Below are 72,089 nucleotides of genomic sequence, written 5' to 3'. Positions count from 1 at the left end.
ACTCCTCAATGGTCGCGTTGGGCTTGCCCCTCTGGAGGAGGAGGCGGACAGCCAGGATGAGGTGCAGCAGAAGCTGAAGCACCTGTATGTGGGGCCAGCGCCAGGACTGGGGCTGCTCTGGCACCACTGGCTAACTGGAAAGTGTGAAGTCTTTCTCAGCAAATGTGTGAGCTATGCTGTAGCAGCTGTGTTGTCCCTCGAGGAGGTAGGCAAGCCTCAGCATGGGCAGGGAGTGCGTGTCTGGGGGGATCTTTTAAGGGCGCGTCTTCCCAGGGCTCCCAGAAGGACTTGCTGGCCATGTGACCCTGTCTGACAGTGTTTCGGGGTCTTGTGTTGTGAGAGTGGTGGGGCAGTCTGGCTGCTCTCTGTCGACAGATCGTATCAACAGAGCGATCCTTCTTTGTTTGTGAACACGCTCTGTCGACAGAGGTTTTGTCAGACGATCTCTTCCAACAGTACGTCTGTCAACAGAGCACCATAGTGTAGACATATCTTTAGAGTCTTAGGTGATCAGAGCAGGGGGCTGGGAGCTGGGGGCTGGGGGCTGGGGCTGGACTCGGCTATTTTAGGTCTCTTCCAGCTCTATTGTTTTATGATTCTATGATTCTATGATAACGTCTCTAAGGAGTTCATTGCATTGCACAATAGTGGCCTAATGATGGATTGGCACTGCAGACTGATTATGAAGGGGGAACAGACATGATGTCAGTGCAGGAAAGGATGATCATGGAAAGGCAATGTGCTACGGGTTGAATCTCCCAGGTCCAGGAACATCTCTGGTTCAACTGGCAGCCCGCACAGCTAGGGTGTGGAGATGCTGGCAGCTGGATTGGGGCCAGCTTGGAGGGACCTGACTTTCTCTGGTCCAGCAAATTCCCACCATTGGGGCTGATCAGCTCTTGAGCATGCTGGACCAGGGAGGGCCAACCTATACTAGTGTATTACTCTCCCTCCATGGAATAATGGAGTTCAGAATTCATGCTAATACATGGTAAAACAGCTCTATTAGAGAACTGAAACCCTTCTACACACACTCAAATATATTCAAAGCTCAGTGCTTGTGTTTAATGGTGGAAAGCCCAGCTTATCCTTTGTGTAGACACTGGCATGTATGGTTGGTTTGGATGCAATCCACAGTTAGGCTCTGATTCCCCAACTTGACCAAAGTACTTTTTTGGATATAATTGTTGCCATTTTATTCCATAAACAAAATTCTTCATGACTATAGATCTACATGTAAGCAATAGTTCTGGATCAAACAAAGCTTGGGAAAGGAGAGGGATGTGACTCTATATCCACCTTCATGGGCAAATCTTTTGAAATACTCCCAGGATGGAAATGCCACAGAATCTGTTCTGTAGCCCATTAGCTGTTAGTTTGTAATTAGGGTGGTGGTGCTTCGAACTTGGCACCTACATAGCACGTTTCCTCTCTTTACCACCCTGATGTCATCCAGAAGTACTTTAAGATGTAGCAGCTTTCAGATAAGTACAGGAATAAATTGCCTTTGAAAGTGGTGAAATCTCCATCACTGGAGGTTTTTAAGAGCAGGTTAGACAAACACCTGTCAGGGAATGTCCAGATTATAATTAGTTCTTCCTCGAGTGCAAGGGACTGATGTAGGAGACCTCTCAAGTTCTCTCCCTTTTCTATGATTCTGCATGGTTCAATTTTTAATTCCCGCTCCTTTTTACAGGGAAATTGTGTTCAACACATTTGCATACTGTGTTGTGCTATATTTGCAAAGGCCGAGCTGAAGTGTGCCTTGACTTTGAAATGAGCTGAGGTACTCAAAGTGCTTCAGAACTACCCGGGGTGGGGGGTGGGTGTTCCTCTTTTGTAGATTGTAGCAGGGAGTCTCGTAATGAGACTTACCCAAGGTCACAGTGACTCCGTGGCAAGGGGGAAATGACACTTAAATCACCTGACAGCAGCCCTGGTGTAACCATCAATCAGCATTGCCTAACGAATTTCCCTCGAGACATTGCTGTAAGATCTCTCCTTTGTTGCTAAGGCCACTATATTTTTAATGCAGCTTGGACCAATGAAAAGGTTTTGCAGCACTTAGGGCCCATGCTTCAAAATTTCTGTACTATTGAGCACACTTATCAGTAAACCTTGAGCCCAGGAGACTCTTACTGGCAATCACACAAGAGGCTGTTTCAGAGCAGAACTTAATCTCACTAGCAGAACTGTGCATAAGTAATGCATTACAGGCTCTGACAGGTGTTAGCACCTCACGTTTGACAATAAAATGCAGTGTCTTTTGTGTGTCCAATTTGAGTAGATCTGCAAACCAGTGTTGAGGAGGTAAGAGGAACGCTGAAGAGCAAGATCTTGATGATAGCGCAACCAGATCCTTCACGTAAAATATTTAAGGTTGAGGGAAGTAGTGAGCGAGGAGACAGGAAGTCTGGCCTAGCTGTTGTAGAGGAACTGCTACGTAGAAAGGAGTTCTTAAACAATTGAATCGTTATTTATGAGATGTGGCACAGGATACTCCTGACCAGACTTTAAATTACTCTAGTGTGGGAGGTGGGAATGCAAACTGAGATCTGATATAAGCTCCATTTAATTTACTTATACCAGGTCATTAATTTGGACCAGGATGTCTGTGCATTTTATGATAGGCATCTGGGTTATGGAAGGGGCAAGCATATTGGGGTGCCTGTAGAAAGGCCTTTGAGGAGAGAAGAAAAAGCAGCTGAAATGAAGTGTGTTTCATGCCAGGCCAGGAAAACTTAATCATAGAATGAATCTGTAAGCTCCAGGGGAAGAAACAGATTTAAGGGAAAATTTAGGAAACAATCCAGGAAAGATCCAGCAGTAATTAGACCACCACACAGGGGATGTTTCAGTGGTGCCTGTAAGCAAGAGGGATGATGAAAGAAACAAAAAGAACTTTACCTGGAGCAATGGAAACAGGCTCAGAGGGAATTTTAATGTGAAGGGTTTATCTAGATAAAGAGTCAAATAATCTGAAGATCAGACTAGCATAGTGGAGTGTTAGGAACCACAATAGCAATGAAATAATTACTCCAAGCAATTTAAAAATGAAATTGATCATATCAAATATAAGCTATGAGCACAACTCAGTCCAGGGAAAACCATTTAGAAACAGAGGACGGGGCGGGGGGCAGGAATTCTACAAATTTCTCTAAATCTTATTGGTCAGTTTTGACCAAAACCATTATACCTCTTGTTACAGGAATGAAAGGTTAGACAGTGACTTGACTTACATTCATGGGAAGAACTAGAGGAATGATAGGGACTTCACTTGGATTCCTGTTTGGACGACGTACATGTTGGACCTGTGGCATGTAGGTGTAAGTATGCTAGGAGCCCAACTGGAAATAGGTGGGTGGGGAATGGGCAGAGCCTTCACTCGATCCTTCCTGCTCATTTGTTTAGAGGAGCTGATCCACCCTAGCGAGGGAGAATGTTCCCTGTGAGTTCAAATGCTGCCCAGCTGATTAGCAGAGTGCCCACAGGTAGACCTGTGTTTTTTCTGCGGTGTGCATTCACAGATGTCTCAGTGCACGTAAAATTTATTCTGCTCATGGATGCAAAAAATTAGAGGGAACATTGTTGTGGGGTGGCGTGTATATGGCAAATTGTTGGTGGTAACAGACTAGAAGCAAATTACTACTCCATGCCCCTCTGAGCAAGGAAGTAGTGGGGAAAGAATTTGGACAGTGTTTGTATCATGTTGCTCAGCAACTGCTCCAAGAGTGGTACACAGGAATCTAGGCTTAAAAGTTCTGTGGTGTACACTATGGACTTGAGGAGGAAGAAAACCCCTATCAGGTTTATAAACAATAGTGCAGGCCAATTGATTTTATAACTATCAAAATAAGTTACTTCTAGTACAAAACAAGCATTATACAACAAATAAAAATTCTCTTTAAAACTAAAAATTTTCCTCTGGATTTTATAATTCTGGATGCCTTACTTTGTGCTGAGTCTACTGGATTCAGTTTAGCATGATCAAACTTGCTGGTGAAAAGTAGAATGAACAATCAATAACAACACTAACAAAAAAAAAACCCTACTCCTTTCTACTAGCTATTCTAGCCTTCCCTTTTTTTGAAGTACCCTCAAAAATAGTCTTTATCACATGTAATCATTGTCTGTTCACATCTGTATTTTTTCTCATTATCTAGCTTTCATACTCTGAAAGAATATTCTCCCCTTGAAACTCAAATAAGAGTTAAATATCAGAATTAAAAAATCTGATTTCTGTTACAGCTGCTTTGCATAACGAAATGCAAGAAGCTTTGTAGCTCAAAGGCTGCCATCAATAGGGGTTTTGTGCAAATTTTTCAAGGTACAGAATCTTGGAAGGGAAAGGAGAGTGTTGGGATGCAAGCCTCAGGCTAAGGGTCTGGACTTTATTTCTGGCTTCACATTGATTCCTGTGCCTTTTGTCAACTCAGTATTTCCATGTACCACTGTTTTCCTATCTCAGAATATGGGGGTGAGGTGTTACTGTGTTGTGTAAGGAATTATGAAAATAGCATTTGCTATAGGATTAGAAAATATTCTTAGGATTGTGTCTAAGTGAGCTAGTATGGGAAAAATTAGAACCCTACTCCAAAACCTTTGTCTGGAAGTGAGTTGAAAGTTTTATGGCAGTTCAAAACCCTGGTTAATAACTTTCTCCTGTTTTCACAGAGGCATCTTGATGCTTGCAGAACAGAAATGGAAGTAACAAAACAGCAGAAGAAGTAATGATCCCTGTATTTCTGCACTTACCGGAAGTAGGAAATACTAGAAATGTAGTAAGTGCCTGTCTTTATCCAATCATAGAATACTAAAACTGGAAGGGACCTTGAGAGTTCATCAAGTCCAGTCCCCTGCCATCACGACAGGACCAGGCACCATCTAGATCATCCCTGACAGATGTTTATCTAATCTACTCTTAAATATCTCCAATGATGGAGATTCTACAACCACTCTAAGCAATTTATTCCAGTATTTAACCATCCTGACAATTAGGAAGATTTTCCTAAAGTCCAACCTAAACCTCCCTTGCTGTAGTTTAAGCCCATTGCTTCTTGTCCTATCCTCAGAGGTTAAAGAGAATGAATTTTCTCTTTCCTCCCAAATCAAACAGTAGCTTTAAATTTTGTGTGGTTCAGCAATTCCTTTGTGTGACCCAACAGGAGTATCCAGCACTTCACAGCTATCCTCTTTAAAAGGTTACTTGACAAAAATATCCATGGGGTTGCTTCACTAATTCATAACTCCATGACATGGATGTATTTGTCCTCATTTAAGGGGCTTCTCAGAATACACTGTCTATAGTGGGTAAGGCTGTGTGCTTCAAACTGAGGTTTAAGATCACTAGTTCCCTTAAAGTCTTTAGATAATCCCAGTCTAAACCTCTACGTGTGTAGAAACCTAAATTACAATAATAATTAATGTAAGTGCTAAAAATATATGGATTGAGATTTCCAGGAATACAATGGAATGGACAGTTGGTGAGTGCCTTATGTGGTTAAGTTGGTACTTCATTGTCAAAAGTTGAAGGTGAGCAAGACATATATTGCAATAAAACTAGAGGCCCCCGGACTAAAATGTGCTTGGGGCTTTCCGGGTACACACAATATGGTCTGCATGAACACACATGAACAATTCTCAGATGCACAGTGCTGTCTTAAGTGCAAAGTATTAGTCTGGTGCTATTGACTTGTCAATCAAATAATATAGCTACTATAAAGTGGACGCAAACTGGCTTTTCTTGTCAGTTAAAGAGAACAGAATGTTTTGTTTGCTACCTGATGTGCATAGCACGTATTCATTAGCTATATCTGTCTTTACAATGAAATGTTGGCATCATAGAAGTTGTAAAAGAGCATGCTGGGATAGCGAGGGTAAACCGAGTTGCATGACTTTGACCAAGGTCACATAGTGAGTCATGTGACTCAGCAATATTATCCAGGAGTCCTAATTTAGTGCTCTGCTTTAGCCTTTGGACTGAAAATAGCTGTTTTTCGCACTTTTAGCACTATATTAATTTTTGTAAATCAGCAAATTCAACACCTCATTGACATGAAAATCATTTTGACAGTCATTTATATGCAACCCTAAATTAGGTCACATCTCCTGGAAATAAAAACGTTAAGTTCTTGCTGTTGGGATTTTGTGGTACCCAGTGGCAACCAAATACATCAGGTGTTTGATGGACTCAAGAATCTTCAATGCTTCATTCAGTTCAACAAAACTTTATTCAATGTGCACAAAGGGAGAGCCTCTGGTACAAAATCAGCCAGAGCCCCTGGAGAAAGGAGCTCCTCCCTTTGATATTATATTGCAGATGGTAGTTATATAACATGAACCTTTAGCCAATCAGATCACATTTCCATATAAGGACTTGTTTACCACATGCTTATACTTTTCCACACCACCTGTTGAGTACACCCTGCCCCTTGGCCTCTTTCTAGGATGGTTCTAGGGCGGTGAGGCACAGCTTTCTTCCTTGTGCAGACAATACTCTAATTCACATTTTGCATAAAATGAACACAAACATACCCTTCATTGCTTAGGTTGGTTACATCACTACATTCTTTTTAAAGCCACTATGTTAAAGGGGTTCAACTGGGGAGTAAAAATATCATTTAAGTTCCTGTTTTGCTTGACTACTAATGACTAAGTGTTGACGGACTGGCTTTGATTTGAAATGTGAATGTTACTGAGCTGGTTTGGTTCAATGGTCTGTTTGGTTGGATACTATCTACAGTATATAAACCCCACTCCTTCACATACATACACAGGCAGTTAAACTGCAGGACTGGTGAAAACAACTTGTTTTGTATCAGCACAATGCACACTTAAGTCAGTGTGGAGAGGTTGTTAATTAACATGCTCTTACAGTGACTCATGGGCCTTTGGAAACTTATACTTTATTGAAGATTAACCAAGAATAACTAATATGACTTCAAGCACAGCTTTAAAATCCCATTAACAGTTTTATATAGGAGAAAAATGCCTACCAGTTAAGGCTGTGCAGGCCCTGAATTATTGACTTGTGAAATAAATCTTTTAAATATATTGGCTTTCATCCTCTCACAGTACTTTCATGCTCAAATTTTAATCCAGAGTGCAAACACTTGTATAAAAATGTTGGACAGATAGTCACTGTCTAATTCTGCAGTCACTAGAGAGGAGATACGTGGCTTTTAGCTCTTGGTATAACCTCTTCATTTTCTGTTGTCTTTCAGTTTTAAAGGTTCTTCTACCTGAATCAGGGATGGGTCAGTTGTGGAAAGGGTTAAACAGAGCCCTGGGAGAGGGCTGTCTTGGGAGCCAAATGGCAGAGGGACTGCAGCAGCCAGCGGGGACCTTGTGGGACTGTACATAAGGGCTTCTTGATGGAGGGAGCTCACTCTCTCCTCAGCTTTGTAGAGAGGACTGAGCTGCCTGCTAGGGCACTGGAGCTGGGATAAAATAGTGAGGAGGAAGGTTGGGGAAGCCAGGAGAGCTCTGACCTGACCAACTCCCAGGACGAGGGCCTGATATAAAGCCTTGAGCAGGGTTAGGGATGCAGAGGGGCATCCAGGGGCAGAAACAGGCAGCAGATCTACCCCTCTTGCCAAGGATGAGCGGCTAATTCAGACTGAAGTTTGCCCCGAGGGAAGGGGCTGGATCATGGTTTCCCAAACTGGGGGGTGTGAAGAAATTCCGGGGGGGGCACAAGACAACCCAGCCCCCCATCATTCCAACCACCCCAAGAAAGAGCTGGCCTTTGCTTCTGGCTCTCAGCCCCTGCTATTTTACGTGTGACCCAGTGCGGCTGCTACAAAAAGCAGGCAGCCAGCAAAGACCCCTGTGGAGCTAGCTGCCTCCTGCAAAGGTGAGTGAGTGTGGGTTGTGGGGGAAGGTCAGGAGGATGGGGTTAGATGGGGGGCTGGGGGTGCCTGGCTTGGGTGAGGGGGATGGGGTAAGAGCAGGGGGCTGATGGAGCTGGCTTTGTGGGAGGGGAGTGGAGTGTCTCGGGTGGGTGGCTCGCAGGGCTTGCAGGACTTGGGCTGCTGGCTCTGGCAGCTTGGGTGGGTGGGTGGGTGGCAGGCAGGTGGCTGGCCCCAGTAGTGTGGGGCATGGGTGGGTGGCCCTGGCAGTGTGGGGCTTGGGCTGTTTGGGCTGGAGGGCAGGCAGCTGGCCCTGGTACCATGGGGCTGGGGCAGGCAGCTGGGGTGGGCAGCTGCCCGGCAGTGCGGGGCTCAGGTGGCTGGCTCTGACAGCACAAGTTTCAAGTGGGAGGGTGGCTGGTGCGGGCAGCTCCGGCGGCTGGCACAGGGCTCAGGCCGCTGGCCAGCTGGAGCTGCACCAGACACCTGCAAAGGGCCAAGAAAAATTATTTGTGCTTATTCTTAATTTTACATAACATTTTTATATTGAGTTTTAAATTATGAACTGAAATTTTTGTTAAAAGGGAGGTTGGATGATGGTAAAGAAGAGGTGAGGGGCGTGAAGGTTTCTCAAAAATCAAAAGGGGGCGTGAAGCTGAAAAGTTTGGGAGCCACTGGGCTAGATGAAGAACAGCAGTGGGTCACTGAGGTGAGTGGTGAGCTTCGAGTAATGGAGGTCTCCAGGCGGGTAGGAATTCAGAAGCTGGCACTGTCAGATGGTGGTACCCAGGGGAAGGGCACTGTGGTCTGGAGGGGATATGGGGTCTGACACACTGGAGACATTGAAAGGGCAAGTAATGGTGCTCCAGTCTTGGAGAAGAGCTGATTCCCAGGGCCAGTCAGCACTGAGTGCGCTGAGTCTAACTGTTTACAAGGTCCTAGCAGGATGGAGTCTGATCCTCCAATGCCTACGCCTCTAAATGGTTCTTACCTGTGGAAATAATCCCAATAGACATTTATGTTTTCACACCATGTAAGACCTTCTTTGCTCACTTAAGCTGCGTCTACACGTGCACGCTACTTCGAAGTAGCGGCAGTAACTTCGAAATAGCGCCCGTCACGTCTACACGTGTTGGGCGCTATTTCGAAGTTGAAATTGACGTTAGGCGGCGAGACGTCGAAGTCGCTAACCCCATGAGGGGATGGGAATAGCGCCCTACTTCGACGTTCAACATCGAAGTAGGGACGTGTAGACGATCCGCGTCCCGCAACATCGAAATAGCGGGGTCCTCCATGGCGGCCATCAGCTGGGGGGTTGAGAGATACTCTCTCTCCAGCCCTTGCGGGGCTCTGTGGTCACCGTGGGCAGCAGCCCTTAGCCCAGGGCTTCTGGCTGCTGCTGCTGCAGCTGGGGGTCCGTGCTGCATATACAGGGTCTGCAACTAGTTGTTGGCTCTGTGTATCTTGCACTGTTTAATGAAAGTGTGTCTGGGAGGGGCCCTTTAAGGGAGCGACTTGCTGTTGAGTCTGCCCCGTGACCCTGTCTGCAGCTGTGCCTGGCTCCCTTATTTCGATGTGTGCTACTTTGGCGTGTAGACGTTCCCTCGCTGTGCCTATTTCGATGTTGGGCTGAGCAACGTCGAAGTTGAACATCGACGTTGCCAGCCCTGGAGGACGTGTAGACGTTATTCATCGAAATAGCCTATTTCGATGTCGCAACATCGAAATAAGCTATTTCGAAGTTGGGTGCACGTGTAGACGTAGCCTTAGGGAGCAGCTATACCTAAGAAGAATCTGTAGTCTGATGCATTTTGTCAGGGAGTAGTCCTTATTGCTGATAAGCTCCTCAACTAAAATACTGCTCTGCAGCTCACATCACATCCCCAACATTTACCTACTACACATTCAGATCAACAGAACTAACAATAACGCTTGCCTAGACTTGTGGAAGAGATAGGTATAGATTTGAGATGCGCCAGTCGGTCTATGAGCAGGCCAACGAACGCTTTCACCACCTTGATGCAGTGGGTGTACAGTATGCCACAAGACAGGCAGTTTCCTTCAGCATCTGTGTAAAAACCTTTAAGTAGTATGCTGATGTATTATTCTATACTGGTGTGTAATCTCTCAGGGCTGGAGGAAATGTGATTTGTGGCCTGGGAATCTGAAGAACTGTCTTGAAAACATTCCAGACCAGAATGGAATTTTGAAGCAATAAGTGAGAAATGGATTTCCTAGTGTGCAGTACAAATCTCTCCTCCTCTAGTTATGCAAAAACCACGCTTTGGAAATTATACCCTGAGGAGTGGGTCATTATCCTCTGATTACCTGTGCCTGGTGATGAGCTCAAAGGACTGAGTTATATGAAGAAACAGAGGAGCTGCGCAGTGTGGGTTCTAGTTCTGAATCAGAGACAGTTGTGTATTTGTAAGTATGGGGGAAATCTTGCTGTGGGTTTTGAAAAGCTGACACCTACGAGAGCCCAAGGTTGGAGTTAATGTGACCTCTGCTAAGCTTGTTAGCATGCATGCAGGTTACTGTTTTTAATGTTTCCCCTTTGATTAAAAGTGTATCTTAGAAAGAGCTGTCTGTAACAGCATGTAACAGTTGTGCTGGTCATAGTTTCTGAAGAGAAAGCAAAATGCAGATGCTAGCTTGTTTAGTCAGTTGATCAGCATAGGTGGGAACTGTGCAAGCTGGGAAAATCCTGGCAGCAGGAGGTGGGAGCAGGAAAGACTGATCTCTGCCCAAGACAGGTGCTAGCTAGGAGCTAAAGAGCACAGCCGTCCTGCCCATAAGATGAGGTGGGGTGACCACTCCAGGCACCATGACTTTGGGTGCCCCATGGTGGTGGCACCAGCCATCCTATGAATGGGAGCAAGAAGGATTACCTGGGGTAGGGTGGGGCAGGTGGCAACAAGTGGGTGCCTTCCCTCAGCTTTCCCACTCCCCACACTTACCTGCTCTGCTTCACTCTACTACAGCATCCCAGCCTGCTGAGCCTCACTTCTCCATGGAGAAGTGGTGCGCAGCAGGCCAGGAGGGTGCGGCAGCGGAGTGGAGCAGGCTGCTGCTCATGCTTCATGGTGAGTGTGGGTGAGGGGAGGACCAAGGGGAGTCCACTCCTGCTGCTGCTGCTGTTGGCCACTGCCTCCTGCCCCAGGTAATCCCCAGCCAGGCTGTTCTGAAAGTGGGGTCTGGGTGGGGGCAGAATGTTTGTGGGGGGTGCCCAGGAAGCTATTCCCTCCTCTGGACTACCATGCTAGAGAGCTTTTAAGTGGACCACAGAGCAGGAACACAGATGCAATTTACCGTAAGTGTAACACAGCCTAGCTTCCCTTGCATACGTGTTGCCGTGACCTGCCTCTTCTCCCCTTGTGAACCTTGTGGAGTTCCCCAGGCCAAAATCTGTCTGGCCTCGGAGTCTTTGCTGTGAACTGTACAATTTTCCAGATTAATGTACATCTTAAATTACTATGCACAGAGAAAAAAGCAGTTGGTGCTCTTCTTAGAAATCCCTAAATCATGGGTGTCCAACCTTTTGGCTTGCCTGGGCCACATTGAGCGAAGAGGAATTGTCTTGGGCCGCATATAAAATATATAATATAGTTAATATATATAAATCACATAATAATGTTAAAAGTTTACGATCCTGTGGGGCCGCATTACTAGCTGTCCAGGGCCGCATGCAGCCCATGGGCCGCGGGTTGGACACGCCTGCCCTAAATTATAGGTGTTAAGGGGCAAAAGTTTTAATTCTCTCACTTTAGCTACACATCACTTTCCAGCTGTTGTGTGTCACTTTAGCCTGTCAATGGCAGTGCTAATTAACCTATTTTCACTCTTCCCTTCCTCCTCCTCACCCACTGTTTAAATAGCCTAGTGAATAGAATGTGCTGGTTTACAGCTTGTAAGCCCATTCCATTCAAGTGGATCTTGATAAAGAAGTGCCCAATCCTGTGACGGTACCTGACATCTGACCTCCCACTGGCATTCAACAGAACTAAGAAAGCTCAGCAGTCTCAGGATAAGGTCTTAGAATGCACCATCCATTTTTATCCTGCTGTGTAGGAGCCTAAAGGCCTTTAAACTAAAGACTGGAATACATTTCTGGTGTTACCACATTTTTGTTTTCCTGCTATAAAATTAATTTCAATTTAGAGTTCTTTTTATTATCAAATCAGTACAAGACCTTAAGGGATGATGCCTTTATTTGTTGCTTGAAATATAGGATGTGACTGAGGAAAATTAAGGCATGGTCTGTACCTGAAAATGATATTGCCATTGCTACATCATCCAGGGCTGTGAAATTTTGCACCCTATGCAACATAATTAGATCAATTAAATCTCTATTGTAGACATGGCTAAGTTCATGAAAGAATTCTTCCATTGACCCAGCTTGTGCCTCTGAGAGATGATTTACCTACCCCTTTTGTTGATGTAGGAAGTGTCAGCTACAGCACCATTACTGTATGCTTATGCACCACTATGGCCACTATTGTGTAGACATACCCTTAAGCTCATACATGTTCTAGTAAACCTATGTCAGGTTCCTTTATTAGGTCTGTTTTTTACAGATGTCGAAGAAGAATTAAAATTATTATATGGTTAGAGCTATCCAACCACATGGATCACTTAAAAGACTATTAACGTAATTTAAAATGAAATTTTAAGTAAGTCTAGCTTTTTTAAAGGATGTACACAGTCCCTGAAGTGTGATTCATTCTCCAACAGGTTAAGTTTATGGAACAGAATATAAGACCTGCTGAAGGGCTTCTTCCCAACAAGTATGTTCATAGCAAGTGGTTGCCAAGATTGTACTTTAAATTGCAAACCATGAGCGTGAGATAATTTAAACTACCCTGAAGACAGTCAGTCTTCACAGACAAGATCAGATACCAAACTACAGCACTAGGCAATGCAGTATGGGAAGGAGGTGGGCAGCCCTGGGAGGAGAAAGAAGAGGTTAAAAGTAATTTAGAAAAGCTAGACGCACACAAATCCGTGGGTCCGGATTTAATGCATCCAAGGGTACTGAGGGAACTTTGTCCATTATCTTTGAAAACTCGTGGAGATTGGGAGAGGTCCCGGATGATTGGAAAAAGGCAAATGTAGTGCCAATCTTTAAAAAAGGGATGAAGAACAATCCAGGGAACTATAGACCAGTCAGCCTTACCACAGTCCCTGGAAAAATCATGGAGGGGATCCTCAAGGAATCCATTTTGGAGCACTTGGAAGAGAGGAAAGTGATCAGGGATTCACCAAGGGCAAGTTGTATCTGACAAATCTGATTAGCTTCTATGAAGAGGTAGCTGGTTCTGTGGATGTGGAGAAGTCAGTGGATGTGATATACCTTGACATTTGATATAGTTTCCTGTAACATTCTTGCCCATAAATTAAGGAAGTATGGATTGGATACATGGACTGTAAGATGGATAGAAATCTGGCTTGATGGACAGGCCAAATGGGTAGTGGTCTATGGCTCAGTATCTGTTTGGCGGTCAGTTTCAAGTGCAGTGCCCCAAGGATTGGTTCTAGGACTGGTACTATTCAACATCTTTATTAATGACCTGGATGAGGCGATGGATTGCACCCTCAGCAAATTTACAGATGAAACTAAGCTAGGTGGGTACGTTGGTGGGTAGAGATAGGGTCCAGAGTGACCAAAACAAATTGGAGGATTTGGCCAAAAGAAATTTCATGAGGTTCAATAAGGGCAAGTGCAGAGACCTGCACTTGGGATGGAAGAATCCCAAGCATTGTTACAGGCTGGAGACTGACTGGCTAAGTAGCAGTGCAGCAGAAAAGGACCTAAGGATTACAGTGGATGAGAGGCTGGATATGAGTGTGCCCTTGCAGTGAAAAAGGATCCTGGCATATTGGGGTGCATCCGGAGAAGTATTTCCAACAGATCTAGAGAAGTTATTATCCCCCTCTACTCAGCACTGGTGAAGCCAGTTCTGGAGAACGGCGTTCAGTACTGGGCCCTTCAGTATAGAAAGAATACGGATGCATTGGAGGGGGTTCAGTGGAGGGCAACAAAAATGATTAAGGGGCTGGAGCACATGACCTATGAGGAGAGGCTGAGAGGTTTGGGCTTATTTAGTTTGCAGAAGAGAAGACGGAGGGGCAATTTGATAGCAGCCTTCAACTTTCTAAAAGGCGCTTCTAAAGAGGATGGAGACTGTTCTCAGTGGTGACAGATGGCAGAACAAGGAGCAATGGTCTGAAGTTACAGCAGGAGAGGTGTATGTTGGATATTAGGAAGAATTATTTCACCAGGAGGTTAGTGAAGGACTGGAATGCATTACTGGGAGAGGTGGTGGAATCTCCATCCCTAGAGACTTTTAAGTCCTGGCTTGACATAGTCATGGCTGGGATGACTTAGATGGAGTTGATCCTGCTGTAGGCAGGCAGCTGAACTAGATAATCTCTTGAGGTCCATTCGAGCCCTAGAATTCTATGATTCTATGATTCTATAAACATATGCTTTGCATGGGTGTCTGAAACATGCAAAAAAGTTTAATATTAATATTATACATCCTCCCCTGCATCTTAGCTCTGATCGGACTGCAACTTTTGCATATATTGCCTTTATATATGGGCAAGATTCTGCATTACTAGTGCAATGTGTCCAAAACTAACCCATCATATATCTGTTCTGAGCAGCAGTTACAGTCTGGGAAAACTACACGATCCATAATCTCAGATCTAACCATCCCAAATCAGTGTGCAAAGCCATGTTTGTTTAATTTTTGAGTTCACACAAGGCAGCATTTGGTGGGATCAAGTCTTTTTAATGTGCATTGCTGACTGATCTCAGCAAGGATTTTGACTAGAGCTGGCATAGTCAGGTTTTCATTCCTAAAGCACAAGCATTGCAATCTTTGTTCATTTTAGTTGTCAATTTTCTGAGAGCTGTAGGCTATGTTAATAATGAATTGCTGTGCTTAAAACACTGAGTGTTTGAATGCCAATTTTTGTTCATAAGCAGAACTACCCTTGTGCTTTTGTGACCGGACCCTTGGAATAGCTCCACTGAAGTTGCACATTCAACATAGTCATGAAAGTTGGCTCATTTTCTAACAGAAATAAGAGATGATCTTCACTTGCATTCCAATAAGGGATTGTTAACACAGGCAAAGCAATGTTGACAGACAGGTAATTGTGGGTTGGAATAATGAATGTTGGGTTTTGTGTCTCTTCAAGAGGGAACGACACAGCATCAGCCTCTGGGAAAGGGAAGACTCACTATATGAATCATCTTAAAGTGTGTAAAGTTAAATAACCAACAAGATCCTCGCCTGGCATAAATCAGCCTAACTCCATTTGTCTCACTCTTAATAAAACCAATGGTATCATATTTTTGTCCTTAAAAAGTATCTACATTTAATATGGGGCACAGATACAGTGTTCTCTCACACAGAAGAGGGAAGTGCTCCTTCCGTCTTGAACAGAACAAGATTTGCTCTCCCAACCTACAATTTCTAGCTCTGCAGCATCACATTGTTAGTGTGGATAATCCCTCATTGGAATGCAGCACCCAGATCAAGTCATCTCAGCAGATTCTCTCTAACATTTTGCACGGCTACCTTGAATATATTTTAACTAGTAAGTGCTTTCCTGATGAACATATGTATCCCCTGTAATCGGGTGGGTCCATGTCACACTGATGAGATAATACATTCAATATTATAATTATTGGACTGTACAGTGGGGCTGCGTCTACACTAGCAAGTTCTTTCAAAAGATTTTTCAAAAGAAGGGGTCTCTTTCAAAAGATCCCATGGAGCGTCTACACACAAAAAAGCAAAAACTGTCTCCAAAAGAGATGCGTCGGGAAAAGCAAAAAAGGCTCTTTCAAAAGATCCCATGGAGCGTCTACACACAAAAAAGCAGTCTTTCAAAAGCAAATCGAAAGAAAGTGGCACTCCTCTTGAAAGTGCTCTTCCAGTCCCATTGCAGGAAGAAAGCCTTCTTTCAAACGAAAATGTGTGTAGATGTTCCTCAGGGCCCTTCTTTTGAAAGAGCAGTCCTCATGAGGCCTGATTTTTCTATCTCTGGCCAGTTCTTTTGAAAGAGTGGGAGCTGTGTGGATGGTCTCTTTCGAAAGAGCAGATCACTCTTTTTGATTCGCTTTTTCAGTGTGTGGATGCACTCTTTCCAAGGAAGTCCTTTTGGAAGAGATCTTCCAGAAGAGCTTCTTTCGAAAGACCTCTGTAGTGTAGATGTACCCTCAGTGTTTCCTACTCTCTCCCCGCAAAATACCTAAAGATTCTAAATTCTCATTATAATTAGCCCTAGAAAAGCAGCAGCTGTGCCTAACCAGTGATAGTTTAGACATCTTGTACTGATGGCAAAAACATTCAGTTACTTGGTGCTTTTTAGTGCTTTGCTGATTAAACATGCTGAGCCATATTCAGTGTTTGCCTTTGATGAAATTCATATGCTCAGAATTAGCTGTGTTGGGAAAACATTTCAAATTGGGGAATCAATTGCTTTCAATTTTATTTCCTAGAACAGCACTATTTTAATATCTTGGCCTGACTGCCGCACTTTTCTTTGAATTGTAACTGTCTCTCCACCCATCCTTTTCTAATGCTTTTGTTACATAATGCATGGGGGCACATGCCATACATTTAAAATTCTTGAGAGCTGAGATAAAAATTTGATTTTCCACAAGAATGCTTTTCTGTGCACTAATTGCTGTTGAATAACTAGGTTAGTGCAATCCATCATAACTTGCCCAAACTCTGTATTAACCTTGAAGCATGTGTTCTCTTCCTGTTTGCACTTCCCTCTGAATGACTCTTAGTGCTACCTGGTTGGTTCTTTGCTCTTCTTCCTCCTGTTCCCCTATTCACTGAGTATGCATGTGAGAGACAGGTTTGAGGAGGTAGTATGTTATATTGGACCAACTTCTGTTACTGAGGAAGACAATCTTTTGAACACAGCGCTCCTCTTGAAAAGATAAACTATGACCTCACCATCCTTGTCCCTTTAATATCCTGGGGCTGACTTGGTGACAACTGTCGAACATTCTTTTGTCATTTAGCTCTTTTCATGATACTCTATACTACAGCACAAGACAAAATACAGTTAATAAACACATCTAAATATGCTTGTGCTCCAAACACAAAGTCTTCAGCTCTCTGAAAGCTTTTGTCCTCCAGGCCTGGGGACACATGTCCACAAACACTGAAGGAGGTATTGCAGAGTTCTAGGAATCAGCTATATCTTCTCAACAGAGGACAGATGATACAGTTAGAAAGCCTGTGAACTAGGTGGTTGTTGGCCAGTCATCACAGCAGTTTCTTAGGGTGTGGCCACACTTGGCCAAAACTTCGAAATGGCCATGCAAATGGCCATTTTGAAGATTACTAATGAGGCGCCGAATTGAATATTCAGCGTCTCATTAGCAGTAGGACGCTTCTGGCAGCAGCGCTTTGAAAGGGCCGCTTTCAAACGTTCATGGCTCAGTGCAGCTATACAAGGGTCCTTTTTGAAAGGACCCCGCACATTTTGAAATTTCCTTATTCCTCTCAGTGGAGGGGAATAAGGGGATTTTGAAAGGTGCGGGTCCTTTTGAAAAGTGCCCTCGTGTAGCCGCACCAAGCCGCGAGCGTTCAAAAGCGGGGCTTTCGAAGCGCCGTGGCCAGAAGCTTACTAATGCTAATGAGACTCTAAATATTCAATTCAGTGCCTCATTAGTAATCTTCGAAATGGCCATTTGCATGGCCATTTCGAAGTTTTGGCAAAGTGTGGCCACAGACTTAGAGTACTGAACGCGGAAACGGAAGTTTAGCTAAACTGAGAATAAAGCCATTGTTTACCAGCAGTTAAATGGTTACGTTGCAGAAAGATGATCTTCCATATTGTTACCTTCTATTAATGGCAAGCGATTGCCAGAAGGCCCAGGTTCTGTTCCTATGGGATTCCATCAATAATGTAACCAAACTGGCTCAAGCCCTGACCCAGTAACCTGGGACAATCTCACCCTACCTGCTAGGGGCATGTAAAGGCAATTCTTCCCCTCTCACAAGCATAGAGTATGAGATAGAAGAACAGTAGCCTGACATAAATCTGCACAGCAACACGTGGGCCATGGCTAGACTAGGGATGAATTTCAAAAACAGGGGACATTTCAAAATTTGCTGCAGCGATATTGCACACAAATAGCACCTTTTGAAATTAATTTTGAGAGAACAGGGCTGGCCTTTCAAAATCCTTGTTCCATTCCCATGTAGGGAAATTAGTGTAATTTTGAAATTAATTTAGAAAGGAAATGTGCGTAGTCGTGTCACAGGCCACTATTTCAAAACAGCGAGTCCTCCATGGCGTTGGCCAGCTGGAGTGCAGAGACTCCCTGGCCAGCACCAGTGGAGCTCTATGGTTGCTATCTCCTGACACTTTTCAAGACACATGGGCTGTGTCTACACTAGCCCAGATCTTTGAAATGGCCATGCACATGGCCATTTTGAAGATTACTATTGAGGCACTGAAATGCATATTGAGTGCATCATTAGCATGCCGCTGGCCGGGGGTCTTCAAAATTGCTGCTTTTTGCTGCCGCGCGGCTCATTCTGCTAATATGAATGAGGGGATTTTGAAGTTCCCGGGGTTCTTTCAAAAAGGAGCGCCATCTGAAAAGCGGCAATTTTGAAGAACTGCAGCCGGCGGCATGCTAATGAGCCACTGAATATGCATTTCAGCACCTCATTAGTAATCTTCAAAATGGCTATTGGCATGGCCATTTCGAAGATTTGGGCTAGCGTAGACATAGCCAAGGAGGCAGAAATCCTGTGCAGGAAGCTGTGAGCATGCTGGCAGCCACAAGAACATGTGCCTGCAGCTGCATGTCTGCCAGCACCCCCCACAATGAGAGCAAAGTACCTGTTGGAGTCTTGGCCAGCAGCCGGGATCCCCGTGTCTCCCAGGATCCCAGGGCAGCACTTGACAGGGCTCTCAGGATACCAGCCAGGCCAGGAAAAAAGGGGCCCAATCTGGTCCAAGCCTGAGCTCCAGGGGCTGTGGGGGGCTGAGGAGGTCCTGCTGCAGATCCAAGGGTGCAAGCATAATGCGGCAGCCTTTGGCCACCTCTCCATGGGCCTGACCACATGGGGACACCCCTCTTGGACCCCTGAGCAAGTCTGGGCAAAGGTCGAGGAGCTGCATCAGGCCTATTGCAAGGCCAAGGATGCAGCCAGGCGGTTGGGGGTAGCGCCTGCCAGCTGCCCCTATTATGATGAATTTGACCACCTCCTTGGGGTGAGGGAAGCAGGATCCCCAGATAAGTCCAAGCACACAGCAGAGATGGAGCAGGCAGAGCCAGGGCCCTCAGTGACACCATCCACTCAGCACCTGGAGCCTGAGCTGGGATGACAGCGAGGAGGAACAGTCCAGCAAGGGAACCCTGGTCATAGCCATCATGTCCCAGTTGACCAGCCAGGCCACCTCCAGCCAGGCCTCCTCCAAGCATCTTGAGGCACTCTCAGGTAGGACCTGGGTGTTTCAGACACCCCCAGACATGTTGTGGGGGTGGGCACCAGCCTTCTGCCACAGCCGGCATTGGGCCTCCCACACAGCGACAGGTTCCAGGCCAGAGGCACTGTGGACAGCCATAGTCCCCGTCCCCAGGAGAGGCCTGAGCATGTCCATCAGCACCTGATCCCATGGACAGCTACGCATGGCATGGGAAGACATGGGGTGGGGGTTGGACCAGGGCATATGTCCCACTCATGATGGGATAACTCTACACCCAGGATGACCCAGGGCCTCCAATCCAATGGGCAGGGAGGGCTTGTTGACAGGGCTGGCCAGCACTTCCCCATGTGGCCTGATAGCTCAACTGATGGGGCACCCCATTTTTCCCTTATGTCTTTGCAACTCTGGCGTCCAGGGCCCAGCCCAGCCCTGCCCTGTTGATGTCTGAGGGAGCCCTGCAGCAGCTGGCTTGGGGAACGGGGTGCCACCCACCCTAGGACTGTGCACTGCGTTAGGAGGGCACGCTCTTGCACACGCCATGAGGAGGTCGCCACAGCTCATACAGCTGCGTGGCGGGAGCAGAACTGCCTCCTGTGGGAATGGCTCTCAATGGAGTGGGTGGCCTGAGGTTGGGTTGTGGACTCCCTTGATGCCTTCACCCAGGCTGTCACCACCCACCTGGCCCAGGTGCCCGCTCCATTGACATCCCCTCCTGCTGCCCTGCCCCTGTTGCCCTGCTCCCACCCCACCTCTCCCTAGCAGATTGGCAGGAACTTGGGCAGTGTCTGCTGGCGAATGTTGGCACCCCAGACACAGTTCCTCCTTCCTCCTGTGCCAAGACGAGGTCGCCGCACCCCCACCACATCCCTACATCCCTGTGGTCCTGGCCTTGTCCCAGCCCCACAGGGGGCCCTGGACCTGGGGCAGTCATGGTTCCCACGGGTGCCATGGCTCCTGTCCCCACATCCCAGTCAAGGATTAGGGCCCCCTACCCCAGGACTCCCCTCTAAGTTTGCTTTCCCCCACCTCCACTCCAGGGCCCCCCTTGCACATAGTTCTCCCCCCTTCTTCCTCTGCCCCCCTTCCACATAGTTGTTTTGTAGAGTAAAAGATTTGCATAGAGTTAGTTAAGGTTCAGTAAAAGGTTTATTTTTCTATCTAAGTCAGATCCCTCATGAATTGTGGGGGGAGCAGTGGGGTATGCATGTGTGGAAGGGGGTGATGGTTGAGGCGGGTGTTGAATAGGTCTTGGCTGGTGTCTATGTGGCCCGTGTAGGGCTGCATAAGCCATGCCTGCAGGGTGTAGGCAGCATCAGCCACTATGTAGGGGGGCAAGGTTGTGTCCCCAACTGGGAGCTCCTGCGAGGGGAGGTAGGACCCCTCCTGCATCCAGTGACGAAGCCACGAATTTCTGAAGATGTGGGCATCGTGGTCCCTGCCCGACCAGCCTGCACAGCTATCCGTGAAGTGTCCATTGGCATCCATGAGGGCCTGGATCTCCACGGAGTGGTACCCCTTCTGACTGAGGTAGCTGCTGGCGCTATGTGGCAGGGCCTGGATGGCAATGTGGGTGCCATCCAATGCACCAAAATAGCTGGGGAAACCCAGGTCTGTGAAGCCTGTCATGATGGCATACAGGTCGCTGATGTGGACAACCTGGTGCAGGAGGATGCGGTTTATCACTGTGATGACCTGCATGAGATGAAGGGCAAAAGCACCCATGAGAATGTGGCAGGGTGCTTCGGGATGCTTTGTCCCATCTCGTGGCCACCACAACTGTCCCCTCCCAGTGCCCCCTCCCTGTCCCTGTGGGGGGTGCGTAACAGGAGGACGACCCCGATGGTGGCCTTGCCCACTCCAAACTGTTGGATGACCAAGCAATTGCTGTCTGGGGTGGCCAGCTTCCACAGGGCAATGGCCACCCTGTTCTCCAGGGGAAGCATGGGCCGCATCCATGGGTCCTGGTGCTGGAGGGCAGGCACAAGCCAGTGGCAGAGCTCCATGAATGTTGCCTTGGTCATTGGGAAATTACGCAGCCATCATTTGTCATCCCAGTACCTCATGGTGAGATGGTCCCACCACTCACCGCTAGTGGGATATCGACAGAGACACTCTTGGACCTGGGGAAGGGGGTACTCAACTTGTACCATAGGTGGGGGGCACAAGAAGGCACAGCTGGCTGGCCACAGCCTGGAGGAGTTCCGCATCGGGGAGCTGTTGGGCATCCAGGGTGGCAGAGCTAAGCAGAGCTTAGCAGATGCATTTGCTGGGACATGCTGTAGCCAGCCTGAGCCCTCAGCATGCGCAGGGGAAGTGTGTTTGGGAGGCGCCCCTTGAGGGAGTGGCTGGCTGCGGCTGCCAGAAGGGCTTGTCAGCCATGTGACCCTGTCCACACCATTTCCTGCTCCTTTATTTCAAAAGGGAGCCCAGTGCTATGTAGTCGCTCTCCTTCAAAAGGGCGGCTTGAGGCCCTGGTCCGGTTTTGTACGTAGTTGCTCTCTTTCAAAAGGCGAACTTTCCACGTGTGGATTTTGAAATTTCATCTTTTGAAATTCTGCTGTAGTGTGGCCACAGCCGGGCAATATTCCTAAACAAAGGAAAGGAAAACCCCGTTAAGCAAGGCGCTGTCCCCAGAGTCTGCTGAGCCATGTCTCTTGCTTTGAGCTCTTTATCCACACGCACCCCACCTCAACTCTCCTCTCACAATGCAGTCCGGTCTGTACTAACCCAGACTTCACAGGCATAGCAGAATGGAGACTTTTGCCACACTGGGGCAAGATCACCTTGCTGGCTACTTGCCCTCTGCTCTCTGCTAGCTGCCCTTGCCGGCTGCTTGTCTCCTGCTTTGTAGGTTTGGCTCTAGACAACCCTGTGAATTCAGCTCTCCACATCATCAGCTTCCAGTGTTTTCAGGTCTCAGTGACTTAGCTCTGGGCCTCGCCACAAGAATCTCAGTATCCACCCAGGTGTATTCTCACAGAATAATTACAGACCCCAGCATTGGTCTGGGCTTTACTTGTATCTTTGAACAGTGTGGGGGTGGGGAAAACTACTCAAACCAGACTTATGGCTGCAGCATCAGAAGGCTTTCAAGTGGTTCAGCTAATGCCCCCCACCCCCTCTACAGTGCTCTGCTGAGGAGAGCCCTGTGTGATCCACGTCTTACACAGCGATGATGACTGTGCTGTATTCCTCACAATAATTTCAAGCATTGGTGATATTCCACAGTTCTTACACTGGGTGATAAAATAAGTTGTGACTTTATAACAAGTTTTTTACAATAGACAAAACACCACTGCACCATCTGCTACCCAGCAGGTCTTGCAAACAAAGCAACTATTTACTTACATAGACACACTGTGAAACTCTTCTCCGGTCATGTAAGAGATCTGCAAAGAACACATGCCTCAATTTCCTGCTTCCACATTGCTTACAATATGAACAAGCCAACTGGGAGGGATGGGGCAGAGAGGGCAAATGACCCAGAGCCCAGTGATTCAAGAGAGCCCATTGCTGCTGTAGCAACAGTCTGAGCCCCAGGCACTTTAAATTGCTGTCAGAGTGCCAAGTGGTGGCTCTAAGGGCTAGCAGGGGAGGGTAAAGGAGGAGGGGTGGGCAGGAGTGAGGACTGGCTGCTCCAGCCCTGCTCCTTCTTTGCCTGGCTCCCCTCTTTCTGGGCCCCTGCCCCCCAACTTTCCCAGCATCCTGGCAAGTTTCATGGTCTCCTTGCATATGAATTATAGAAAACTCTGCCAACGGGAAAATGTGCTTAGTCGAAACAGAGCCCAAAGTTTTCTGTATGTTCAGGGTTGTCAATTTTTGAACAGCGCTGCAGCATTCAATTGTTTTAAAGGCTATATACCTTGAAGAGTGACTAATGGAAATTTGCAGTGTTATTGATTTTTATAATGTATGGTTAACAATGTGATGCACTGAGGAACTTTGCTAAATGAAAAGCATGGAGCATGCACTCTGTTAAGAATGACCCAGACACGTTTCCCAGCAACTGATAAATGGGATGGTCAAATCAACTTAATATTCATTAAAATGCTTATCTCCCCTCTCATTCAGTGGCTGTGTCTACACGTGTACGCTACTTCGAAGTTAACTTCGACGTTAGGCAGCGAGACGTCGAAGTCGCTAACCTCATGAGGAGATAGGAATAGCGCCCTACTTCGACGTTCAACGTCGAAGTAGGGACCGTGTAGACGATCCGCGTCCCGCAACGTCGAAATTGCTGGGTCCTCCATGGCGGCCATCAGCTGGGGGGTTGAGAGATGCTCTCTCTCCAGCCCCTGCGGGGCTCTATGGTCACCGTGGGCAGCAGCCCTTAGCCCAGGGCTTCTGGCTGCTTCTGCGGCAGCTGGGGATCTATGCTGCAGGCACAGGGTCTGCAACCAGTTGTCAGCTCTGTGTATCTTGTGTTGTTTAGTGCAACTGTGTCTGGGAGGGGCCCTTTAAGGGAGCGGCTTGCTGTTGAGTCCGCCCTGTGACCCTGTCTGCAGCTGTGCCTGTCATCCCTATTTCGATGTGTGCTACTTTGACATGTAGACGTTCCCTCGCTGCGCCTATTTCGATGTTGGGCTGAGCAATGTCGAAGTTGAACATCGACGTTGCCGGCCCTGGAGGACGTGTAGACGTTATTCATCGAAATAGCCTATTTCGATGTCGCAACATCGAAATAAGCTATTTCGATGTTGGCTGCACGTGTAGACGTAGCCAATATGTTTTATTTGGACATATATTTTAAGCCATAAAATAAGTAGTTCAACTGAAGATGAGTAAACACATTTTGTCAAGTGGCTAAGCACCAAAAAATTTAGCGCTTAGCGGTTGGGAGTGCAGCGCTTCTGACTTTTTGTCTGAGTCCTGCCACCCTTTGACCAATGGGTTATAGGTTATAGACTAACCTTTCTGTTAGTCTATAAGGTGCCACAGGACCCTTCGTTCCCCTTTGACCAATATCAACCCTATTTCCTTGATTACCTCAGCTGTATAACAGAGATGAGTCTGAACGTAACACGCAAAGGACTATAGAGGGTTAAGCTCCATTACATATGTTGCCAAATTTGAACATGTATAGCCAAGTACTTTGCAGCAGTTGATTTCAGTGGAGTTACACCAGCAAAAAAATTCTGGACCATGAAACACAGTATAAGTGCTCACCTCGATTGCAGTGGAAACATAAGTGGTGTAATTTGTGGATTAGGCTGACTGAAAACTCATTTCAAGGAGGCTGAGTGATGTTTATCAGGACCTTTAGCTGTGACTTCATGCAAACCTGTCACACTTGCCTATCTGGGGAGTTTATAGGTTTGTGAGCTAGTACATCCTGTTCATGTAAAACAGTTATCAGGTTGGATCATCAAACCTTGATCTGGGGAAACATTTTTATGTTGACCACTAGGAAAATGACTTGAAAAGGGTATGTATGTATTCCTTGTTGATATTCTGGAACAGAGTTTATAGTAGGCTTTCCAGGCTATGGCTACATGACAGCCTAATCTCAAAATAAAGTGCTATTTCAAAACATCCCTTACTCCTCCCGCAATGAGGACTGAAGTGATGCTGAAATAGTGTGCCTGTTATTTTAGAAAAATATTTCACAATAATGGATACATATGAAAGACACAGAGTAGTGATTTCGGGATACCAAGGTATCCCAGATAGCTCTGCCCTGTAGACATAGCCCCAGTGTCCTCTGTTTTTTCAGGCCTCAGACACATGTAGGGAGTCAACATGAGGGAAAACTGAGGAGGAGTTGAATTGTGTTGCCTCACGTTGTGGGGAAAGGAAACCTTTGCAATATTAGATGTAACTTGGTATATTTTAGCAGGTTCAGAATAGTTGATCAGATCCCTCTTAATATGTGTGGTATTATCTGTACAAAATCAAGCTCAGTTCAGGTTTTTAAAAACTGCCTGTTTTAAAGCTGTGTGAACTCAAAATTTTCCCACCCTTAAAAAACTCTCCTTTTGGAAGAACACATAACAGTATATTGAAGCTGTGAGATATGGTCTCACTGGTTCAACATCCAAAGCTATGCAATCAATCCAAGTCTGTCACGTTCTAACTCCATTAATTCCAAGAATTCCTTTGATGTTCCCGTTCAAGCTTTCTTTTTCAGATGCAAAATGAAATGAAAGCCTAAATCCTGATGCTAACAACATGGAAATTAACCATAATTCTCTTCCATTAATATGCTATGAACAGTGTCTGCTAGACAAATTGGCTGTACTGCCATAGTTCACTGGTGGCATGTGTTTTTTTTTTTAACCCACTTGTCCAAGATCCTTGCAAAGGATTTGGAGTGAAAAATATTCAGTTTTGTTACCTTCTGAAAGTTTAGGCAGAATTTTGCAGTGTGCTGCACTGAGAGGGTTACTCTTCCCTTTCAGAAGTCTTCTGTGGGTGACATTCAGATAACCTTAAGAATCCCTCCCCCTTCCACCTGACAGTTCTTTGACCAGTGACCCTGTCTAGTGATGTCTTCAGCAAAGGCTACGTCTAGACAAAACAGCTGTTTTGTCAACAAATCTTGCAGAGCTTCCAGATTCCCAAGGGCATTCTATCGACAGGAAGTTGACAGAGTGTAGCACTTTTGTTGACAGCTGTACCCCACTTGCCACAAGGAAGAGATATGTTGACGAAAAGCCAGTCTAGGCACTCTGGGTGGGTTCTCTGTTGACAGAAAGGGCTTCTGGGACACCAGGGCTACGTCTACCCGTGCACGCTACATCGAAATAGGCTATTTCGATGAATAACGTCTACACGTCCTCCAGGGCTGGCAACGTCGACGTTCAACGTCGATGTTGCGCAGCACCACATCGAAATAGGCGCTGTGAGGGAACGTCTACACGCCAAAGTAGCACACATTGAAATAAGGGTGCCAGGAACAGCTGCAGACAGGGTCACAGGGTGGACTAGCGCTTCCGGGGCAACAGCTAGCCGCTCCCTTAAAGGGCCCCACCCAGACACACGCAGCCTGCACAGCACGCGGTCTGCAGAGCCATAGGCACGCACACCTCGAGCGACGCAGTCATGGACCCCCAGCAGCAGCAGCAGCAGCAGCAGCAGCAGCAGCCAGAGGTCCACACAGCCACCTCTGCAGGAGCAGTGCTTGCCCTGCTCGATGCCATGCAGGAGGCAGCTTAGCACCTCCTTGCCACAGAGGAGGAGCTGCCCGCAGGGGAGGAGGACGCAACCCCCAACCCTGCAGCACCACGCCGCGCCCCCCCCGCTGCACACGCCGCCGGCTGTGGAGCTACCCCACCAGCACTGACTGGTGGGAGCGGCTGGTGCTCGGAGAGTGGGACGACGACCGCTGGCTCAGGAACGTTCGCATGAGCTGGCAGACATTTCTGGAGCTATGCCAGTGGCTCACCCCTGCACTGAGGCACCAGGACACCGCCATGCAGCGTGCCCTCAGTGTCGAGAAATGGGTGGGCATCGCTGTCTGGAAGCTGGCCACTCCAGACAGCTACCGATCCGTGGGCCAGCAGTTTGGCGTCGGCAAGGCCACCGTCGGGGCTGTCCTCATGGAGGTAAGAGGACCCACGGGGGGAGGGGGAGGCAGCCCTGGCAGGGGAGGGGAGGGGAGGGGGGCCCTGGCAGGGGAGGGCCACACACACCCTGCACACCCCTCACTGGTGCTCTCCCATGTGCTTCCCCTGCAGGTCGTCTGCGCCATCAACGCCCTGCTCCTCCACAGGCTCATGAGTCTTGGGGACCCGCATGCCGCCATTGCGGGCTTTGCCACCCTGGTCTTCCCCAGTTGCTTCGGGGCTCTGGATGGGACCCACATCCCCATCCGCGCCCCGGAGCACAGTGGAGGATGCTACTTAAACAGGAAGGGCTACCATTCTGTGGTCCTCCAGGCCTTGGTGGACAGCCGGGGCCGTTTCTTGGACATATATGTGGGCTGGCCTGGCAGCACCCACGACGCCCGGGTATTCCAGAACTCGGGCCTGTGCTGCCGGCTGGAGGCGGGGACCTACATCACCCAGTGGGAGATCCCTGTGGGGGACACCACCATGCCCCTCTGCGTATATCGCAGATGCGGCATACCCCCTCCGGCCCTGGCTCATGCACCCTTACACGGGCCATCTGTCAGCCAGCCAGGAGCGCTTCAACCTGCGCCTGAACCACGCGCGCCAGGTGGTAGAGCACACATTTGGGCACTTCAAAGGGCACTGGAGGTGTCTCCTCACCTGCCTTGATGCAGGCCCCACCAACATCCCCCAGATTGTGGGCGCGTGCAGCGCCCTCCACAACCTGGTGGAGAGCAAGGGGGAGGCCTTCTTTCAGGGCTGGGCTGTGGAGGCCGGCAGGGCCAATGTGCAGCCACCCACTGCCCCCAGTCACCAAGTGGACCCCGAAGGGACCCGGGTCCGGGAGGCCCTGCGGGCCCAGTTCGACAAGGCCACGGGGTGAACGCTGGCAGGCCCCCCACTCCCCCCCCCATCCTCCACAACACTCCCTGCCCCTACGCCCACACCACAGAGCACCCAAGAGCACACAAAGGGGGAGGGGGGGCCACGTCCTAGGCCCCACACCCCCTAATGTCCAGCGCTGGGGGTGGGCGGCCGTGACCCATGCCTCGGCCTCAGCCCTGGCCAGGGCTGGCTGGGGGCCAGGCGGACCGGTAGATATGGCCAGTGGGTGTCAGCTGGCCCCAGGTCCCCCTCAGCGGAAGGGCCCTCAGTGGCGGGTGGTGGTGCGATGGCGGATGGCGCAGCGGGTGGAGCAGGCAGGGCGGGCGCAGTGGCAGCCGGCGCGGCATGGGGGGCCAGGTAGTCGGCGATACGGTCGAATGTCCGCATGAAGGCCCCCCATGCCTTCTGGCGCCAGGCCAGCGCCCGCTCCTGCAGCTGGAGGTGGTGCTCCTCCACCCGCAGCCGCTGCTCGGCGACCTCCAGCTGCCGACGATGGATGGCCAGCAGCTGGGGGTCCGTCGCCGTTGGGTGGTGGTGCTGGGTCCACCATCGTCCCCGCCGTGGGGCTGGTTGGTCCTCCGCTGAGGGGCTGGCCTGGAGTGATGGCCCCGGTGGGCTGTCTGGGACCACTGACACCTCGCCGGCTTTCTCCGGTCCTTCCAATGGTGCAGCTGTGGAACACAGGAGTGGGGGAAGAAGAGTGGAGACAGCCGTTAGTGTGGTCCCCGAGCCATGGCCCTTGTCCCCCACCCCTCTGCTGCTGGTTCCCCATCCCCGTCCCCGGGAGATGCTGCTGCTGCTGCTGATGGGTGTCCCACCCCCTCCCCCCGGGGGACCCTAGATGTTCCACTCCCCCCAGCCCCGGGGATGGGGCATGGGACTGTCGTGCTGGGGGGCAGGGGCTGATGCACTCTTCTGAGGGACATGCCACTGCTGTCCTTGGGACCATGGTCATCTGGGCATGTGGAGGGCCCTGGTCATATCTATTACCCCCACCCCTCAACCCCAGGGCTGTGCACCGGGGGGGTACATACCTGATGGTCCGCTCCCACGGTCGGGGGACACCCGGTGGGCGGACGCCCTACTGGAGCTCCAGGAGGGGATGGTGATCCGCAGGCTGGAGTTGCTGGATGAGGACTCCCCCTCCTCCTCCTCCTCCAGTGCCCCGGGGGGTGGGCTCCTGGGGGGGCCCCCGGGGTGCGGAGCTTGCCTCCGGGGCGGACTCCGCCTCCGGGGCCTGCTGGGGCTTGTCAGCCGAGGTATCAAGCATGGCTGGAGGGGAGGAGGTGTGCCGGGGGCCCAGGATATCCCTGAGATCCCTGTAAAAGGGGCAAGTGACGGGGGCGGCCCCAGATCGGCCGGCCGCATCCCGGGCCTGGGCGTAACCCTGCCGCAGCTCCTTCACTTTACTCCGGACATGATCCGGAATGTGGGCAGGGTGACCCCGGGCGGCCAGGCCCTCGGCCAGCCGAGCGAACACGTCCGCATTCCGCCTCTTGCTCCCCATTACCTGGAGCACCTCCTCCTCACTCCAGAGCCCCAGCAGGTCCCGAAGCTCGGCCTCCATCCAGGAGGGGCCCTCCTGCCGCTTCCCCGCCTGGCTGCCCTTCTGGCTGGGCTGTGAGCCCTGGCTCCCCTTGGAGGGGGTCCCCTGGGGGCACTTGGGGGGCTGGGGGGCGGCCATCGCGGCAGGTGAGGGTGTGTGGGCGCGGAGGAGCGTGCAGGCTGGCCGCGTGGCTGTGCTGCCGCCTGCACACTCTCTCAGCTTCCTGCACAGGGAGGCAGGGGGCGGAGAGCTTTAAGGGTCCGCTGCACGTGGCGACCATCGAGCTCAGGGGCTCGGCAGAGCGTCTTTCAACCCCTCAGGTGATGGCCGCCATGGCGGACCCCGCTATTTCGATGTTGCAGGACGCGCAACGACTACACGTTCCCTACTTCGACGTTGGACGTCGAAGTAGGGCGCTATTCCCATCCCCTCATGGGTTTAGCGACTTCGACGTCTCGCCACCTAACGTCAATGTCAACTTCGAAATAGCGCCCAACACGTGTAGCCGTGATGGGCGCTATTTCGAAGTTGGCGCCGCTACTTCGAAGTAGCTGGCATGTGTAGACGCGGCCCAGGTGAACTTGTCTGCTGTGCTTCTAGTTGGCTGTTGTGCTACTAAAGTGGCTGGGCAGTCCGGCCGCTCTTCGTTGACAGAGCAGATCGCTCTTTTGATCTGCCCTGCAGTCTGGCCGCAGCCTGTCGACAGAAGTTTTGTCAGAGGATGTCTTCCAACAAAAACTTCTGCTGGCAAATCCCTCTAGTCTAGACATAGCCTAAGAGTCAGAACTGTGGACAGACGTGCTGGGCCCCTTAGAAAAGGTGTGTGTGTGTATGTGTGGGGGGATGACTCCAGGCCTTCTTGGAAGCGGGGGGGAGGAGGGGTACTGAGGCAGAAGGGACAGGTTTAGCCTCTCGCCCCTGCCACCCACCAACCCTTTTAAGCTGCTCAGTGCTCACTGCTTGGAGCTCTGGCAGTGACTTATAGATTCCGGAGCTCCAGCCATGGCTGCGGTAGCACTAGCAGCAGCTGGGAGCCCTTAAATCACTGGGACCCGGGACAGCCGTCCCCTTGTCTCCCCCTTTCACCCCACCGCCAGCAGCCCTGATAAGATTAATGACAGTACGTAGTTTTTCAACAGCAAAGTTGAAGCAGAGGATTGTTTACATGTACAGCTTATATTTCCTGCCCATAGGGGGTGCTCTGTATCCAATGGGTGTCCAAAGATTCCCCACAACTTTTTTCTGAAGTCCATCAGTTGAGAGCCCCGTGCTTAGAGCTGAGCAATGCTTGTCTCTGATGTGGATTCTGAAAGCTTCTGTATAGAACTTGGGCTCAAAGCTAAAACCCTCCCAGCCAGGAGTGAAATCCCATTGATGGTCAGCTCTTAAGAGGACATGGCCTTTCCTTTGCATTTGACAGACTCTGTTGCCATGTTCCAGTTTAGGGCTTCAGATGACGTTTTCTTTTTAAAGTCATGTGTTAGCCTGGAGATGTGTAATTGCACATGTTCCAGTTGTCGGAGGTTTGTGGGTCTCTTCCTGTCTGACAGGATGGGAGACCATGGCCCCTTGTTCCTCCCCCTCCTGGAGTGGTTCAGTCTAGGGGAATCAGAGAGGGGTTCCTGGGCTCTAACCTGTGGTGGGGCTGAGCAGCAGGGAGTCTCTGTCCCATAATCTCAATCAGTGCAGGACACCCAATGGTTAGTGGGCCTGGTTGGCAATCAGTCCAGGGCCAGGCAATTAATTAGTCTCGCTGCCCAGGTCCCTTAATCAGGGCAGGACAGCCAAAAGTTAGCTTTCTATTTTGTCTTGCAGTTCAGGGGGGGAATTGCTATAGCAAATGCACTTGGTGCCCTAAATAAATGCCCCACTTTGACATTCCCTTAGTCCAATCTAGTTCTGTGGGAGTAAGGAAATGTGGAAGTGGAGTGCTTCTTTCGAAGCTGTCCCCATCTACACTGTCAATCTGCAATTCGCAGTCTTCACTTTGAAATTCAGGCAGCCACCATTATGCTAATGAGGCAATGAATGTGTACATTAGCACCTCATTAGCTTGCTTTGAATTGCTTCATTACCATGCCGCCTCTGATGGGAGGGGGCGAGTGTAAAAGCAGCCTCAGTTTCTCCTCTTGGCAACTGGGGTCAATAGCATACAGGGTGGTGAGAGGATTATGGATGTGGGAAGTACTCTGAGCATAATAAAGGTGCTTCTTTTTTAAGAGTGCCTGAGTCACCTGACACTGTCTCCTCGACCTTCCTTGCTGTGCAGCAAAGTTTCATTTTCCTGGTGTACTATGGTCAATACTCTCTGGAAACTCAGTCTGCACTGCCTGATGCTCCTGTGCTTAAAACAGCAGCCAAAGAGCAGTAAAATGTCAGTTGTTCCCCAAAGCATGGGAGCCTTTGCTTTGAACTAGTTAGTCTCTCAAGAGCCCCTGCATATGACTGAGCTTTAGAATGGAGCAAAGGGGAAATCAGCTCTTCAGGGCACTATAGAGTCAGGGAAAATCCTACTTCCCTCTTGCAAGGGCATGACTGTGGCAGAAGGAGGAGAAATGGGGATGCTTCTCCCTTTCACTAGGCTGTAGAGCTACTTTCCTCCCATTTTCCTCTCAGGGGAGATCCCAGGACCCAATACAGTTTCTGCAGCTGGGCCCTGGAAGAGAGCATTTTGTCTAATTCAGTTCTGTAAAGGTCCAACTAGAACTGTTCTTTGTGCTTGTTCCACATCAAGTTCGTATCACAACCTTACCAAGCAGTATGAAGAGCAGTTTTAAAATATTGGGCTTTAGATTGGATTTTGCTTCTCACTGCATTCCCTAGAATTTCATTACACAGGATTTATTTCTTTGAGCCCTGCAATATGCATGTCTGACTTATCTTACCTTTAGGCAAGCTGCCTGAATTACCCCAACAGATCGCCTCTTGACTGCAACATGCACCCAACATTTAATCTACTGACTGTATGAAGGCTAATGAACAGAGTGTTGACTTTTAGTTCTGCATATGTAATGGGACCGATTTTAGCTTTGTTGAAATGCAACAGAAATATCATACAGATGAGAGCGGGTATTAATTTTTTGCTTACGTATAGTTGAGATTGTGTCTCATTTGGCATTGTTTGTGTATAATGTCAGCCTGAGTATGGTTGCAGAAGCATTATACGTAGAAATCCAGAATTTCACTGCGACCCTCAGGAGGAGTCCACATGGAGTTCTTCTTTTGTTGTTGGAAGGGGGAGCTGAGAGAGTCAGGCTGTTGTTCATAGGTGTGCTGGAAAAATTCCTTTCGACGGAGGTGGTGAAAGAAGGCTTCAAGGTCACCACAGAATTGTATTAAGTTCATGGAGGAAGTAGGGCAGAAGAAAAGACCCCAGGATAAGAGAGACTATTCTGCTGGGCTGAGTTGGTGGCTGGAAAGGTTAACAATATTGTTAGTTGAGCTGTCGTTATTGTGGTTAAAGTATCCTGAGGTATGAAGTAATGTGGAAAATTTATTCTCTTTTCTTTTTTGTAGAAAGTGAAATGTGTTTTATAAATTTCTTGTCTAGCACAAGTAAAGCCTCGTTCTGTGGGGTCTTGCATGGATGCTTGATTGTTGATGATAATTTCAAGTTCAGAGAGTTCATTTTTGATCATCTTTTGTTTATTGTAAAGAATCTTGATCAAGTGGTTCCTCAGTTTCTTAGAGAGCGTGTTGCACAGATGCTCTCTGTAGTCAGTATAGTACGTTGATTGCAATGGGTTTTTCACTGTCAGTCCCTTGGGTACAATGTCCATTCAGGCTGACATTATACGCAAACAGTGCCAAATGAGACACAGTCTCAACTGTGCTGAATGCTATGCTGTCCACAGTCTCAAAAATAACCCAGACATTATAATCAAACCAGCTGACAAAGGGGGTGCTGTTGCCATCATGAATAAGTCAGACTATGAACAGGAGGCAGCCAGACAACTCTCCACCACCACATTTTACAGACCTCTCTCCGCTGGTCCCACTTTGGAATTCCAAAGGAAATTACAACAACTACTTAAGAAACTCCCTGCTGCTACTCGGGACCTTATTTACTCAGACACACCATCTGAGCCGCAGCCTGGATTATTCTATTTACTTCCCAAAATCCACAAACCTGGAAACCCCGGATGCCCTATCATTTCGGGTATTGATACCCTTACCACCAGACTATCCAGTTACGTTGACTCCCTCCTCAAACCCTATAGCACAAACACTCCCGGCTATCTCCGAGATACCACCAACTTCCTGAGGAAATTGCAAAACATCGGAAAAGTTCCTGACAATGCCATCCTTGCCATAATGGATGTAGAGGCTCTGTACACTAATATTCCACACAAAGACGGATTACAAGCAATCAGAAATACCATCCCTGATGTCACCACAGCCAATCTGGTGTCTGACCTCTGTAACTTTGTTCTCACCCACAATTATGTCCGATTTGGGGACAATTTATACCTCCAGATTAGTGGAATTGCTATGGGCACCCGCATGGCCCCACAATATGCTAATATATTTATAGCTGACCTGGAACAATGATTCCTCAGCTCTTGTCCCCTATTATCCCTCCTCTACTTAAGTTACTTTGATGACATCTTTATGATTTGAACCCATGGTACAGAGACTCTAGAAAAATTCCACGGAGGTTTTAACATCTGCACCCCACCATCAACTTATGCCTCGATTACTCCACACAAGAGATACATTTCCTAGACACTATAGTACAAAACAAGGATGGCCTGATCGGTACCACATTGTACCGGAAACCCACTGATTTCTATACTTACATACATGCTTCTAGCTTCCATCCTGCACACATAACTAGATCCATTGTTTACAGTCAAGCCCTTAGGTACAATCACATTTGCTCTGATCCAATTGACAGAGACCAAAAACTACAAGATCTTTACCAAATATTCATAAACCTGAATTACCCACCAGCAGAAATAAAAAACAAATTGACAGGGCCAGACAAATACCCAGAGACCAGCTACTCCAAGATAGGCCCAAAAAACCCAAGAACAGAACACCATTGGTCATCACCTACAGCCCCCATCTCAAACCACTGCAACGAATTATTGAAGACCTACAACCTATCCTTGATCAGGATGCCACACTCCAGAAGGCCGTGGGTGACAGGCCTGTTCTCTCCTACAGACAACCTCCCAACTTCATGAGGATCCTCCCCAACAGCCACAGTCTATACCACAGGAATACCAGTCCTGGAACCTTTCCTTGCAACAAAGCCCGCTGCCAGCTTTGTCTGCATATCTTTTCCGGAAATACCATCACTGGACCTAACCAGGTTATTCACAGAATCACAGGCACATTCTCATGTTCCTCAACTAACATCATATACGCCATCACGTGCCAACAATGCCCAGATGCTTTGTACATTGGACAGACTTCAAACTCCCTTAGACAAAGAGTTAATGGACACAAAACAGACATAAAAACACTCCAGATCCACCAACTGGTTAGTCAACATTTTAATGGAGTGGGCCATTCTGTTAATGGCTTAAGTGTTTGCGTGTTACTGAAGCAAAATTTTCACACCAATCTTGAAAGGGAGACTGCCGAACTGTCTTCTATATTCAAATTCGGCACATTAGCACGTGGTTTGAACCGGGATGCAAATTGTCTGGGACACTATAGGCGCTCTTTTGCATACTTGGCTTAATCTAATTCTTGACTTTCCCCTCCCCTCCCCTGCCCCTCTGCTCTCTGATTTGCTCACCTTGATAATTATTTTTTTTCTGATTTGTCAACCTTGATTACTATTTTTGGTTCTCTCTGCCTCATATATTGAGTCTGTTCTGTTATGGCTATGGTCTGCAGAAGTGGGTCTGTCCCACGAGAGGTCACCAAATAAATTATTTTATTAGTGTTTAACGTGCTACTTGACTGCTTTTTTTTTAAGCTTCTACTTACTTTACTTTCAATGACTCTTGGTAGAGAGTACAGTGAATGTATCCAGCTCGTCTGGTTAGTGGTTTACGGCTAGTTAGAAGGCCCTGACCTATATCTCATTCACTTGAGCAGTCCTGAACTCATCAGGACTACTCAAATATAAAAGATGAAGCCAAGATAATGCACCTCTTGCTCAGTATTGGGGTTTGACTGGTAATTTTCCAAATGTCTTAACATCTTTTTTCTGATATTCTGGCAGAAGCTAGGCACAAAGATCCCAATTCACTTAAGCTTAAGTTTTTCTGTTGGACTGAGTGGGTCTTAAGCATGTGTCAGAGGTACGTTAGGGCCAAAGTCATCAAACCAACATGCCTAATGTTAGGATCCTAAAGTCTTAGAATTTTTCAAAGCTGTACAACATTAATGCCAGCAGCATTTGTAGTTCCTCAGCACTACTAAAAACAGAGCAACCTTATTTAGCAAAATCTAACGTACCCAAGACTGGAAGTTTTGACTTAGACCACACTCAGATTTTTGTGAACAAAAATGCTGCCTGCTGCTTGTAGCTACAGTGGATATTCTTTGCTGTGTATTGTAGATTTGCCTTACTTCACTGGCAATAGATTGCACAGGAATGCATTTTATTTTTCCTGTTGTTTTTACACGTACCTATTTGTTAAAGAACAAGTGGTTTCTTTTGATTTCAGGGTCGCAGTCAGAAGTCCCCAATGGGAACCTCTCATTGACCTCAGTGAAAATTTTGTATGTTGGTCGTACATATATGGCACTTATGATACACTAAACTGGCCTTAATTAGATTATTCTTTTTGAGAAGAAATGTGAGTCAGGGCCTAAAAGGCAGGGAGGAGGATGGCTTAGTGCCCTTAGAAGGGGCAGTTCCCCAGGCAGAAGGGGTGGGGCTGGAGCTAGCTGTGTAGGGCTCCACTGGTGATTTCAAAGCCCCAGGGCTCTGACCGCTCTCCAAATAGCAGTGGAGGTTGCTGTGAGCCCCAGGCCTTTTTGAATAGCAGGGATCCAGGACAGTTACCCAGTTGACTGCCCCCTTTCAGCGGTCCTGCTAAAGGGAGTATCTTTGAAATGGCCTTCCTCGTGTAAAAGGATGAAACCCACCACCCAAACCAAAGTAAAAAACAACCCCACAAATGTCCTTGGTTAAATGATTTGTCTAGAGAACAAATTAAGACTCTGGAAGGATGTTGACATATTACGCAAAGCATTAAAACTTTGTTCTGGAAGTCCCTGGCTGAAAAATCTGTATAACTATGCACATCACCTAGCTTGGACCACACTTCAATGAATGCATGGGAATGGCCATATCACAGCTGTCCCTCTTTCCTCTTCTGTTAATCAGTAAAATTAACCACTACAAGTGGTATGGCAATGTATGTATCAGTTAGTCATGGATAGGTCAGTGTTTGTCTTTGATTCAGCTGAGTAAAACCTGGCACGTGTATGACGGGGGAAAGGCGTTAGCAATTGTTTCTGTGAGGAATACCTTGCAAACAGACATATATGAAGAGTGTACAAAACTAGATATGAGTCTGTTGTCAAACCCTGTGTTCTGATATACCTACACTTCCCTGTGGTTTAAGCCAGGGAGCCACAGTATCATGTTAGAAAGAAAGGAATCTAAGCAAGAAGACATAGGACAAGCCGCCCCCAGGTTACGATAGATCGAGTTCTTGCCAGTTCAGCCTCAGCATTTGCAGGAAATGAAAGGAAACACACACAGCTGCTTTTCAGACTGAAGTGTGTATTAGACTTGAACTAGAAATGAGGCCTTTTTCATCTCACTGGAAATGAGCTTCCCTGCATTTCAGTCAATTGAATGCTACCTGCATCATGGTGAAAGCACATCAGGAAAATAAGAAAACCACCAGAGTGAATAAAAAATATAGAACGTCAGCTAAAAGTACATTCTGCCACTGAAACCTGTTCAGATGTTTAATGGACATGGCCTTGTGCATGATCATGACTGAGCACATAGACCAGAATTGGAAAATACTGGATTTTTCAAGGTGACATTGATATCGCTGGTTAATTACTCTCCTTTCCAGAGAACCAAATTCTATGGGATGAGGCAAGAACAAGTGTGCCCTGCTCCAGAAAAAAATTGGCTAGACATGTAGGAAGGAGAGAGACAACTGTCCCACAAACCTAACTTTCCCAGATGGCGGGGATGGCCTCTCTACAATGTACACACCACCTGGTAGTACGGCCTTGCCAAAATTAGGACCTGTAATCTATCAGTGCTGACAGTACTTATATGTTTTTGTCACGCTACTGTCTGGGTAGGGTTGCAGTAGGCTGACCTCTATCTATTCTCCAGCTTCCACTGTTCCTACTGCAGTTGAACCTGTACTGCTAATAAGCTATATAGGCAGCTGAGAAGGCATGCTCTTATTAAATGTGTTATGCATCCAAAACTCCATTGAGGTTTTCCTCTGTCTGCTCTTTGATGGACATATCCAGCTCCATCACCTTTAAATGACAAGCAATTTAGCATTACTCTTAACTTGGCATTGGAAAAAATAAAATAAGTAAAATGAAAAAAAAAATAGAGGTATCATGTCTCTTACATAGTACGTCAGCAGCGATAAATGATACAGTGGACTCGATTCAGCTTCTCTGGTTCAGGAATATGATGAACACTCCATCCTGCACCACTATGTTGCAGGACAAGTCACTCCTGGGGCTTTCAGGGCAGCTAAGGAAATTTGTTTGATTATCGTATGTAACCCTGATGCACTGAGAACATGGAGAGGAAGAGTGAAGCCTGCTCTAGATCTTAGCTAAGCGCTTTTTAGCTGATGCAGTAGAGGCTCATAAATGTAGCCCCTCAGGATCTAGGTTCTGTCCCACCTGCTAGTTACCCGGGTTCATTGGCATTACACATAGAATCACAAAATGTAGTCCTGGAAGGAACCTTGAGAGGTCTTTTAGTTCAGTCTTCTGCAAACAAGGTAGGACTAAGCATTATTTAAACTAGCCCTGACAGGCGTTTGTCTAGCCTACTCTTAAAAATCTCCAGTGATGCATATTCTACACCCTTGCTAGGCAATTTATTCCAGTGCATAACTACCCTGACAGGAAGTTTTTCCTAAAGTCCAACCAAAACTGCCCTTGCTGCAAATAAAGCCTGTTGCTTCTTGTCCTGAGGTTAATGAGAACAATACTTCTCCCTCCATCTTGTACTTGAAAGCTGCTATTATGTCTCCCTGGCTATGTCTAGATGGTGGGCTTCTGTTGGGAGCCCGAAGATCTCCCAATAGAAGTCCACCGCTCCTGGAGCTCTCTGTCGACATCCCAGTAATCCTTGTTCCATGAGGAAGAAGGGAGGTGTCAGCAAAGGTGATTTTCGTGACATTTGGCCCTGTGTGGGTGGGCCAAATATTGGGAAAGCCTCTCCAGACAGAACCATTGGCAGGAGATACGCAAATGCTTTGCGCTATTTGCTTATCTTTTGCCAACAGATCTCTCAAATCTAGACAATAGCCCCTTTGTCTTCTCTTCTCCAGACTAAACAACCCCCATTTTTTTCAATCTTCCCTCATAGGTCATGTTTTTGTTGCACTTCTTGGGGCTCTAATTCATACACATCTTTCCTGGAACATGGCACCCAGAACTGGACGCATTACCCCAGCTGAGGACTAATCAGCACTGAGGAGAGCAGAATTCTTGTGTCTTGCTTACAACATTTCTGTTAACACATCTTGGAATGAAGTCTGCTTTTTTTGCAACAGAGTCACGCTGCTGAGTCATATTTTGCTTGTGGTCCACTATGATCCCCAGTTCCCTTTCTGAGGCATGTCCTAGGCAATTGTTTCCCAGTTTGTATGTGTGCAGCTGATTTGTTCCTTCCTAAATGGAGGCATCCCTTAAAATAGAAGGCACTTATGCTGCACTTTCTGGCTATGTCTACACGTGCAGCCAACATCGAAATAGCTTATTTCGATGAATAACGTCTACACGTCCTCCAGGGCCGGCAACGTCGATGTTCAACTTCGACGTTGCTCAGCCCAACATCGAAATAGGCGCAGCGAGGGAACGTCTACACGTCAAAGTAGCACACATCGAAATAGGGATGCCAGGCACAGCTGCAGACAGGGTCACAGGGCGGACTCAACAGCCAGCCGCTCCCTTAAAGGGCCCCTCCCAGACACAGTTGCACTAAACAACACAAGATACACAGAGCTGACAACTGGTTGCAGACCCTGTGCCTGCAGCATAGATCCCCAGCTGCGGCAGCAGCAGCCAGAAGCCCTGGGCTAAGGGCTGCTGCCCACGGTGACCATAGAGCCCCGCAGGGGCTGGAGAGAGAGCATCTCTCAACCCCCCAGCTGATGGCCGCCATGGAGGACCCAGCAATTTCGACGTTGCGGGACGCGGATCGTCTACACGGTCCCTACTTCGACGTTGAACGTCGAAGTAGGGCGCTATTCCTATCTCCTCATGAGGTTAGCGACTTCGACGTCTCACCGCCTAACGTCGAAGTTAACTTCGAAATAGCGCCCGACGCATGTAGACGCGACGGGCGCTATTTCGAAGTTGGTGCTGCTACTTCGAAGTAGCGTGCACGTGTAGACGCAGCTTCTATGTTCAGAGTACTTCCCAGATCCTTAATCCTTCCAACAGCTCTACACAGTATTAACCCCAGTTTCCAAAAGGAGAAACTTTGTCTATGGTAGACAATTGTATTGTTTTAGAACACTTGTTAACTCTGCAATGGATACATCATATATTCCTTCTCAGTTCTTCTATTTAAAGCTGGCAGACAAACAAACAAACATGTAATGCCAATGGCCTTGTTCTGGCCTATCCTGACTGAGGTTGTATAGGTCTGGTATATAATTCTTTAACTGTACCACAAAGAACACTCAGATTTCCAGATTCTTGTTGCAGGAAAGTGAAGTGAGCACTACCAATCAATGTGGATTAAGGCCACTATATATATTTGATTTTCAAGAGCGTTAGAATCTCAGCAAAACACAGCACCACTCTGGAATTTGGAAAATGGGAATAGTTTAAGTGTGAGAGGTGTGTGAGGCATGGATCCTATGTAGAATGTAGTATGTTTTCGTGTATTTAAACATGATCACAATACACATGTTCCAAGAGACAGAATTAGGGCACTGTTAATTCTGGCATTTCCTAACTTTGAAATCTTAACTTTCCTTTCACATAGGTTTTGTAAGTGTAGAGGCATACTTTTAAAATTTTCTGTAGCGCTTGGCAGATCAAATCAGTATCTCTAATGGCTACTCATGCTCTTCACCTTCTACTGTACTGTAAATGGTGTCAGTGCAGCCAATCAAATTAACATCTTCTAGGCTTGTCGTCATATTGAGCATTTCTACTTGTGACATGTGATGCTGTTTTGGATGGGACAGATAATGGTGCGATACCTACTTGTTAGTGGCAACCTACTCCATTTCCAGCATGAATTCTAGTTACAAATCCAAGAATTGGTACAGAAATATTATGAAAAGAGACTAGGCGTTCTTCAGGAGTTTGGTTTGATTAGACTGAAATTCAGTGCTGACTCTGCAGTTGTTTCAAAAATGTCTTTTCTAATTGTTCCCCGTTGATAGTGAATAGAGCACTTACATCAGCTATGTTGATGCTGCAGAACCTTTACAGTCTCTGGTTATTGTAATACCTGGGGACAAATTTCCCGTTCTGTTCTGGAGTGCTTGTTCTCAGGCAGAAGGCCAGCTATACTGGATGAGGGAGTTCAGGCTGTAATTGACTACAGAACAATAAAAAGAGAAAATTTGAGAAGATGTAACAGCAAGGTTGTTAAGTGTGAAGCTTGTTAAGCAGAGTAGTTAAATGTTTGCCTGTTGTACCAAGGTGATTTAGGCAGCACTGAGGAGTGTTTGAGTTCCTTCAATGAACCTTTTGATCCTGGATTTTAAGACTCTTCACAAAACTGCATGCCACAGTTCATCAGCATCTGAGCATTTCTATAATTATAAGAAGAAGTTCCATTCTTTGATTGTTGCAGCATACCTTTAATGACCATCCTGTGCCCGACCTGCTGCTGCACATCTTTTGAATGCTCAATACCCCAATACACCTACCTGATTAAATTGTGGCCTAGAAAACTAGGATTTAATTAATTTAATCACAGTCTTTTAAAAAGATCATAATCCCATAATTTACAACACAGACTTACACCTTAGTGTATTTCATATGAATACTAACAGCAATTGGAAATCAGAGCGTAAAGAAGTCCCTAAGGCTATGTCTATACTGCAGGGTTTTGTTGAAAGATAGTCCATCGGAAGATATCTTCTGAAATAACTTCTTTCAACTGAGTGCATCCAGACACCAAAGCACACTGAAAGAGCGATCCGCTCTCCTGACAGACAGTGACCACACAGCTGGGATGCTCTCTCAGCAAAACAGCCACCCAGAACCACATCAGCAAGGATTGCAGTTCAGCAGTTCCTTCTGAGTGCTGGTGCCGGAGCCCTGCGAAGACACGCACTTAAAGGGACTCCTCTAGACAGCTGTTCCCTGCCCCTGCTGCACGCTTGCCCACCTTGCATTTGCGGGTGACACAGTTGGTCCCTGGGTGCCATGGAGCTGCCCCTGGGTTTGCGATTGTTCCACATGGACATGTTGTGGCTTTTGCTGCACTTTCTGGCAGCTGCCTTTCTGTTCCTCAATGAGGTTGACCCCAAGCTCATCTTTGGGACCATCATCCTGGCTGCAGGAACTACACTTTGGCAACTGCACGACATGGTGGACAGACAGCTCTGGAGGCACCACACCAGTACAGACTGATGTGACCGGCTGGTCATGGAGTGATGGGACAACCAGCAGTGGCTCCAAAACTTCTGCATGCAGAAGGCCACCTTCTGAGAGCTCTGTGCCTGGCTTGCCCCTGCCTTCCAAAGATGCAACACCCAGCTGTGGCCTGCTATCCCCATGGAGAAACAGGCTGCAATTGCCATCTAGAAGCTTGCCACCCTGACAGCTACCAATTGGTGGGTAACCAGTTTGGCATGGGGAAGTCCACCATTGGCGCCCTCCTCATGGAGGTAACACACACAGTGGGAGGGTTCTGCCACAGGGGGACTCTCAAGAAGCGGGATTGGGGTGTGAGGGGTGGAGTGGAGAGGAAGACTCATCCCCAGGAGATCGTGTCATCCTGCCCACACACAGCCCTGCTGCTGTGGGGGTGGCCTTATGGGAGGGGGTTCTGGAGAGCGCGGGGAGAGGGGATGGGAATGGGACAGGCACCTCCCAAGGGCCCAGGCACTCACTCCCTCATTCCCTGTTCTGGGTGCTTGTTTGCCTCTCTCTGAAGGCTGTGAGGGCTGTCAACTTGATCCTGTTGTGGAGGGTCATCTGTCTGGGAGACCTTGACCAGTCCTGGGATTCCTGAGCTGTGCAGGAGCCACTGATGGGATCCACATCCCAATTCATACCCTGGAGCATCGTGTGGTCAAGTTTATCAACAGGAAGGGCTACTTTTCCATGGTATTGCAGGACCTGGTCAACCACTGTGGACAGTTCATAGACATTTACATCAGGTGGTTGGGCAGTGTGCATAAGCACCACATGTTCTGCAGTTACAGCCTGTGCTGGAAGCTGGAGGCAGGCACATTCATCCCCTGCCATGAGATGCCTTTTTGGGATGTGTAGATGCCCGTGTGCATTGTAGAGGATGCAGCCTACCCTCCTCATTCCATGGCTGATGAAGATGTATACCAGACATCTGGATCCCAGCAGGGAACAATTTAATGAGTGCCTGAATTGTGCCAGGATGCAGGCCAAGTGTGCCTTCCGCCACCTAAAGGCACGGTTCAGGCACCTGCTGACCCACCTCAATGTGTAGGAGCGCAACATCCCACAGGTTGTAACAGATTGCTGTATTTTGTACAACATTGTGGAGGGAAAAGAGAGGCCTTTCTCCTAGGTGTGGGGAAGACCATAGGGTTGAGTCACGAGGGGTAAGCTTAAGAGCAGCTAAGCATATCCACCATCTGCTGGGCCCATTGGGATGGGGTGCAGACCTGTGAGGCCCTGAGGAACAGCTTTCCTCGAGGACTCCAGTAACCCTCCCTAGGACTGCCCCCCACAATGGGGGCCTCAGGCTCACAACCCCTAGCCCCTCCCCACCATAACACCTCCTTTTGCCCCTGCCTGACCCCTAAACAATAAAACCACTTGTATATGTGTCAAATGAAAAACTAGTGTATTGAACTTTTTACAATGTGTATGGTGTGGAGGGTGGCTGGGAATGTGGAGTGGTGGGGGACCTCAAAACTTGGTGATGTGGGGATTTGGGACATGGAATGGGGAGCCTCAGAACTTGGTGATGGGATGGGGCCTCACAACATGCGGGGGAGGGGTCCATGAACCCAGGGGGAGCAGGGCCTTGCATGGTGCCAGTCTTGGGATCCCCTGCCACTGCATGTTCAGGGACCCTGTTGGGGCTGGCTGGGTGCTGGGAACACGGGGAGGTACAGATGAGGCGGGAGGCTGGAGCAGGGTCTGGGTTGGCAGAGAGGCAGGGGGACTGGGTGGGGAGAGGGTGGAAGAGGCATGGCCATTGCCCAGGGGAGCAGGCAGGGGTCCAAGGCTCCTAGTGGGAGGGCAGAAGGTTGGTTGTAGAGGAACCCTCACTGGCACTGCAGAAGGCCTGAGAGGCATCCTGACTGGCTTGAACAGATTCCAGCATGATGGTCAGGCTACCAGTCTCCTCCTCATCTCACTGCTGCCCCTAATTAGGCTTGCCATCCTCCTCTGGCTCGTCCTTGTCCCAGCTGACAATGGGTGCATCATATCCCAAATCCAGACTGAGGCTAGGGGGGTGACGTTCTCCCCCACCCAGGAGCTGCTGGATCTCCGGTAATAAAGGCAGCTTGGAGGCTCTGCCTCTGAGTGGCTTGTGGCATCCCAGGACTGGACGTAGGTTTGACTTTGGCCTTGACTTGCTCAAGGGTGTGACGGGGTGGCCACATTTGGACAGGGCCTCGGCCATGCAGCCATAGATGTTGGCATCTCTGGGCTGGGCCAGGAGGGAACCCACTTCTTTGAGCCCTGAGGATGGTCCTGGGACCACTCCCGTGAAGGGCCAGAGGGGTCTTGTGGGGCCTGTGGCTCAGCCGTGCTACTGCCAGATGTGGCTTTGGGCACACTGAGAGCCACATGGCACACTGCTGCTGCCAAGACCAGTTTTCTGCCACATGGTTCTCCTGCTTCCCTGCTGCTTTAAGAGGGCCCAGAGGCAGGAACCATGGAGTGCTGATTTCTGTGGATAGGGTGTCCATTGAGACACCTGTGTGGTGTCCCAGAGGCCTCTTCTGTTGACAGAGGGCTTTCCATTATGTCCACACCCACCTTTTGGCAACAGAGGTGTGCTTCCTCATGGCGAGCTGAGTACAGCTGTCAACAAAGCTGCTCCATTCTGTTGGTTTACTGTTGACAGAATGCACTTTGCAATGTGGCCACGCCCTGGGTATTGTGGAAAAAATGACTGGTTTGTCAAGAAACCCCTGCAATGTAGAGAGAACCTAAGCAGGACCTGGTAAATGCTATTAGTTGGTCAATGAATGAGTATAGAATGTGCAGGAGTCCTGTTCCAATAGCAGAGTTCTGTTAAATCAGATATTTTGCTGGAGTATGCCAGTCTGATGTAGAGTGCCCTAGAAATGGAAGGGAAGTGCAGCTGTAGATGGTAGGTGGTGCTGTTTGTTGTGTTCAAGCCACCTGGAGGATGTCCTAATTCAGTTCTTCCCACAGAAAACTTTTGTCAGTGAAATTCCTATAAACTCCAGGTTATCACTTAAAGCAGGGCTGTTGATTAATCGCCATTAACTCATGCAAGTAATTAAAAAACCTAATAGTGATTAATCACAGTTTTAATCACATTGCTAAACAATAGAATCCCAATTGAAATTTATTAAACATTTTAGATGTTTCCTACATTTTTAAATATATTAATTTCAGTTACAGTGCAGCATACAAAGTATTCACTGCTTACTTTATATAACAAATATCTGCACCATAAAAATGAGGAAAGAAATAGTGTTTCTCAGTTGCAATCTCTTTCTCATGAAAGCACCACGTAAGATGTAGATTTTTTTGTTACACACCCACACTCAAAAACAAAACATCATAAAACTCTAATGCCTACAAGTTCACTCAATCCTACTTCTTGTTCAGCCAGTTGCGAAGACAAACATGTTTGTTTATATGTACAGGAGATCATCCTGCCCACAGCTTCTTTGCAGTGTCACCTGAAAGTGTGAATGGGTATTCACATGGCACTTTTGTAGCTGCAAAGTATTTATGTGTCAGATATGCTAAGGATTCATAGTCCCCTTCATGCTTTGGTCACCGTTTCAGAGTATATGCTTCCATGCTAATGATGCTCATTAAAAATAATGCTTTTATTACATTCGCGACTGAACTCCTTGGGAGAGAATTCTATCTCGCCTGCTCTATGTCTTACCTACATTCTACAGAATATTTTGTATTATATTTTTGTACATAATTCTGCATTTGTAAGAACAAGTTTCATGATAAAGACATTGCACTATAGGACTTGTATTACGTGAATTGACAAGTACTATTTATTTTATTTTTATAGTGCAAATATAAAAATTAAAAGTTGATCATATTGTATTCTATGTTGTAACTGAAATTAATATATCTAAAATATAGGAAAACATCCAAAATATTTATGTAAATGGTATTCTATTGTTTAAGAGCACAACTAAGTGCAAAATTAGTTTTGATTAATTTTTTAATCAGTTGAAAGTCAATTTAAAATTCATATGGCAGAACTCCAGGGAAAGATATCTGGCAAATGCCATCATCGATCACTTATGCTTAATCTCCCTGGCTAACATAAGTCCTCACTAGTGTATAAGTTTCATCTTGCAACTCCTGCACTGGAGAGGTTGAGAGAAATCAAATGTACTGTTCATTAGTTGAGTTCAGGATATGTCATGGGTCTGTGCATGGCTGTCTGAAAGAATCTTCATCAGGTCTGTAATGATTAAGTAGCTCTGAAATGATGTGAAACTGGCAACATTAGCAGCTGCAGTGTAATAGCATCAATAGCTGAAAATTTTTGTTTATACCTCTAAGATTAAATTAGCATCTTGTACTGCTTTTCGGTGTCTTTAGTGCATGAGTCAAGTTTTCCTTGTGACAGGTACTAAAAATATTTGGTCAAGATGAAATTAGAATGAGAAGGAGATGTGAAGAGGGATGCTATCCATTTTTATAGGCCATGGTGAAAGGCTTGACAATTTGAGCATGGAAAGGAAGGCAATGAGAAAATATTGAGAATAGGGCAGAGTGGAATCTGACTCTTCCAAAGAGGTGTTAGGAAATATGTTCCATAGTGGCAGAGCTTTGAGGGTGATTTGTGAAGAATGCTGACTCCAGCACCACACTCCTCACTAATCTCTTTCATTGTAGCATCACAACATTGAATACTTGGGCCAAATCCTATAGCTGCTCTCTTACAGGAAAATGCACTGTCAGTGGGTAGTGTCCTGAGTCATCTAGCTAGCACTGGCTAAAGCTTGTCTTTGCTGGAGCAAAGTTATGGATGACAGTTGAAATTCATGAAACGGGAAGAAACTACAGTGTCCACAGCTTCCTTCACAGTGAAGAACCTGGTAGCTTTGATCCACAAAACGGAAACCTTCCTCTTCCTGTGGGAATGGCATCAGTGGAATATGCGTACCTAGCATTAACAGTGCCTCTTCCTCACCCCATCCCAATGCACAGTAAGAAAAGCAAATATGGTAGACAACCAGCTTGGCTTACCAGGGAAATCCTTGGCGAACTTAAACTCAAAAAGGATGTGTATAAGAAGTGGAAACTTGGACAAATGACTAGGGACGAGTATAAATAAATAGCTATAGTAATCAGAAAGGCAAAAGCACAGTTGGAACTGCAGCTAGCTAGGAATGTGAAGTGTAATAAGAAGGGTTTTTACAGACATGTTAACAATAAAAGGGTTATCAGGGAGGGTGTGGGGTTGTTACTGGCTGAGGGAGGTAACCTGGTGACATGATGTAGGAAGAGCTGAAGTACTCAATGCCTTTTTTGCCTCTGTGTTCATGGACAGGTTCAGCTCCCCGACTATGGCACTAGGCAATGCAGTATGGGAAGGAGCTGGGCAGCCCTCAGTGGGGAAAGAACAGGTTAAGGGCAGTTTAGAAAAGCTAGATGCTTACAAATCCATGGATCCAGATTTAATGCATCCAAGGGTATGGTGGGAATTGGCAAATGTCATTGCAGAGTCTTTGGCTATTATCTTTGAAAACTCTTGGAGATGGGAGAGGTCCTGGATGATTGGAAAAAGGTAACTATGGTGCCCATCTTTAAAAAGAAAAAAAAAAGAAAAGAAAGACAATCCAGGGAACTATAGACCGGTCAGCCTTACCTCAGTCCCTGGAAAAATCATGGAGGGGATTCTTAAGGAATCCATTTTGAAGCACTTGGAAGAGGTGAAAGTGATGAAGAGTAGTCAGTATGGATTCATCCAGGACAAGTTGTGCCTGACCAATTTGATTAGCTTCTATGGACATGGGGAAGTCAGTGGATGTGGTGTACCTTGACTTTAGCAAAGCTTTTGATACAGTTTTCCCACAATATTCTTGACCATAAGTTAAGGAAGTATGGATTGGATACATGGACTATAAGGTGGATAGAAAGTGCCTAGATGGTCAGGCCCAATGGGTAGCAATCAATGGCTCAATGTCTGATTAGCAGTTGGTTTCAAGTGGAGTGCCCCAAGGATTAGTTCTAGGGCCAGTATTGTTCAACCTCTTTATCAATGACCAGGATGAAGGGATGATTTGCACCCTCAGCAAATTTGCAGATGTCACTATCAAGGGGGGACAGGCAGATACGTTGGAGGGCAAAGATAGGGTCCAGAGTGACCTAGATAAATTGGAGGATTGGGCCAAAAGAAATCTGATGTTGCTCAGCAAGGACAAGTGCAGGGTCCTGCACTTGGGATGGAAGAATCTCAAGCATTGTTATAGGCTGGGGGCCGACTGGCGAAGTAGCAGTGCAGCAGAACAGGACCTGGGGATTACAGTGGATAAAAGGCTGGATATGAATCAACAGTGTGCCATTGTAGCCAAGAAGGCTAATGTTATATTGGGATGGATTAGGAGGAGCATTTCTAGCAGACCTAGAGAAGTTATTATTTCCCTCTGTTCTGCACTGGTGAGGCCACATCTCGCGTATTGTGTCCAGTTCTGGGCCCCCGCAGTATAAAAAGAATATGGATGCATTGGACTGGGTCCAGCAGAGGGTAACAAAAACGATCAAGGGGCTGGAGCAGATGACCTGCGAGAAGAGGCTGAGGGATCTGGGGTTATTTAGTTTGCAGAAGAGAAAAGGGAGGGGCTATTTGATAGCAGCCTTCAACTTCATGAAAGGGGGCTGTAAAGAGAAGGGAGAATGGCTGTTCTCAGTAGTGAAGGATGGCAGAACAAGGAGCATGGTCTCAAGTTACAGAGGGAGAGGTGCAGGTTGGCTATTAGGAAAAAACTATTTCACCTGAAGGGTGGTGAAGCACTGGAATGTGTTACCGAGAGGTGGAGGAATCTCCATCCCTAGAGGTTTTTAAGTCACAGCTCGACAAAGCCCTGGCTGGGATAATTTAGTTGGGGTTGAACCTGCTTTAGGCAGGGGGTTCGACTTGATGACCTCCTGAGGTCCCTTCCAGCCCCAGGATTCTATGATTCTGTGATCTCCCATGAATAGTGAAGATGAGGAGCCTAGTGTGGTGCACCAGTTCTGCCCCCACTGAAGTGAATGGGCAGCTGGTTCATTCTGCCCTCGATACAAGCATGCAACTGTACCAAATGGGTACTAAATAGGAGCAACTGACAGCAATGCCTTAATATGTGAGTGAGTTCTCTAACTGCAATAATTAGGAGAAAAAATATTTCTAGTTAGGCCTAGGCTAGTCAAGATCTTGATGGTGAGGTTTATGGCCCTGTTTATAAACCACCTCTAATTTGCTGAGAAGTTTGAATGAAAGCGACAAATAAATAGACTGACCCTCAATTATGGAGAAATCCTTAAATTCACATTCATTCTAGGAGTATGGAGACATACAAATGTACATTCAAATGGTAAAGTATTACTGAAAGCTGGGTTGGAAAGATAGTAAGATAGAAAAAAAAAATCCACTAACTGAATGGGATTCTGTGTATCCAGCCTGAGGGTAAAAAATCCCCTTCAGTACATGAAGTTGTGGCACACATACATTTCACATTTTATACAAACCTTTGATATTATTCCATGATTAGTTTTGTCTCCCACTACACAGTTTGATGAAAGGGGGGCGGGAAATGAATAGACAGGACCCTGATTAAAAATACTTGTAGGAAGATGTGTTTCAACTATGCTTCAACTGTCAAAAGATTTTTGGTACAGACAGTAAACTCATGCTACACTATTACAGGACCAGGAACAGGAGATGATCAAAAGAGAACATGTTCAGAAGCTGCTCTGAATTTAACCGCTTTTTGCACACCGTAAGTGCATCTACACTAGAATGCAATGTCGAAGTAGCAAGCCCAACTTCGAAATAGCACGCGTCGCGTCTACACACAGCACATGCTACTTCAAAGTTGAAATTGAAGTTAGACGGTTAGATGTTGAAATTGCTGTTCCTATCAGAAGATGGGAATAGCACCCTACATCGACATCTAACATCGACGTAGGACGCATGTAGATGTTCCGTGTCCTGTTACTTTGAAATAGCAAGGTCCGCCATTGTGGCAATCAGCTGTTAGGCGGAGACGTGCTGTGCAGCCCCTGCGGGGCTCTATGATCCCTGCGCCCAGTGGTTCTTAAAGTCGCACAGACCTAGAACCCCCATAACAGCTGAGACCATGCAGGCAGCAGCCGTGCCATGAGGCACCCCTGCATGGCCCGGAGACAGCAGCTGGCAGCAAGCCAGCCCCCCGAGCACCCTCAGGGCTCCCCCCCCAGGCCATCCCAGGGCTCCCAGGCCTCCAGCCAGGTGGGCAGGAAGTGGAGCCCCTCCTGGACCAACTCTGAGCTTCGTGACCTGCTGGGGCTCTGGGGTGAGGAAGAGGTGCTCCGCATAATGGGGAGCAAGCAGCCAAACGTGGAGGTGTTCACCTGGCTGGCCGAGGGCCTGGCCTCCTGGGGTCACCCTGCCCGCACTCCTGACCGTGTCGGGAGTAAGGTCAAGGAGTTGTGGCAGGGTTACACCAGGGTGCAGGGCTCAGCCAGCCGGTCTGGGGCTGCCCCTACCACTTGCCCCTATTACCAGGAGCTCAGGTCTATCCTGGGCCCCCGAGACACCTCCTCCACCCCGGCCACCCTTGACACCATGGCTGAGGAGCCCCAGCAGGCCTCGCAGCTGGAGTCAGGTACGGAGCCCTGCACCCCCAGGGCCAGAGCCAGGACCATCTACCCCGGCCATGCAGCGGTGTAGTGAGGAGGGGGAGCTGGTGCTGGACATCCCCTCCCGCAGCTCCAGCTGGGCATCCACCCGACGGGCCTCCTCTGACCATGGCAGTGGACCGTCGAGTATGTACCCCACAGGGCGCACCCCCCCCAGGGCATGAGGCAGGGGCACCACGTTACCGGGGGCCCCTCACATCCCCAGCAGACCCCAGACTGCCAGGGCCCACGCAGACCATGGCCTAAGGACAGTGCCACAGCCACCAGTGCCCATCAGCACCCTCACCCACAGACAGTGTCGTGCCCCGCCCCTGGTGGGAGGGGGTGGACCACTGGAAGGGGCCACCCAGAGGGCCACTGCATGCACCAATGGGGGATGGGAACCAGACACCTATGGGGGGATGGGGAGATGGGCCACAGGTCAGGGTTCGGTACTCACGACCTCTCTCCCCACTTCCCCCCTGTTTCCTCAGCCGCACCATCCAAGGGCCAGGACAGCATGGCACCATCTGTGGTCCCAGACAGCTGCCCAAGATCCCCAGACCATCACCGCATGGGGGCACCGCCAGTGCCGGGACGGGCCCACCCCCGCTGGGGCCAGAGGTGCACCATCCACAACCCTGAGGTGGCTGCTGTTCTCCGGTGCCAGGCAGACATCATGGAGTGGAGGCTCCACTTCAAGAAGTGGGAGGCTGCCTGGTGCTGGGAGGCCTGGTGGGACTTTATGGCCACTGTCAATCGTGTGGCCTCCACCTTTGAGGAGCTGGTGGCCCGGCTGCCCCCCCGCCCCACATTGCCCTCCATGCTGCCCTCCCTGCAGCCCTGCCTGGTGTCCCACCTGCCATCCCACCTAACATTCCGCCTGCTTCCCCACTTGCCAGCTCTGCAGGGCAGGAGCCCACTGGGGCCGACAACCAGGCTGAGGACCTGCCCAGGCCATACCTCCCCATCCTCCTGGCTCCCAGCTTGCCTTGCCAGTGACCCTGGCTAAGTGGGGGACCTGCCACCCGGACACAGCAGGGGTTGCACCCATCCCCCCTCAACCCCAGAATGATGGGCCGATGGCTGGCCTGGCCAAATCTCCCCCATGTATATAGTTGTCCCCCCGTATATAGTTATTTTTATGATGCTGTTTGTTATTACTTTTATATGCAAATAGGCGAGGTTTTTGGTTATTTAAGTAATGAAGCAGTTTTATTTTTCAAGAACCCTGTGTCCTGTGTACTTTTGGTGGGGGCTGTGTGCAGGTGCTGGGGGCGGTGTGCAGGGGACCCACCAGGGATGGCCTGGGTGGCGCTCACTAGGCCCCCTGGTCAAAGTACTTCTACAGAGCCTCCCGGACCCTGTCCCAGTGGGCTTGGCGGCTAGGGGCAGCGTCTGGCTGGGGGTAACCTGGTCCGGCCTCCAGCACCCAGTCCTGCATGAAAGCCTCCCCCTTGCTTTCCACCAGGTTGTGGAACGTGCAGCAGGCACCCACAACCTGGGGGATGTTTGGGAGGCCCACGTCCCAGCGGGCCAGGAGACAACACCAGCAGCCCTTCAGGTGCCCAAAGGCCCACTCGACCACTTGGCGGGCGTGGTTCAGTCGGGTGTTGTCGTGCTCCTGGCTGGCATTGAGGTGGCCCGTGTAGGGCCACGTAAGCCAGGGCTGGAGGGGGTAGGCCGCATCCGCCATGAGGCAGAGGGGTACGGTGGTATACCCCAGAGGGTTCTCCCTCTGGGGGAAGTAGGTTCTCGCCCCCAGCCAGCAGCATAGTCCCGAATTGCGGAACACACTAGTGTCATGGGTACAGCCAGGCCAGCCCACATATGCATCCTGGAAATGGCCACAGCAGTCCACCATGGCCTGCAGGACCATGGAGTGATAGCCCTTCCTGTTGATATAGCACTCACCACTGTGGTCCGGAGTGTGGATGGGGATGTGGTCCCATCGAGGGCCCCAGAGCAGTTAGGGAGTCCCATGGCAGTGAATCCTGTGATGGCCGCGTCCAGGTCCCCAACTTGGATGACCCTCTGCAGCAGCAGGGCATTGAGCGCCATCATGAGGGTATGCAGAGTGCACCCTCTCCTCCTCCTGGGACCCCCCTTCCGCCCCCCCTCCCTCTAGTGGGTGCAGGCCCAGACCTCCTTACCTCTATCATGACAGCCCCAGCTGCGGCCTTGCCAACGCCAAACTGCTGGCCCACGGAGCGGTAACTGTCTGAAGTGGCCAGCTTCCAGACATCTATTGTGACCCTCTTCTCGACAGTGAGGGTTCAACGCATCCAGGTGGCCTGGTGCCTCAGGGCAGGGGTGAGCCACTGGCAGAGCTCCAGGGAGGTCTGCCGGCTCCTGTGGAAGTTCCACAGCCACTGGTCGTCATCTCATTCCCCCATGACCAGGTACTCCCACCACTCGGTGCTGGAGGGGTAGCTCCAGAGCCAGCGGGGCACCCAGCGGAGGGGAAGCAGGAGGGCCCAATGGTCTGGGGCGTCCCCTTGTGCCCCTGGGGAGGTCTCCCCTTCAAGGAGCTGCTGGGCAGCTGCCTGGGCAGCATCTAGCAGGGCGTCTGACCTGCAGGATGCAGCTTGGAGGGCTTCCAGCTGCTGCTGGATATCCATGTCTGCGGCTCGAGGTCTGCGAGGCTTGTGACATCAACACAGGTCTCGTGCAGTGCAGGCTGAGTGTGTCTGAGAGGGGCCCTTTAAGGGAGTAGCATGCTGTTGCCCTGGAAGGACTAGTCTGTCCTGTGGCCCCGTCTGTGGGCTTTCTTGGCCCTTATTTCGAAAGGGGGTGGTTGTGTGTGTGGACACTCTGCCTTTCCTTCCAGCGTGGCCCCTTTCGACCATCCCTGTCGCTACTTTGATGTTGAACAGCGATGGCACCAGCCCCGGAGGAAGTGTGGACGATCAGCGTCGAAGGAGCTTATTTCAATGTCATTACTTCGAAATAGTCTACCTCGACATACTGTCCTACTGTGAACATAGCCAGTGAGTGATTTCCTTTGTATTTGTGTTTATTCAAAAAATCTCAAAGGATGTTATCATTTTCTCTAAATTTGAGCTGTATTGCTTAATTGTGACTGATGATGACGTTTGTTCCGTAATTCAGTGAATGTGTACACGTTTCCAATTGAAACTTGCATTGAATTTTGCTTTCTGTGGATGTTGTGTTAGTAAATTGGACTGTTCACCTTGGGCAAATATTCAATGGAGCATATACATGACCACAGTGAATTCAGTTAATATTTCACGTGAACATTTATGGAGCATTTTTAAATTATTCAGTCAGTGCGTAGCATTGTGAAGCAAAGACTAGGTCTGGGAAGTGAAGGTAAGGTTGCCCACTGTCCATGAAACCCTGTCACACACCATTTAGCAATTTGCAACTGGGACTAATTACAGTTTTATTATTCTAAAAAATGAAGAGACTGAGCTGGATCATGTATGTTTTCCAGCAGGATTTTGATACTGGCACAGCCTATGATTTAATGCGAATACAAGCAATTTTTTGTTTTTCTGAATAAACAGTTTGATAAAGAAATCTTTAAAATGTAATATCTAAGCTGCCCATCTTCAAAATAATCTTTAGAAAGTTTAACAGATTCAAGGCTGACAATTGTACTGGATCTAAATTGTTATAACACAAGGGAAAATGCTAGTGTAAGCAGGACAGTGGCAGATTAGAGTTGTACATTTCTGTTTTACACTTTATCTACTGTATACACTGATGTGATGCAACAACTGTGCTCTCTATTACTCACTTTAGTATCCAAGTACCAAATTGCGTAGTGCTGGTAGTGAGGGACGGCATTGCTCACTGAAGAATGCTGAAGATTTCTGTGGAGCTCTAAGAACATGTGAAGGTGAAAGCCAAGTTATTCCATGTTTTGTTTTGGTTCAAGCCTATCTAGAGGAAGAGCATGCAAAAAACCCAAGGAAAGTGAGAATTCTTTATCTCACTCAGCTAATTGATTTTACTCCAGTCAGTCTGAATTCTAGGCCTCACTTAGTACAAAGGAATGCTACATACAGTCTATTGACATCAGTGGAAGCAGGTTCTTCCTTAAGATACCCAATAGGGCTAAAGCTGATGGATTAGTTTTATGGGAGTGGTGAATTAATGCTTTTTATTTTTGTAGTAAAAGGCCCAGTCATAGGCTATCTGTTTTACTGGAACTCCCATACACAAGGAAGCTTTTAGGAGTGGTAGTGCAGAAGCAGAAGCTCTTGTGGATTTTGCTGCTTGACTCTTCTCCATTTGACATTTTATGTGATCTTTGAATGACACGTCCCATAAGGAAGGGATGCTCTCAGGCAAGTGATAGATCTTAAGTGTTTCTGTTACATAGGGTAGGTTCCTTACAGAGTTTAATTAAATTGCAAACAAATAAAGGTGTGTGTATATTGACAGGGTTCATAAGACTTCTGGTTCCCATTTTACATAGGAAATGTTTCCACAGCCCCATGAAATAATAAAAGGAGCACCATCCGTTCTTTCTGCAGATAAATTTTAAATTGCTGCATCCAATTGTCTAGATTTTATCCTCGGTGAGAGACTTGCGCTTTGCCTTCTCCCCAGGAACCCTGCTTTGTTTTGTTTCTGGGTGAAACTAGTTTATTTTCCAGCTGAGTTGAATGGTGCCTTGTGCTGTTGCTGAGAGGATGTCTAACCCTTTTGTGTATGTGCATCTGCAATTCTAACGGTCTCTGTCTTGTGAATGGAACAACGCTTCCTTTTACTGTTCACACCAGTGTGTTCTCTGCTTATTGATCAGTGATGTAGCCCAAGCCATCACACTGCCATGATTGGCAGAATGAACGTAGCTTTATATCTTTCCCTGTCTGTGTTATTTTATGTGGGAAAAGGTTGCTCCTCCTTCAAAAAATTGGGAATGTAGCTCATTAGGGTTTTAGCAGCACCTCCTCATAAGCTTCATTTTCTCAGAGGTCAAGCACAACAGACCCAAAAGAAAATTTAATTTGTAAAAGTGAAGAGAGGACCAGGAGTACGTCATGGATTGGGTCACCATGTCCTCTTACACTTTTTAAAATGTTTCATTATGAAGGGAGGGGAGAAGCTTAAAGCTATTTTGTTAAACTGCAGTTATTTGCTTAGCTTCAAATTGCTGAAGTGCTCTTGAAATTTGTCCCAGTTCTTTTTGGTCTCCTACTTTTAACTCTGTCCCCTTTCTTCCAGGCTTTCTTGTTGCCAAAGAATCTAATGGTTGTTAGGGGGATTAAGCACAGTGGATGTGATGTGAGATTTAATGAATAGCAAGGCCATTGAAAAGGATAATGACTTACATTTATATATTACCCTTCAATCCCAAAGACTCTCCAGACTACAGAAAGCCTTTCACCCACCGCTGAAATGAAGCCAAGTCTGGGGTGAAATTCTGCAAGTGTTAAGCAGCGTTGCTGTACACTACTAAACACTTCTGAGATACACACTTACACACTTCCCAGTTTATGGTGTTAGTTAGGAATGAGACTGCTTTGCAAATGTATGATAATTTGATCTTTTGTGAATCACCCTCACTTAACATTACCATGGCAAATCATTTTCCATATAGCTGCATGGTGAAGGTTTTACTTCTTTATGGCTACGTCTACACGTGCACCCAACTTCGAAATAGCTTATTTCGATGTTGCGACATCGAAATAGGCTATTTCGATGAATAACGTCTACACGTCCTCCAGGGCTGGCAACGTCGATGTTCAACTTCGACGTTGCTCAGCCCAACATCGAAATAGGCACAGCGAGGGAACGTCTACACGCCAAAGTAGCACACATCGAAATAAGGGAGCCAGGCACAGCTGCAGACAGGGTCACGGGGCGGACTCAACAGCAAGCCGCTCCCTTAAAGGGCCCCTCCCAGACACACTTTCATTAAACAGTGCAAGATACACAGAGCCAACAACTAGTTGCAGACCCTGTATATGCAGCACGGACCCCCAGCTGCAGCAGCAGCAGCCAGAAGCCCTGGGCTAAGGGCTGCTGCCCACGGTGACCATAGAGCCCCGCAGGGGCTGGAGAGAGAGCATCTCTCAAACCCCCAGCTGATGGCCGCCATGGAGGACCTCGCTATTTCGATGTTGCGGGACGCGGATCGTCTACACTGTCCCTACTTCGATGTTGAACGTCGAAGTAGGGCGCTATTCCCATCCGCTCATGGGGTTAGCGACTTCGACGTCTCGGCGCCTAACGTCGATTTCAACTTCGAAATAGCGCCCAACACGTGTAGACGTGACGGGCGCTATTTCGAAGTTACTGCCGCTACTTCGAAGTAGCGTGCACGTGTAGACGCAGCCTATGTCTGTTTCCTTTATTTGCAACTGTTTTCTTTCTAGCTCTATTTCTGCAAAGCTAAATAATTTCTGTTTAAATACATGAATTGAAAAAATAGCGGTTGAATTGATACTGGATTCTGCTAGCCTTTAACCTTTTAGGCTGTAGATGTGGAGGGGAGAGGAGGGGGACGTGTAGGTAAATTGAGTTTTGGTTTTTGTTTTCTGCCAGCTCCTGCCCTTAGTTATTATTTGTATTACCATAATGCCCAGGAGCCCTGGCACTGGATCTGCACCCCATTGTGCTAGGTGCTGCACAAATGCAGAACTAAAAAATGGTTCCTGCCTGCGACAAAGCTCCTCCTCTGGCTTGCTGGGTCCTACATTTTTGGCAGATTATTTCCCTCAGAGGCTCACAGCAGCCATCAGGTTAAGCACCAGCTTGGGGTTTTGGTGAGCCTCTCTCATCGTCGGCCAGCATGGGGAAAAGATAAGAGACCAAACTCCATAGTCTCTGCTGCTCCACCAAGTGATTCAGGTAAGGCAAACCCCTCCACCAGATTAGTCCTTCTGTGCTGCATGGAGAATATGGGGAGCCCAGGTTCACCCCCTACTCTTGGATCCAGCCCAGGAACCATGTGATAGCAGCCACCAACAATGTCTCAATTTTCGGTTGCTTGACTGATGAATCCCTTGGCTACATTCCCACAGTGGTCCCCAGCACCCTATTTACTGCAGGTTCTTCCCTATGGTACCTGTTAGCACTTACTACTCTCAGACTTGCCACAGCTCTTTATTTCCTCCACTTCTCACCCACCACTGAGCCAGTAGAAGAGAAGCCTTTTTATAGCCAGCCTCAGCTGGTTTTTCATTGGCTCCATCTGTTCTACATTGGCTTCCTTGAGTCTACCAGACTCCTAAATGGCCTATTTGGCTTGATTGCTTCTAGATGGTTCATGCTAGTTCTGGATTGTCCCTCACTAGTTTATTGTGGGAATAGGGGCTTATTCAATGTAGGGCTAATATGTCTTCCCTCTATCACTCTTCGGTAGCCCTCTGGCCTGCCTTATTACACTGCCCTGAGGAGCTTGCCATTAAGGAGGCTTGCGGAGATGTGCTGGTCATGCTTTGTGGAGGTTCTATTTGCATGTCTTTAGATGTAATGACCAAAAATACCCATACAAAAGTTGAGATAAAATGAGCATATCTCACTTTGGAAAAGGACTACAGTGTTTGTATAGTGTGGATTGGAGGTGAATGATGTTGGGAATACCGAGCAAGAAGACTGGAATGACAGGCTAGCCACATAGTAATCTCTCCTGATTTAGCCTCCCAACACTACAGCAGAGACTACAAGAAGTCCAGTGGCATCTTACAGACTAACAGATTTTTTTGGAGCATAAGCTTTTATGGGCAAAGACCCGCTTCGTCAGATGCATGGAGTGGAGATTCCAGAGACAGCTCTTAAATATACAGGCCAGACTTGAACCAATAGGAACATGAAATTTCCCTGCAGTGTGTTGTTGATCACTGGTATCACCTTGTGGTGTGTCCCAAGTGGTCTAGTTGTACCATGGAACTCCCCACCTCCCACCCTGTTGCAAACAGACCTTTCTCTGTTTTCAGAGTACAGACCACCACCAAAGCTGCTGGGATCTATGTGCTCCATGTTCTGAGAGGCATCTGCAGCTTTCCACTGGTAATGCTATTAGTATCTTAGAGAGGACAAAGCAGTCATTGCTGGGGTTTGCTGGCTGGTTGGCCCAGTAGCATATGGTCTGGAAGAACAGCACAGCCACAATCTTGATGGCACTGCAACAGTATGTGAGGTGGCTATGGGGGTGATCAGGGACACAGTCAGGGGAGGGGACTCAGACCCCTGCTATGGCCATCATAGGACCCCTGCAAAGCCCCCTCAGAGAGCACATCAGACCCTCCTGGCAGCAAGGTCCCCACCTCCAGCCCACAACCCCCATGCACGTTAATTAAAGGAATAGGTGAAAGAGCAAAGGGAGGCTATTAGTTCATATCTAGGACTTGCAGCAGTTCAGAAGGGATTCAGATTCTGGGGTCACCCAGCTGCTGGCTTACTCTCTGTGTAAAGTAAACCAGCCTCAGGGCTGCTGTGCTTTACACCTGGCTGTGGAACCAGGGCCATTCCACCAGCTAGGAACCACTGAGGCATAGACACCTTAGCCATTACAGCCCCGCCTCTTCCCTCCCCACCCCCGGCCGCCACCTTCTTTTAAATGCACAACTACATCCTTGGTTGTTTGGGGTAGAAGAAGCACAAGGGAATCTGTCCCTGCCATCAGTAATACGTTATGCTGCTTAGGACTGCAAGAGAAATGGAGGGGAGCTGGTTCTCTGAAGTGATCTGATTCATCATAATCAACAGGAATGGAAGTAAGGGATACTGCGGCAGGGTGAGGCCAGTGGACTAACTTACACAGGGAAAGTAGTATTAGTAGTAAGCCTCTTCGACTCTTACATCTTGAAGCATAGGCCATTGACAACCATTCACCAGCATCACCTGTCCTGGGCAAACTTTCCCAGTTCTGAGCAGGTGTATCCCATCTTTTTAGTGTCTGCCTTCAGGTCCCTATGCCAGGTGTTTCCTGGGCACCCACTTTTCTTTTTTGCTTGTGGGTTCCAACTTAAGGTTTGCCTTGTGATGCTGGTGGTTTGTTTTCTGAGGTTTGTCCAATCCATCACCATCTTCTCTTCCTGCTTTCTTCTTTGGAAGTTGGTGAGTCAGTTTCCACAAGCCTTGGTTGTTGATGGTTGTGTGGCCAGTGGATCCAGAAACATCTGGATTTTTTTGACAGTCATCTTTGTTGTTCTTTGAGTTTCTGCACCTTACAGCAGTACTGATTTGACACTGGAGTTGAATAACCTGATCTTAGTCTGAGTTCTGATCTGTTTAGAATTCCATGTTTTTCATGAGAAGCCAACTATAGCTGAAATGTAGGAAAGATCTGATGTCTTCTCTTGCATCTCTTGGTGCCTGTGGGACAGAAGTACCAGATCACTGACAAAGTCCAGGTCATCCAGCTGGGTCCACAGCATCCCCTGTTTCCCATTTGTTTTCCCTGCTGTTGTAATTTTCATGACCCAGACTATCACCAGGAGAAAGAGGAATGTTGACAACAAGCAGACTTTTCGGACTCCAGTCTTTACTTGAAGCTCCTTGTGAACTATCTCCCATGGTAAACTTTGCAGGTCATTCCTTCACAGGAGTTCTTACTGAGGCCAGCTAACTTGGTTGGTAAGCTGTAATGCCAATGTTTCCTCTGGGTACACTGTTGAAGTCTTTCTCATAGTTGATGAAGTTGATGTAAAAGTGGTGAATTCTATTCTATAGATTGCTCCAGTATGATTTGCAATGTTGTGATCAAGTCAATACATGATCTGTTCTGTCAAAAGCCAGCTTGCTGGTCTCTGAGCTCTGGGTCCACTGTGTTTTTCACTCTTTCCAGGATGAATCTGTTGAAGATCTTTCCTGGCACTAACAGAAGTGTGATTCCTCTATAGTTCTCGCAGCTGCTTAAGCTGCCCTTCTTTGGGATCTTGCTGAGGTAGCCTTCTTATAGATGTATCCCCTTCTTCGCATATATTCTCAAAGAGGAGAAACAGCATCTCTAGTGTAGTATCAATGTCCACTTTGAGGGCTTCTGCAGGAATGTTGTTTGGGCCTGCAGCTTTACTGTTTTTACTTTCAAGATGGCCTTCCTGATCTCCTCTCTAGTCAATTTTCCACAGTCTGTTAGAAGATTGATTTCTGCTGCTTGGATATCAGGTGGATTTTCTGGGCTGGTCTGTCGAGAAGCTCTTCAAAATGTTCTGCCCGCTGGGTCAGTTGCTGTTCTGTCCCTACAATCACCTGTCGTTCTTTGAGTAGTCATTCACGCCTTCTGTGTTCTCCCAAAAGCTTCTTTATAGCATTGTATAGCTGTTTCATGTTTCTACTTGCCACTGCATCTTCTGTGTCTTCTGCTAGATTCTCTATGAAACTCTGCTTGTCCATCTTCACACTCTTCTTCACTTTCACGTTGGCTTTTGTGTATCATTCCTTTGCTGCTGCCTTTGCTTTTCTGGTGTGGCTGCTGTTAACTGCCTCTTTCTTGCGCTTCCTCTGCTGTATTTTATGCATCGTTGCTGCTGAGATCCATTCCTTTTGTTGAGGTTTTTGTGGCCCAACTACTTCTTGGTAGGTTGCTTTTATTGTTTCTTTCACTTATTAACACCGAGTATGTAGATCTGTGTCTTCATCATACAGATCTTGTAGAGCCTGCAACTTGTTGGTCAACATAAGTCGATACTGTTCCTTCATCTTTGTATCTTTCAGATGAGGAGAGGCGGAGAAGAAAAGAGAATCAAAATATATTCTGCACCCCTTCAACAGCTACCAACACCTGCCCCTTCTGTGAGAAGACCTGCAGCTCCAGAATCAGGCTGATCAGCCATCAATGGACTCACAAATGTAAGTATCAGAGGTCTAGCTGTGTTAGTCTGTGTCTGCAAAAACAACAAGTCCTGCGGCATCTTATAGATTAACAAATTGATTGAAGCATAAGCTTTCGTGGGCAAAGACCCGTTTTGTCAGATGCACGATGCACGATGCATATGATGGTGTGTGTCTTTGCCCACAAAAGCTTATGCTCCAATCAATCTGTTAGTCACAAATAGAAGGGTGACATGAAGATGTTCTACTTGTTATCAAGTGACCTCCAAGATCTTTCAAGAGGCTGATGTTGTATCTCTGTCTTCTGGTTGCTGTTTCTGGCATGTTCTTCAGCTTCACTGTCAGTTTGGAAAGCAACAGATGGTGACCCAATGATGCATCAGGTCCTCTCTTCAGTCGTACATCTTCTGAAATTTTTTAACATACAAAGGTAGTGGATCTTGTTCTATGTAAAGTGAGCTGGAGAGACTTATGTTGCTTTGTGAATTCTTTTACGAAGGAACACACTGCCTCTGATGATGAGGTTGTTTAGGGCACTGAAGTCTGAAGGCCTTACTCCATCTTCATTCATCTCTCCAAATCCATGAGGGCCCATCACCTATTCATAGCTGGTGTTGTCCGCTCCAGTTTTGGCACTGAAGCCTCCATCATGACATTCACTTCTCTGTCATGTCAAGCACATCTTGTAGTCTGTCGTAGAAATCGTCTTTTGCTTCTTCACTGTGATCATTTGGTGGTGCGTAGCACTGGATGATGTTCATCTTGAGCTTCTTCTTTTTAGTTTTGAATGAAGCTGTTATCATTCTTGGTTGGTGGCCTCCACAACCAGCCAATACCTTCAGTGCTTCTTTTGATAGCATAAGTGCCACACCTGCTGTGTGTGGAGCATTGTCATCTTCATGCCCTGAGTACAGTAACATTTCTGTCATTGGCAGTCTTAGTTGCCCTGACTGTAGCCATCTGGTCTCACTGAGCCTAAGCATTGCAAGCTTACAGCATCAAATTTCCGCAGCCATTTGCACTGCCTTTCCTGTTTCATACATTGTTTTGATGTTCCATCTTCTGATGATCAAGGTTTTCCTGGGTGATAAAAGGGTGGTCAGGGAAGACTATGGGAGGCAAACATGGAGAACACAGCAGAGCAGAATACAAGGGAGTGGTGCGGAGGGCAGAGGACTTCTCCGGGCTTGTTTACACATTGCTGCCCTGTTCCATGCATGCCTTGCATGCTCTGATTGGACAGAAAATGGGGCACAGCCTATCACCCACCTGCCCTTGGAGCCATGCTGCTGCCTGGTGCTGGCCAGGCCAGTAGGGGCTGCAGAGCTGTGCTGGAACATTGATTTATTTTAGTAGACATTTGTCAACGTTGTTGTGAAAAAAGGTGCTAGTACACTATACTGGCACATATCGTCACAAAAAAGCACTGTTTGCACTGCTGTAACCAAGGAGAATTCAGCTCTTAGCTTCCACATCAGTAGTCAAGTGGAGTAGAACTTGTTCAAACTCTGGCTTCTAATTGAAAGAATGAGACTATGCAAATGGGGGAAAAACCCCTAAACTCTTGAACTTCACGTGCTGTTATTACTACAAAAACAACGAGACGTCCTGTGGCACCTTATAGACTAAGAGATATTTTTGAGCATCTGACAAAGCAGGTCTTTGCCCATGGAAGCTTATGTTAGTCTATAAGGTGCCACAGGACATGTTGTTATTTTTATGGATACAGACTAACACGTCTACCCCTCTGATACTTACTACTACACAGACATCATCAAAAGAAGGAATTTGTTAATACTCTCAACACATTGTTTTTTACTACTACACAACAACTTCTATTGGCTCCAGAATGTACCTCGGTGAAAGAACAGCAAGGAAAGAAACAAATAAGAAACAGGCTAAAGCCTAGCAGGGCAAAAGAGAAGGAAATGCTTCTATCTTCACTGTAGAAAATAAAATCAAAATGAGAGAGAGGGCAAGAGTGCTGCATCCCTTGTAGAAATGGGGGCATCCCCCAAGAACAAAGTGGTAAGGGAATTAAAATAATACTGAAATATACCACAAAGTAAGGTTGTAACATAAATAAGCAGAATATAAAATATAGCCACATTATAATATTTAAGGTATGAATATAGTATGAACAAACAAGACTTTAGTTTTAAACACTGGAACTGCATTTTATTTTTGTGCTTCATATATTGTACTTCACTTGCATGTAACATTTTACCCTGTATACTCCACGATTAACATTGCACTCTTAATTATTTACTGACATGTAACTTGCAGTTGAATTGTCCTGTTCTGTAGACAATGCATATTTGCACAACTGTAACTCTAAAATAAATAAACAATTATGAAGAGGTGTAAATGCATCCCCATATGTACACCAACTAACAGCACCAAATGTGTGTTTAACTCATTCTCGTTGCCTTACCAGTAACAAAAAAGGCAATTCAGTTGTAGTGGGTGGATGGACGAGACGACATCTGTTCTCTTGGTTTTGTTTCCTAACAGAGAGAACACAGTTCTGATTGCTTCAGAAGCTTCTCATAAGCAGAATAGGTAGGGTATGGGTATGTTTTCCTCCTTGTTCGTTCCACTGGACGGTATTCAAAGTTTCTATTCCACCCTGGCCATTTTCCATAATGCTGGTAGCCCCCTGGTTGTAATTCATTATCACCCTGTGTAATCAAAGAAAGAACAAAAACCATCCTTAACTGAACATCCTGTTAAATATAATAATCTACGTTAAAAGAAAATGTAGGTTACAAAGTCAAGCACCGGAGTTAGGAAATATCAGGTTTACAGCACCCCCTCCACATCTATCCCATGTATTGAATGAAGGAGTCCTGTGGAGGTTAAAACCAGTGTGTGCTCATATAACTGAAAACTCTCACTGCATATATACAGTTAAAATTGCTCCGGCAGCTATGAAATTTGGTATTTCCTAACTTGAGTGCTTGACTTTGTGGTCTAGAATTGTTTTAGCTCGTGTAGATAGTTTCCTCCTTTTTCTTTATTTTTGTTTTGCTCTATTCCTTCAGGTGTCAGCCAGGGTGACCAGACAGCAGGTGTGAAAATCAGGACTGGGGTGGGGTGGGGTACAATAGGGTGCTATATAAGACAAAGTCCCTAATATTGGGACAGTCCTGATAATATTGAGGCTTTGCCTTATATAGGACCATATTACCTCCATCTAGCAGAGCCAACAGACTTGATGGCCCCCTGGCTCCATGCTCCTCGAAATGACTGGAGCCTTGAGCAGAAGGGGCCAGGTGAGGGCAGTTAGCCCTTAGCACGCCCAGAATATGCCAAGGCCTCCACTCCCCCCCACCTCCCCAACAGCTCTTAGCACTGCCTTGAGCACGCTGTGTGAGGTGCCAGCAGCGATTTAAATGTGAAAGGTCTGGGGCTTTGGCCACTGCTGCTCTTGCAGTGGTGGCCTGGAGTCTCAGACCCTTTTGAGTTACCAGGCCTCCAGGCAACTGCCCTCTTTGCTGTCCCCCTGTTGGCAGGCTTCTCTCCCACTCCCCATACCTTCAACATTGCAGCACATGCTTCTACCATGTGAAGCTACAGGACTAAGAACATTGGCTAGCAGCTGGAAAAGGCAGTTATCCTAGGATGTGGAGTGGGAGGCCTAGTCAAGTGTTGAGTCCCAGAGTAGTCCAGAATGTCTGATTCACATAATTTCCCCCTCCCTCCCCCACCCCTAGAACTGGGGGGAGCTTTCGTCTCATGTGGTGCCCACAGGGGATAGACGGTTTCCTAGGACATGTGCTGCATAAGGGAGCCCAGATGACTTCCCTCCCATGCCTCCTGGGTCTTGCCAATTTGACAGTTCCTGGTGCAGCTTCTGGGATGTATGATGCTTTCAGCTAGATGTAGATTGGCCTGTTTCTGTTATTTTGGCATGTTATCAAGGCTTTCCTATGGACACAGCAGGAAATGACAACTTTTCCTCCACATTTTATCTCAGCCATATCTGAGTGGAATTTCATGGGACAGAGGAAGAGCATCTTACTAGCCCATGAGTTTTCCTTTCCAGAATTTCAAAGGCCTGCTGCAAATGACGAAGGTGTTCGTGGGACAGTTTATGCACTGTAACATCTCTTCCAAAGACCTTATTGATGACACTTGATCAGGCACTGAATGGGATAGAGAAAATTGCTCTAGACAGCTACCTTGTGTGCTTGTATAGCTACGTAATGAACCATTGAGCAAGTAATTCAAAATACTGTGGGTGGTGTTACAAATGGTTCATCTTTGCTTTTTTGGAGATCACTAATAATTCTACCTTCATGCTTCATCTCTGCTTTGATTTGAATATGCTGTATCTGTGAGAGACTATCTTAATGCAGGCTAGCTGCAATTATGAATGTGATAAAGTTGTTTAGGAACACCTCTGCATGGACTGTTAGCAGCCTACAGTAACTGCTTTGTTTTGTCTTTATTCCAGGCACATTGCAAGTGTAGCAGGTTGATGCAGTGTATCAGCTCTTCACTCAATCTGTTGTATTAAATCTAGTATACACTGCAGAATTGGATATTTTTGAACTGTTTTTTTTCCACCTGCATGGATGGATGAAAGCAAGATCCAAGCCTGGAGGTCTGAAGGGCTACCATGGTAGCAAGTCAGTGAGAAATGATGATGGATTGTGAAAAAACATATATGTGCTGAGTGGGAGAGGAGGTGGGCCGTTGTCTGTGATCCACCTGCTGCCTCAAACTCCAGTTTTGCATCTTGAAAATAGTGGGGGTACTGGTGAACTAAACTAGATCTTGGAAAACATTCATCCTGGAATCTCTTAGGCTACAGTTGTTCAATTTTTTCCAGTTCTCCAAGCATGGTTCTAGCAAACAATGTCTTTGTCAGGTTATAGGTAGGGTGTGGAAGTTCTCAGAAAATGTGCAGAGTGAACTGTTGTAGAGACTGGCACAGGAATAGTTTAACTTTTTACAATTTTGGACAATTTATAAAATTGACCACTGTTGGAAGACAGGATATTGGGTTAGATGGACCTTTGGTCTAACCTACTATGGTCATTCTTATGTTCTTTATGTTCTAATTTTAAACAAGGTTTGCATTAAAAGTGAAGTGGAAGGAGTCACTTGAAGTGCAAAAGACCTACTCAAGTTGAAAATGTTTTCAGACTGGAACAGAAGTTTTCTGTCTCTATTTATCCTAACTAACTGACTTACTGTTAACATCTGTTCTCACCCACTGGTTACTAAGGAGCTGTTTTTATAAAGTTCTCCAGTTTCTGCATAGAAAAAAATATGAAAATGCTGCATATGTTTATTTAAATATCATATTCTGCAGATTTTATTAGACATATATTCAACTCTGAATTATGGCAAGTGGCCTCCTTCATATCAATCTATATAAAGATATAATTGTACTATTCTGGAAAGAGTATGAGATCATGTAACTAGACTGAACGTATAATGCTGAAAGGAGGAGGACCCTGCCACATTTCTGCATACTTTTCCCCATATTGGCTGGGGCAGACAAAATTAAAGTTAACTACCTGATCTGTATGACTTTTGCAGCTGTAAAAGTACGTAATCAAGCCAAAATCTGCCAGGTAACATACGTATGGAATGTTTTAAATATAATTTAAACTTTCTGGATTAAGAAAATAATAAATATTAGATTTCTATATATATAAATGGGTGTTTATGGCCCAATCAAAACTGATAGGCATCTGTCCATTAATTTCAGTGGGCACTGAATCATTATTTTAGATGAAGTGGCAATTTCTATATAAAAATCTAAGCAAGTTAGCTGTTATATTAATATGTGGAAGGAAATTTTAATAGTTAAGTTTAAAAGACCAGGCACTTGGACTGGATGAGGGATCTAAGCAAAGACATGCCAGTATTATTAAACACTGTGAAGATACAAACCAAGAATCCATAATGACAGTACTTGATAAAGAACTGAGGTAGGTAAACAATGAGGCATGTCATTACTAACACTTCAGCCTGGTTTATGAAAAGCTGTTGAATAATTTTCTCTCAGCTAAAAGCAGTAAGTCCAACAGTTCTTTGATAATTGCATCTCCATGGTCTTATGGCAGCCAGTGCTTGCTAGCTATTTTTGGCAGAACAAAGAAGGGGTTCAGTTCATAAATGAAAAGTTTGTTTGTGGGAAATAACGTGACATGGAATTTCTAACAAAACAAAACAGCAGTCATGTAGCATTTAAAGACTAACAAAATAATTTATTAAATCATTTTATTAAACCATTTTGTTAAACTTTACAGTGCTGCATGACTGCTGTTTTGTTTTGTTAGAATACAGACTGACACGGCTATCGCTCTATTTCTGTGAGACTTGTGTTAGTTTGTTTGGTCTTTGCTTTCCCCGAAGTTCAGTCTCTAATTTTCTCATCACTCTGCTCTTTATTACTACTTGGTATTAATTTCCTCCAGCAAATAGGGACTTATTGACAATGGTGGAAGCTCTTGTTTTAGCTAATTACAGTTGAGGAGCGTGCATGGAAATACAGACTGCTGCTCACCAAATGCAGTGATGGCATGCAGCCTTTTCTCCCCCCACCCACCGTAAAATAACACATCAAGTAAAAGAGATGATGTGCTCTAACCTTATCTCATTTCCTTCTGTTGTCAAACTTTTTAGTGTGTTTCTTGAAACCACCAGTAAATTCCATGACTCAGTCTACTGAAGGCTGAGAATAAGGCTGTGTACATGAGATTCCTTTTCACTGGCTTTTAGTTTTACAGTGAAATATCTGACAGAAAAAAAAAACCTGACAGAAAAAGATGGATGCTACAAATTCAGGGTGAATCACAGAATCAGAATCATAGAATCCTGGGAGTGGAAGAGACCTCAGGAAGTCATTGAATCCATCCTCCTGTCCAAAGCAGGACCTGAGCAATTTAATCTAATCTCCAGTGCAATACTTCCCATTAAACAGTCACTGGTAATTTTTGCTCTTGTATGTGGGAACAAGAATTATTTGGTTGCTTCATTCATTTAGGCATAGAGTAGCAGTATGCACCTATGTGGAATCTAAAGGAGAAGAAATGTCTCTGGTATTTTGCACAGACTCACGAAACTCATGCAGTCCATGCGTCTGAGACAGAATACTGCAGTGCTGTGTTACTGTGTTATACCTGAATTTATCAAGAGTACTCAGGCTTTTTGTAATCAGTCCTGCATGGTGGAAAAGTTGGTGTTTCTATTGTATTTCCTAGCCCACGTGTCTGCAACCAAAATAGCAAGAAGAGCCGTTTTTTCCAATTCGGTAAAAAAGCTCAGTAATTCAAGCATAACTAGCTAATTTTGCGCCTGAGGCAAGAATATAAAATTGCAGCCCCCTCATGTTTATATAGTCATAGTAGTTATTTTGTAGAAAAAGGGAAAATACAAGAATAATAACAATATGAATAACATTTGTTTATTATAGTTATGAGATTTGCATAAACAATCAATTAATACATATATATCTTGATACAGAAAATGTAGAAAAAAGATATGAAGGAGAACATGTGTATGATGGGAAAATCTGCAAACTTAAAAAAAATTGATTTCAAAAAGTTTTAATACATTTTCATTATAAGAGTGTTCCTTTTTGAAATCTGCAGCATAAAATATGTTCTGATTTTTTTTCCAAAAATGTTATCATTTTCAAAAAGTTCTAATTATAACCGAGGTGGGTTCCATCTTTACAGGTAAAGTTAAATTTGCTCCAACATTGTCAGATTAGTGCTAACTACTATTGTGTTATACAGTCCTGGAGAAATAATTTAGCTTATTTTGAGGTCAGGGTGCCATCTAGACATGGTGGTTACGTCCACACTAGGAGCATACATGCAGACACTCCAGGGAGTGTAGACAGATGTTTACAGAAGTTGCTGTCAGAAGAGATGTTCCAACAAAACTTGTTGACAGATCATGTTTACACATAAAAGTGGATCGATCTTTTGATCTGCTCTGTCAACAAAAGGACTCCCTGGAGTGTCTGCATGCATTTTGTAGTGAGTTTTCTCTACAAACTCTCTAGTGTAGACATAACCAGCCTCTGCGTCCTAGACTTAGTTCTGCGTTACAGAGGCAATGCAATAAGAGGTCACTTCTACAACACTCTTCATATTAAACAACCGTAATTAAACTCGTTTGACTGCAAGGCTGTGGTTTATTCATAATTTTTTTAAAAAAAGCGTGTACCAGCAGCTGCTCAGTGTTGTCAGCTGTTGAGGACCCATCTTCCCAACAAAGTTTCTCCAGGACTGTATAACACAATAGTAGTCAGCACCAATCTGACAATGTTAGAGCAAATTTAACTTTACCTGCAGAGGTGGAGCCTACCTCTGTTATAATTAGAACTTTTTGAAAATGGTAGGAGTTTTGAAAAAAAAATCAGAATTGCAAACTGCCCAGCTTATTTCAAGTAGATTTCAAAATAGGCTATTTCAACATGTGGCGCTGTCATGTGTTGTAGAGAGATGCCGGAATAGCGCCCCCCATTATCTCAAAAACTGTGTCGAGACAACGTGCATGTTGCATAGCTGTGGGCAGCTGTTTTGGGATACCTTTTTATCCTGAAGTAGCGCCTGCCGTGTAGACATAGCCAGAGAGTCCTTCCAGGGGAAGGAAGGAACAAGCCATACGATTAGAGACAGATCAGCTTTCCTGAAGCAGCACTTAAAGAAGTTGCTGTCTGTTAAAGAAAAACAAGGAGCAAAGAAAAGGAAGATGAAAATACCAGAAAAAAATATCAAGGGAGGGAGGATCCCAGTCCCCCTCATCTTTTCCCTGGTGGTAGCAGCCGGGCATAGGCCAGTGAGTGAGTGATGCAGTACAGGAGGAGGTGGAGGCTCTGGTGAGCACCTCCCTCCTGCTCCCAGCTGAGCACAGCACCTGGAGCATGGAGCCTGCGGGAGATGCTCTGTGGGCTCTGGCAGTTGCTGCCGGCAGTGCATAACATGGAGGCAGTGGCACTGCTGCGACAGTATCTGCACCCTCTCTCCTCTGTACCCAAGGCAAGTACCTCACTTGCCTGGTCCTAGTTACGGCCCTGAATTCAAGAGCCGCAATGCATGTGAATATGAGATGGCCCTTAATAAATAACGTCAAACTGTACTTTTTGTAATCCCTATTTTAAGAACCGTGCACACAATGAGTTGTACTGTGATACGTGTTTACTTCAGGACATTCACAAACTTTTACATATTCTATTTCCTCACACTTCACATGTGTTTCTACCACTCTCTTCCTGATTTTCACTCCCAAACCTTCTGTCTCTCTGCAGGATGCTAGTGGGAGATTCAATATTTCAAGATCACAGATCATTTGCTATTTAGATATGAGTTGCTCATTTTTGGACTGTTAGATTGTTCACCATTTATCAAAAATAATCAGGAGGGGCTTTTTTTACTTTGCAGTTATAGTGTTGGGAGCCACAAAAATGTTTTTAAAGAGCCACATGTGGCTCTGGAGCTGTAGGTTGGAGACACCTGTCCTAGCTAACACAACTGTTTTTGCTGCTCCTGGTTGGTGGGATCACAGATCTCTTTTAGTGCATAATTGTTTTCACTATTTAACATGTTTCTACAGTAGTGCTCAATGGTCAACAAACAGTAGGTTTCCATTGTACTAGGTACTGTTCAGACGCAGTTTATAATTTAATGGGGTAAAATGTGGAAATAGATTCATTATTTTTACCCAACTTTACATGACATTGAAGCAAGTGGGCTGGATAGGAGCTAGGAGAACCATGGGAACTTGCTGTCCCAGGCTAAAACCAAATAGAAGACGTATACATATTCTCCAGTGCCTTAGATGAGCACTGATACATTACAGGAACACAAAAAAGTAGTGGTAAAAGCATGCCACCATGTTCCATAAACCTTATAACGGAGATGGTGAATTCCCTGTAATACTGTAAAGGTGTATGGATGGATTCCAGAAAAAAATGTGCACATGGGGTATCCTTGTTCTGCCATCTGTCACTACTGAGACCAGCCTTTCTCCATCCTCTTTAGAGCCCCGTTTCAGGAAGTTGAAGGCTGCTGTCAAATCGCCCCTCACTCTTCTGCAAACTACATAAGCCCAAATTCCTCTACCTCTCCTCATAGGTCATGTGCTCCGGCCCCCTAAACAGTTTGGTTGCCCCCCTAGATCTTCTTCAATGCATCCCCATCCTTTCCATATTGGGGGGCCCAGAACTGGATGCAGTACTCCAGATGTGGCCTTACCAGTGCTGAATAGAGAGGAATAATAACTTCTCTAGATCTGCTGGAAATGTTCCTCCTAATGCACCTCAATATGCCATTAGCCTTCTTGGCTACAAGGACACACTATTGACTCATATCCAGGCTCTCATCCACAGTAATCCTTAGGTCCTTTTCTGCTACCTTTCTACTTAGCCAGTCAGTCCCCAGCCTGTAACAGCGCTTGGGAGTCTTCCATCCCAAGTGCAGGACTCTGCTTGTCCTTCTTGAGCCTCATTAGGTTTCTTTTAGGCCAATCTTCCAATTTGTCTAGATTTCTCTGGACCCTATCCCTATCCTCCAACTTATCTACCTGTCCCCCAAGCTTACGTGTTCTCCGCAAATTTGCGGAGGGTGCAGTCCATCCCCTCATCCAGGTCATTAATAAAGATGTTGAAAAATACTGGCCCTGGAACTG

This window comes from Carettochelys insculpta, chromosome 16 (genome assembly GCF_033958435.1).
Source record: "Carettochelys insculpta isolate YL-2023 chromosome 16, ASM3395843v1, whole genome shotgun sequence".
NCBI classification, from domain to species: Eukaryota; Metazoa; Chordata; order Testudines; family Carettochelyidae; genus Carettochelys; species Carettochelys insculpta.
Note: the sequence above shows the minus strand (reverse complement) of the source record.